At 35.5% G+C, this 72,089-nt stretch overlaps 6 protein-coding genes and 1 long non-coding RNA gene across 22 annotated transcripts in view; 6 read left to right on the forward strand and 1 right to left on the reverse strand.

The window, feature by feature from the left end:
- Positions 1-10,100: 10,100 nt before the first annotated feature.
- Positions 10,101-13,021, forward strand: LOC133789587 (putative disease resistance protein At1g50180). Its single transcript, XM_062227386.1, has 2 exons — positions 10,101-11,198; positions 11,316-13,021. The coding sequence occupies exons 1-2, from the start codon at positions 10,145-10,147 to the stop codon at positions 13,019-13,021; spliced, it is 2,760 nt and encodes a 919-aa protein (XP_062083370.1). The 5' UTR covers positions 10,101-10,144.
- A 4,166-nt stretch (positions 13,022-17,187) lies between these two features.
- LOC133790238 (uncharacterized) lies at positions 17,188-18,717 on the forward strand. The gene is made up of 3 exons (XR_009873963.1): positions 17,188-17,521; positions 18,280-18,402; positions 18,598-18,717. It is a non-coding gene; the product is annotated as an uncharacterized LOC133790238 (long non-coding RNA).
- Positions 18,718-26,246: 7,529 nt separating this feature from the next.
- LOC133790228 (putative disease resistance protein At1g50180) lies at positions 26,247-49,540 on the forward strand. 8 transcript variants are annotated; one of them, XR_009873954.1, is made up of 7 exons: positions 26,247-27,347; positions 27,462-29,195; positions 29,310-29,436; positions 30,201-30,324; positions 30,527-30,649; positions 30,840-31,055; positions 49,165-49,540. XR_009873954.1 is itself a non-coding variant. In XM_062227768.1 (5 exons), coding segments are annotated over exons 1-5 (2,490 nt in total). In that variant the 5' UTR covers positions 26,248-26,293; the 3' UTR covers positions 39,984-40,142. The 8 variants fall into 8 exon arrangements, 1 of the variants encoding a protein (XP_062083752.1); XR_009873955.1 differs by lacking the exon at positions 49,165-49,540 and adding an exon at positions 31,137-31,442; XM_062227768.1 differs by lacking the exons at positions 27,462-29,195; positions 29,310-29,436; positions 30,201-30,324; ... (1 more) ...; positions 30,840-31,055; positions 49,165-49,540 and adding exons at positions 34,244-35,433; positions 36,566-36,687; positions 39,670-39,792; positions 39,983-40,142 and having other exon boundaries at positions 26,248-27,347.
- LOC133789589 (uncharacterized) lies at positions 42,313-42,948 on the forward strand. The gene has a single exon (XM_062227387.1). The coding sequence runs from the start codon at positions 42,313-42,315 to the stop codon at positions 42,946-42,948; it is 636 nt and encodes a 211-aa protein (XP_062083371.1).
- LOC133789591 (putative disease resistance protein At1g50180) lies at positions 44,683-47,899 on the forward strand. The gene is made up of 3 exons (XM_062227389.1): positions 44,683-45,758; positions 45,912-47,675; positions 47,796-47,899. The coding sequence occupies exons 1-2, from the start codon at positions 44,714-44,716 to the stop codon at positions 47,672-47,674; spliced, it is 2,808 nt and encodes a 935-aa protein (XP_062083373.1). The 5' UTR covers positions 44,683-44,713; the 3' UTR covers position 47,675; positions 47,796-47,899.
- Positions 49,541-51,850: 2,310 nt separating the features above from the next.
- LOC133790229 (putative disease resistance protein At1g50180) lies at positions 51,851-56,747 on the forward strand. Of its 7 annotated transcripts, none has more exons than XM_062227773.1 (7): positions 51,851-53,040; positions 53,226-54,926; positions 55,041-55,161; positions 55,488-55,623; positions 55,826-55,949; positions 56,145-56,331; positions 56,433-56,747. In XM_062227773.1, exons 1-2 carry the CDS (start codon positions 51,975-51,977, stop codon positions 54,923-54,925), a joined length of 2,766 nt encoding a protein of 921 aa, XP_062083757.1. In that variant the 5' UTR covers positions 51,851-51,974; the 3' UTR covers position 54,926; positions 55,041-55,161; positions 55,488-55,623; positions 55,826-55,949; positions 56,145-56,331; positions 56,433-56,747. The 7 variants fall into 7 exon arrangements, with proteins under 7 accessions (XP_062083757.1, XP_062083759.1, XP_062083756.1 ...); XM_062227775.1 differs by having other exon boundaries at positions 55,857-55,949; XM_062227772.1 differs by having other exon boundaries at positions 55,512-55,708.
- A 13,152-nt stretch (positions 56,748-69,899) lies between these two features.
- Positions 69,900-72,089, reverse strand: part of LOC133790240 (YTH domain-containing protein ECT3) — a 4,040-nt gene continuing 1,850 nt past the window's right edge. For 2 of the 3 annotated variants that reach the window (XM_062227797.1, XM_062227795.1), the window contains exons 6-10: positions 71,697-72,038; positions 71,022-71,540; positions 70,677-70,889; positions 70,402-70,581; positions 69,900-70,275 (exon numbers count right to left, since the gene is read on the reverse strand). In XM_062227797.1, the coding sequence (XP_062083781.1) occupies positions 70,174-70,275; positions 70,402-70,581; positions 70,677-70,889; positions 71,022-71,540; positions 71,697-72,038 (1,356 nt within the window). In that variant the 3' untranslated portion in view covers positions 69,900-70,173. The remainder of the gene's footprint in view (positions 70,276-70,401; positions 70,582-70,676; positions 70,890-71,021; positions 71,541-71,696; positions 72,039-72,089) is intronic. The other variant, XM_062227796.1, reaches the window with a different exon arrangement.

Below are 72,089 nucleotides of genomic sequence, written 5' to 3' on the forward strand. Positions count from 1 at the left end.
ATTTTCTGCCATATAACATTTCATACGGTGCTACACCAATCGTTGCATGAAAGCTATTGTTATAAGAAAACTCTATCAGACACAAATACTTCTCCCATGATCCTTGAAAATCTAGGACACAAGCTCGAAGCATATCTTCAAGAGTTTGAATGGTCCTTTCAGATTGTCCATCAGATTGGGGGTGATATGCCGTAGTAAACTTCAATTTTGTGCCCAATGCTCTCTGCAAACTTTCCCAAAACAATGAAGTAAATCGAGCATCCCGGTCTGAAATTATAGATACTGGCACTCCATGAAGTCTAACAACCTCTTGAACATATAATTCAGCCCACTGATCCATAGTATAAGTCATGCGTACCGGAAGAAAGTGTGCTGATTTGGTATATCGGTCTACTATAACCCAGATAGCATCATGTTGTTTAGAAGTCTTTGGCAATCCAACTACAAAATCCATAGTAATCTCTTCCCATTTCCACTCTGGTATCCGTATTGGTTGTAGTAAACCAGCAGGTTTCTGATGTTCAGCTTTCACTTGTTGACAGGTTAAACACTTGGCTACAAACTCGACCACATCCTTTCTCATGTTGGGCCACCAGTAGTGTCTTTTCAAGTCATTAAACATCTTGGTCGTCCCCGGATGTACTGAATACAAGGTATTGTGAGCTTCGGTAAGGATTTCTCTCTTCAACTCCTCATTATTAGGGACACAAACTCTTTCCTTGAACTTTAGCATCCCATTACATGACACACTAAACTCATTGACCTTCCCACTTTCCAATTCACCTTTTTGTTCCACCAAGTAAGGATCCTCACATTGACCTTGTTTGATTCTCTCTAACAAGGTAGACTGAATAGTCATCACTGATAATCTTCCTGTGATCACCTCAATCTCCGCTCTGCACATGTCCTCCTGAAGTGGTCTTGTCAGTTTCCTCAAAAATGACACATTACCATGAGACTTTCTACTCAGTGCGTCTGCAACTACATTTGCTTTTCCAGGATGATAAAGTATTTGACAGTCATAATCCTTCACTAGCTCCAACCATCTCCTTTGTCTCATATTTAATTCCTTCTGAGTGAAGAAATACTTGAGACTTTTATGATCGGTATATATTTCGCACTTCTCACCATACAGATAATGTCTCCAAATCTTTAGTGCAAAAACAACTGCTGCCAACTCCAGATCATGTGTTGGATACTTCTGTTCATAGTCCTTCAATTGTCTAGAAGCATAAGCTATGACTTTGCCATTCTGCATCAACACACACCCTAAACCTTGCTTTGAAGCGTCACTATAAATCACAAGTCCTCCTGATCCAGATGGAATAGTAAGTACTGGAGCAGAAACCAATCTTTGCTTCAAATCTTGAAAACTTTTCTCACAAGCTTCAGTCCATTCAAACTTATGATTCTTCCTCGTGAGTTGTGTCAATGGCATTGCTATCTTGGAAAATCCTTCAACAAATCTTCGGTAATAGCCTGCTAATCCCAGAAAACTCCTTACTTCTGAAACAATTGTTGGTCTATTCCACTTACTAACAGCTTCAATCTTTGATGGATCCACCGCAATACCATCTTTTGAGACTATATGGCCCAAAAATGCCACCTTCTCTAGCCAAAATTCACATTTCTTAAATTTGGCATAGAGTTGTTTTTCTTTTAATTTCTCCAACGTCAACCTCAAATGTTCCTCATGTTCTTCTTGGGATCGAGAATACACCAAGATATCATCAATAAACACTATTACAAACTTATCAAGGTAGTCCTTAAACACCCTGTTCATCAAGTCCATGAATGCAGCTGGAGCATTAGTTAATCCAAATGGCATCACAAGGAACTCATAATGGCCATACCGAGTTCGAAATGCGGTCTTTGGTACATCCTCTTCTCTAATCTTTAATTGATGATACCCAGATCTCAAATCAATCTTTGAAAACACTCCTCTTCCTTGTAATTGATCAAAAAGATCATCAATTCTAGGAAGTGGATACTTATTCTTGATTGTCAACTTGTTCAATTCTCTATAATCAATACACATTCGCATCGTCCCATCCTTTTTCTTCACAAATAGCACCGGAGCTCCCCATGGTGAAAAACTAGGCCTGATAAACTTTTTATCCAGGAGTTCTTGCAACTGTATCTTTAATTCCTTTAGTTCTGCTGGTGCCATTCTATAAGGTGCCTTGGACACAGGGGCTGTACCAGGAAGTAGCTCAATCACAAATTCAATTTCTCTGTCTGGAGGCAATCCCGGTAAATCTTCTGGAAATACTTCTAAGAAATCTCTAACTACCGGTACATCTTCCGGTTTTAACTTTTGCTCCTTATACGTGTCAACCACACTGGCGAGATAACCCACACATCCACTTTCCAACAGTCGCCTGGCCTTCATAGCAGAAATTAATGGAATGCAACCTTTCGATGTCGCTCCAGTAAACATAAACTCATCTTCCTCCGAAGGCTTAAATATCACTGTTTTCCTTCTACAATCAATAGTGGCATTATACTTTGAAAGCCAATCCATACCCAAAATCACCTCATAATCGGCCATCTCTAACATTATTAGATCAGCATATAATTCCCTACCATCAATGCAAATAGGAACCCCCCTCAACCAATGAGTAGAATACAGAATCTCTCCAGATGGTAACATTGTACTAAAAACTTCTGACAATTTTTCACACGATCCACCCAACCTTTTTACATATGTCAATGATGCAAATGAATGCGTGGCACCTGAATCTATTAATGCATGAGTGAGAATACCAGATGCAAAAATATCACCTGACACAACAGAGTTGTTGGTATCAGCATCAGCCTGAGTAATCGTGAACACCCTAGCATTTGTCCTCTGAGGTTCATCCTTCATTTGTTGGTTCTTCATCAATGGACAATCTTTGATAAAATGATCCCCCTTGCCCCATTTGAAGCAGCTCTTAGTTAGAAGCCTGCACTCCCCGAAATGATTCTTTCCACAAGTTTGACATCGTGGCATTTGTTGGAATCCAGGTTGCCTGTTTTGCTGACCTCCTTTAAATTTCTTATTCTGTCCTTGTCTAAATTGGAAATTCTGGGCCCCTCTTTTGTTGTCATTGTGAAAGCGGCTTTGTTCTTTGTTGAATGGAGTGTCTCTACGAGGCATGCTAGTAGCAGCTTTAGATTTTGTTATTTTTTCTTCTCTGTGTTCAGCTCTCAAAGCTTTCTCCACAGCCTGAGCATAAGAAAGAGGCCCTGTACGTCCCATATCTACATCTCTAGCCAATTCTGGTTGTAGACCCTCCAGGAAGCGATTCACTCTACTAGTTTCAGTGTTAACCAAGTCTGGTGCAAACTTGGCTAACCGGTCAAATGTCCTGGCGTACTCAGCCACTGATAGATTCCCCTGTTGCAATCTAGTGAACTCACTTACTTTGGCAGTCAACACAGCTTCATTATAAAACTTCTCATTGAAGACCAGTTCAAATTCTGCCCAAGTCATCTGATTCACTTCTCTAGTCTGCTTAACCACTTCCCACCAGATCTTAGCATCCTTTTTAAGTGTATGTGCAGCACAAGAAACTTTTTCCCTGTCACTTAGTTGCATGAACTCAAAGATGTCTTCTAAAGAACTCTTCCAGTCTTGTGCGTCAAGTGGGTCAGTGCTACCTTCAAATACTGGTGGGCGTTGTTTTCGGAACCGTTCATATAATGGTTCCATGGGGTGCACTGCAGGTGGAGCTTGTAGAGGTGTTGGAGTTTCAGTAGGTGGTGTTGGTGCTTGCCTTTGTCGTTGTTCTGCTAACAACTTCTCAATTTGTTCAGCCTGTCTATTCACCACCGCTCGAAGTTGAGCCATTTCTTGTTCATATTTATTGCTGCAAGAGCCTTCAGTAGCCCCCATACCATGTTCATGATCCATCTGTGTTATTATATATCTTTTAAGACAAAATGTCCATAACTTATGTCATTTAGCCAATAAAGCACATGATGCATGCAACCAGCACATAATAAATGCACACATAAAACTTACAGATGAACTGAGCATTATCCTTTCCTCAATGTGTACATATGAACGGTCTACAAGAACATTTTAACCATGGCGCTCTGATACCAACTTGTAACACCCTCACTTATTTTAGTTAAAAACCATATTTGAGGTGTTACGTTTTAAAACTATATCATAATTTATTTCTGCGGAAGTCTGGACATTTTTTTTTTTTTTAACTTGAAAACTTATTTCACATTATTTACATTAAACATAAAGTGTGTCTCAAACATATTATACATAAGTATTAAATAACCCAATTTATTTTCAAAACATAACTTCACACTTTATTACAAACATCTCACTGATAACTGAAATAACCCACAAAAAGGTCGATGTGTTCATATGTACAAATCAGGGTCAGGACCATGCTTCAGTTCTCCTCATATCATTCACATATTTCTTTCTCTACCTGCAACACAAGACAACTGTGAGCCTAAAGCTCAGTAAGCAAAGTAATGCATGCAATGCAAATGATTACCCAATATCAATGGACATATACAACTTCTTTTTTTTTTTTAAATTTTGGGCCCCTTAATATTGTGCACACTGTTTGAATTGGTCAATGCCTGCAGGGCTTGTTACACATATAATACAAAATCCCATGGGTTCTCCTCCGGCTAGCCTTCACCACAGTAGGGCACATTAAAAACCTTATTCCATCGTTGCCCCGTCAGGCTCAAGAGTTAAGGCGGCCACACACTGTGGTGTCAATACATATAACAATAACTCATATGGAGGAGAAATAAAAACGGAAATATGGCAAACAATATAATTGGTTCACTAAACCTAGCCCAAATTATTGGGCAGCCACTATAAGCCTACTATAGGCCTCCGTTTACACTTATTAACACTTTCATTTGCCTTTTCAAAACAGTGGCACTGAACTTAAACTTCTTATTACAACTTTCTTTTATGTTGCACAAAACTTGCAAAGGCATTATATAATTAATCATCATAATATCATGCATGGTCTTATATCATATAATAATTTACCATATCACTATTATGCCATGCATACAAATTTATGATGAAGTGTCACTGTATGTTAATACCACTTACTCACAAAATATTCATATAATGCATACTTTCACATAACACATAATTCTTGTGTTGCAGTTGAGTACTTTACTTACCTTTTGTCCACAATATATTTCACCGTGTAACAAGTGATGTCTTAGGTATTGATGTGCTTATCCTGACAATAGCATGGATTTCTCATCATAATGATGGCAGTAATACATTGAACTCTCATTTAAAAATACCCATAAGACTTCATATCAAATTTCATACCCAAAACATGCCTAAAATGCCTTAAACCACCTAGATCGAGCATTAGATTTATCTTAGACATTTGGGGAAATTTTGACAGAGTTTCCCCTTAATTTTAGCTATCCTCAAATATCAAAATACACCAATAATCAACATCAATTAACCTGCCATAACCATATATCCCAAATACCAACATGATTCATCATAATGTTATCATATACCGATTTTGATAAAATTCTTATCTCCTAGATCATCACCCAAATTAAATGAGTCTCCACATATATTCAAACATTTATAAACATATATACTCTCTTATAAACTCAATCAAATAACCAAAAATCTTCTTGTACTCCAAGAACCCCAAAAACCTCATAAAACACAAAATTTCACTTACCGAGCAACTTTTCGACGAAAACAATCTCTTCAAGCTTTTCTAAACCTCAAACCACTTGGAAACCCCAAGAAATATCTTAAAAAGGATAAAACACCATATATAAGTTCTCAGAAAAATTCAAAAACATAGTTTAACTTCCAAGTACAAGAACTTACCATAAAAAGGCTAGAACTAAGCTTAATCTACTTCTTTGGCTTTGCTTTCACTTGGATCTCCTTAGAATTTCTTCAAACCAGCCAAGAAATGGTTTTTGGTTTTCTTTTCTCTCTGTTTTTCAGAATAATGGTCGTGCAAAGTGATAAGGTTTGATGAAAATTCCTTATTTTCAATGATTTAGCCTTATTGTCAAAAGTTGACACCTTTCATCTCATCATTTCACCTTTTGACTTATGAAAACCTTATCACTTCAATAATTTCGACTTAATCATCTGCTAGGCCTATTATCCTTATGTGTAAAACACTCACACCAAACCTTAGGTCCATATGACTTCATACCCAATAGTTATGCTTACCCGATCGAGCGTAGCGCACTTATGCTAAGCCCGTTTTGACTTTGCATCAATACCACTGATTATGTATACCTCCCATCAAGAATTGATCTAATGGTTCTAAAACCATTTTTACATCATCAATGAGACCTTAATCCTACCTCGATTACATTTGGTAAATCCATAAATACTCAATTTTACACCGAAATACTAGTAATCGACATTGTACTATTTTCCACTACTTAACCTATTTTGCCTTCTATATCTCACTTTCAACACTTAATTCCATGCCTTGTCCATATTTTTCATACTTTCTTATATCTTGAGCACATCAAACACCCATAAAAGACAACTCAAATGCCACAAGGTTAATAATATTGAGCATACATATAGACATCACATACACAACTTTTATACTTATACATGAAAACACTTATAAGAATATGCATAAGCTCAAATTATACATATTGTATGATATGTAATGCAATGCAATCATGTGATTATTGGCTATATATATCAAAATAATGTGGGTGCTACAGATTTCAAGATTAAACAATGTATTATAGTTAGAATGGTAGAAAAAATTATTTTTGTGCATTTTTTTATATGATTTGTGGGTTTTATTAGAAATATTAATTTAAAGTATGAAAAATAGTTTTTATTTATATTTGAGATACTATATTGTTTAATTTTAAGATGATACCACATTATTTACTATTTTAAAATTTTTATTACTATTTAATCCAAAAATTATACATTTTTAATTATTTTTTAATATTTGTTAAGCATATATATGTAAATATGTTTTGCAAAAATGTATTTAATAATTGTCTAAAATAAGAAAAATAATTTAATTTTAATTTTACATAAAAAATAGTAATTCGAGTTTATAATGTTTATAATTTTTTTTTAATTTATATTATTATTTAATTAGAAAATTATATATATTTGTAATCTTTATTAAAATTTAACTAGGTTATTTATATATAATTATGTTATTTTATTGATTTAGTAATATTTTATTAATTAATTAATTAAAAATTTTAAGTTGTGGTTTTAACTGAGATTTTTGCCTCAAATTTTCGATTTCAAGCACACATTTGAGGTTTTTAAGTTTCTAAAATTTCAATAATAAATTATTGTTAATCTAATTATTTAATGAAGTTTGTTTATTAATATTTTATTTATTAATTAATTTAATTTTGTAGGTTGTGAATTTAATAGCAAAGTGCGCTCTTTGCAAAGTGAAGTAAATTTGTTAGCAATGACTATTAATTGCAAGTGGTACATACATTATCTTCTTTCTTGTTTTAGTATTATTAAACTTTTGTTAGAGGGGTTTAAATATCTTATATATTCATCCATAGTGAAGTAGGTTCTGAGATTAAAATTGTGTGTTTCGGTGATAACATAAGGTTGAGAACTGTGTGTTTTGGTGAAGTAGGTTTTGGAAAATTTGTTTGTGTGCTGCGGAGCTATAAGGAAGAAACTTATTGTGTGTGTTATTTGAATTTTTTGACTTGTTGTTCACAGATGGTTAGATCACTATTATAGGGGAAATGCTGTTCGATTTTGTCTAGAATTATGTATTTTATTATTCTATTATTATATTTGTATTGTGTTGTGCTTATTCGATTGGATTTGATTAGATTGACAGATGGTTAGGTTACTAATATAGGGGAAATGCTGCCCAATTTTTCGTATGCTTATTTAGTATTTTTTTTAGTTTAATTTTTCATAGACATAGGAGATGATATGGATAGAAAATGGATGTCAACGAATAGGTTATCCGTGGAATATAAAAACGGGGTCAACCTTTTTCTGACCAGTCTACCAAAACATCCCGAGATTCCAAATAATATATAAATTGTGCAACCTAAAGTAACTAACTACAATTTCAATTATTTTGACAATCTATAGTTGAATTTTACTAATATTCTTTATATTAAGTATTTTTAGTTAAATACTAGTGTCCACACCAACCAGACAAGTGACATTTGGATATTATGTGATGAGGATGTTGAAGGATTACATTGAACATCCACGACCTGGACATTACTTGAAGAAAGAGGTATGTATATATAAATTTATACAAAGTTAACAATTTATTTATTATTAAAGTATATATAATTAAATAATAATTAACTAATATATTTTACTTTGTATTTTTTTTAGCTAAACACTACGCCATATACACCAGCACAGATTAATGAACTGCGACAACACTAGGCGAACCATATGCTACCGATAATTCAAAGTCATCGTCCCACATATTAGGTTTTTTTTTACATTTTATTTCTTACCATATGTCTAGCTAGCTAGAGTAATATTTATTAATTTTGTATGTTTAACAACAAATATAATAATTTTGTATATTTAGCTAGCAAAAACATATTATATACACATTTCGGTTTTATTAATGAAAATTCACAATTTAAATTTGCATATAATTTAGATTTTTTAATTAATATATTTAATTATATTTCAAAAAATATTAATATATTTAATTCTATTAATTAATATACTGAAAAATAATTATTTATTTATTTATTTTTTTTAAATTACAAAAACCAATGACATCTCCCAAGGGGAGACGTTGAAAGTCTACAAAGTCTCCCCATGGGAGACGTCATAGGGCCACTTTAGATGGCTCCTGCAACAACGTCTCCCTTAGGGGGAGACATTAAATGTCTACAATGTCTCCCCCATATAGCCATTAAATGCCTATTTTGTTGTAGTGATAGTTAGTTCAAAAACCTACTATTTTCAAAATTTGAAGAAAATTGATTAAATTATCCACTGTCAGTTATTTTAAACTCATTTTTTTATTTTGGAGTTCCTCTATTATTATTTTTGTTTTTCCTTCTCTACACTTGTTGAATTTTTAGAGCTCCTTTAAATATTATTCTTATTTTTTTTATTCTTTTTTATTATTTTAAGGAAAAATAGCAGTAAAAGTACCTAATAGTTTGAATTTTTTTTGAATTAATACCCTTTTTTTGTGGGAAAAATACCCAATGTCCACTTCTGTTGGTATCTGTTGGTACCCAGTCTTAAAATTTCGTTAAAAGTTAACCCAGGACCTACGTGTCAGTTCCATATTGGCCAATTTAAAAATATTTTTTTAAAATAGAAAAAAATTAAAATCAATAAAAAAACAATTAAAATTTATTTTTATTATCATTTTTTAGAAAAATATTATTAAAGAAAAAAAATTAAAATTGAAAAAAAAATATTTAATCAATAAAAAAATCAATTTTATTTTTATAACAAGTTTTTAGAAAAATATTATTAAAAAATTAATTTAAAATAGAAAAAAATTAATCAATTTTTAAAAAAAATATAAAATAATATTTAAATTTTAAAAATAAATTATAAATTATAAATTTTAATTTTTTTTATTGATTAAATAATTTGTTTTTATTTTAAATTAATTTTTTCTAAAACTAATTATAAAATAAATTTTAATTTTTTTTAATAATTTGTTTCGATTTTAATTTTTTTTACTGATTTTAAGTTTTTTTACTGATTACGTTATTTTTTAATATTTTTTTCTATTTTAAATTTAATTTACATGCAACATATAGGTTTACATGCTTCATTGCGTCAGGGCCCATGCAGCAAAGAAAAAATGACTGTTAAAGAGGAAGCAGAGTAAATTGATGACTGCTGTAGAAGTAAAAACAAAGTCAACAAGAACTGAAGTAAATTATGGTATGAAAAAAAGGAGTGGAGGAAGAGATGTTTACGTGTATACATTGCGTGAGGGCCCCATGCAGCAAAGAAAAAAAGGAGTGGAGGTAGAGATGTTTTCGTGTGTATACATTGATTAGCTAGCTACTCGACATAAAGCGCCACTGATCACAACTTGCTAAAACATTTGTACCGCTATTTTCAGCCAAAGTTATCAACAAAACTTGAAACAGAGTTAGAGAGAATTCAGAAGAAGAAGAAAATAAAGAAGATATGGAAGAAGCTATTGTTTCCTGTGTGGTTGAAAGAGTTGGCGACTTGCTAATCAATGAAGCCAAATTCTTGTGGGGAGTCAAAGGCCAAATCGAGAATGCACAGAGCAAGCTGCAATGTATGAGCGCTTTCTTACAAGACGCAGATGCTTTTGTAAGAAATGGTGATCAGAGAGTACGTCTTTTGGTTGTCAAAGTCAGAGATACTTCTTATGACTTGGAGGATGTTATTGAAACTTACATCTTCAAAGTGGCTCTGAAGAAGAAAGGAGGTGTGGTGAGTAAACTGAAAAGATATGTTTGCATCTTCAAGGAAGGAGTTGATGTCCATAGAGTTGGATCAAAGATAAAGGAGATCTCATCCAACATTGATGCTTGGACTTCAGAATTACAAAAGTATGGAGTACACGAGTCAATGGTTATGGCAGCTGGAACATCTTCAAACCAAGTTCTTGAGCAAAGACGACAGGCTTATTCTCATGTTGTGGAGAATGATGTTGTTGGATTTGAGAAAGACATCAAAGAATTGGTTGCCCATTTGACTGGGAAAGAGAATCCTCAAAATCCTAGGGTGATCTCTGTATGTGGGATGGGTGGCTTAGGGAAGACTACCCTAGCAAGAAAGGTTTATCATCATCCTCAAGTCAGGAGTCACTTTGATTGTTTTGCTTGGGTCTCGATATCTCAGCAGTGTAATAGACGCAACGCCTGGGAAGAAATCTTATTTGCTTTCACTTCTCCCACCAAGGAAAGAAGAGAAGAAATCAAAATCCTCAGTGATGGTGAATTAGCGGAAGAGCTCTACAACTTTCAGAAAGAGAAGAAATGTTTGGTGCTCCTCGACGATATATGGTCCACTGACACATGGGATCTTCTAAAACATGCATTCCCTCCAGGTGACATTGATAGCAAGATTTTACTCACTACTCGAATAATGAATATAGGTCCTTATGCGGATCAACATTGCTACATCCATCAACCTACGTGTCTCGATGAGAATCAAAGTTGGGAGTTGTTTCAGAACAAATCTTCATATTTTGGAAAGGATCAAACAAGTAATATATTTCACTCTCAATTTGTCTTACTATCCTATTTTATTTATGTGTGTACATTTCCATGAAAAGTTAGTAATACATAGCCTTTTTTACACATGTTTTGGAATACGTTATCAGACATAAAAGATGCGGAAAGAATGGAAGCACTAGGGCGAGAGATGCTTAAAGATTGTTTTGGTTTGCCATTAGCTATCATTGTGCTCGGTGGGCTTCTATCTACGAAACACTCAGTTGATGAGTGGGAGGAGATGAAAAGAAATGTGGTGAGATACATAAGTAAAGGCAGAGAGCATTGTGACTCAAAATGCCATGGTGTTTCATGGGTGTTAGGTTTGAGTTACGATGAGTTGCCATTTTACTTAAAGCCTTGTTTTCTATACTTGGCTCGTTATCCTGAAGACGCCATCATACAAGTAAAAGAATTATGTCTTATGCTTATGGCAGAAGGTTTTATATCGCCAAGAAGACATTCAACGGAAACTATTGAAGATGTAGCATATGATTACTTAAGTGAGTTGGTGGAGAGGAGCATGGTTCAAGTAGAAAATTGGGGTTTAAGAGGAAAAATGAAAACATTTCGCATTCATGATCTTATGCGAGACTTGTATGTGACTAAAGCTCAAGATGAGAATTTTCTACATCATATTGATTTGAGGAATCAGGTGGAAGAGCCACTAAAACCTGTAACTACCATAGCAAGGAGAGTTTCAATTTATTCGCATGGTTATTCTGGTGATGATTTTTTTAGTTTTGTTGATAGCAAAAATGGCTCTCTTAGGTGCCTTACTGTAGATTGGGGAGATACCACACAACAAGTATTGAGACGTGGGTTTAATAGGTTTTTCATGCTTAGAATTTTAAATCTAAGTTTCTCGCTCGATGTTAGTTTGAAGTTGCCTAAAGAAATTGGAAAGCTTATTCACCTAAGGTTGTTGAGTATTAGTGACAGTAATTACTCTTTGGAAAAGATCCCATCTTCTGTTGGTAATTTAAGATACCTGCAGACTTTAAAGTTAAGACTGGGGGGTTGTGAAAGAGTACCAGATGTAATCTGGAAGTTAGAACAACTTAGACATTTACACTTCTTAGTTGAGGATGGTCCAGTGGCGTGCACGTTGAGGTTACCTAACATTAGAAATTTACAAACATTGAAAGGTGTTTCAACTGAGTGCTTTGATTGGAATGATTTTCTACATTTGAGGAATCTCAAGAAATTACAGATTTTTCTGGGTAAAAATTTGGGGAATATTTACCACGATCCCCCAACCGTCACATTTGATTGTCTTCGACATTTACAAGTATCTAATAAAGGGGATGCTATTGATGTTGTTCCTGTGATATTAAGCTACCCTCAAATTTATAAGCTTAAAGTGTGTGGGGGAATAGTAAAATTACCAGAATACAACCAATTCTCCCCAAACCTTATCAAGTTACGCTTGAAATTTACTGTTCTTAAGGACGATCCAATGCCAACCCTAGAAAAGCTATCGAGTTTAAGAGTCCTTTCCTTATGTGGTAGCTTTAAGGGGAATGAGATGGTGTGCTCAAAAGGAGGTTTCCCTCAACTAGAATCTCTTTTCATGGATCTTCTACACTGCTTAGAAGAGTGGAAGGTGGAGGAAGGAGCCTTGTCTAGTCTTCGCTTTTTGCTGATTAGAGGATGCTTTAGCTTGAGGAGTGTTCCGGATGGATTAAGATACATTGCTACGCTTAAGGAAATGAAGATTATAATGATGCCTAGTAAATTCATAGAAAGGGTGGAGGAAGGAGGAGAGGATTTCTACAAAGTCCACCACGTCCCATCCCGTTTATTTATCTATTGATGTAAGTACATATATCTAATTTGTTTAACAAGTGATTCCATTCCATACCATTTTGTATATATGTTTATTACCCTAGTCCCTTCCCATTTTATCAACGGTATTACCATTAATGCAGATGAGCTGGAGCGAGAAGACGATGAGTTGTTTGTTTGGAATAGTTCCGGAGAGCCATTAGTTAACAGGGGAATGGGTATGTGTAATAACCCGGTTTTTCTTAACTAGACCCACTGAACACGACTATGACTATCCGGGGTCAACTGGACCCTTACAGTCAACTTTGGTAAAAATCGAACGTTAGAAACTAAATAAACTTTAGAAAATTTTACATTAGAGTACTTTGAAATAAAATAGTATTTGCATGGGATCCCATAGTTTTAAAAAAAAAATGTAGTTTAAACGTAACTTAAGAAATAGTCTGTAGCCACATGGCTTTCTTTAGATAAACTAGTAAACATGAAATTGATGAAACTGTTACTGGACTCAGCGGAAAACTTAAGAGAACCCTGACAACCCTGCAGGTTGGTTGTTTCACAGTATGCATACTTCAGACAGAATCCCCTCCAGCTTATTGTACTGATCCTTAAGCTTTGCCTTTACCTACACACATAGAGTAATTGATGAGCTATAACGCTCAGTAAGGAAGCTAGCTACAACTTATGACTCTACTATCCAAAACAAACTTTGCATAACAGAAATGCATATCTATAAACTGCAATCTGAGCAACACGTCTAGCATATTCACATAAGTCAAAGTTTTGTGTAACATACTGAAAGCATATAACTGAGCCATCGTGTTATCTGTGGGGTTTTAATCCCAGTGTGGCCTCCACGGCCCATAGAATACTCACCTCCCGTACCAAAGGGGTACACTCCGCTAAAACACGATGACTTTACTGACTTGGCGGACAACCCCATTGTACGGCTGCATGGGGAATCCGCCCTCAAAATGCCTTGTACTGAGCCATCGAGTTATCTGTGGGGTCATGATCCCCGGGTGGCCTCCGCGGCCCAGAGAATACTCACCTCCCGTGCCAAAGGGGTATACTCCGCTAAAACCCGATGACTTTACTGACTGGACGGCTAACCCCACTACACGGCTGCATGAGGTCCACCCTCACAAGGTTTCCCTTGACAGTCACAAACATTGCACATGCATTCATGATAACTTTACTGCACTAAGCACATTCAAACCCGATAGATGGGTACTATCATGTGCATCCAGCCATATAATCACACATATATATATAGCAACTCGAATTTAACCAGCAGTATACAAACATGCAAACAATTCACTAGAATCACAACAAGCTAAGTTACTCTTGGTGTATACTTCCTTACCTCTTGTCCTTAGCTTTCGTGAATTATGTCTTTGTGAGTATTTCCGATCGCGTTTAGACCCTGTAATCATATTGGGACAATATGTCTTAGTTTATGATTACTAAGATTCTAAAATATATAAGGAAATTTAAAAAAAAAAAAAAAAAAACTGAAATTCCCGACCCTGGCCCAAACCCGAGCCCTTGGGGTAAAATGACCATAATACCCCTCTCAGAATCCCAAACTCAACTTAGAAAATTATTATTTCCAATAATAATTTTATCCTAGGCCATGTTCGAAACTACAAGTCAAAACTCCAATTATTTCCTAAAATTTCGTTTTTCGATGCTCGAGTCCAATTCACGAGCCCCGAGCCCACCTCTTGACCTTGAGACTTAAAATCAGTAATATTGTACTTCCTAAAATATTTTCTAAGTCCTTGAAAATATTTCGTAGATTCTAAGTCATCAAATCTAAACTTTGAAACTAACTCCCAAACTTAGAATTTTTCTTGAAGCTTACATAATAATTCCCAAGCCTAGCTTGTAAATTATTATACTTGGACAATTAACTAGGGAATTTTTATCCTTAATTCTCAATAATCAGATTTTGATATTAGAATACCTAATCCCAAGCCTTGCAGTAACATCCTAAAGTTTCGGGACCAAATACCACTTTTTGTCCCCTTTGGTTACAAATTGGTAACCAATAGTAACCAGTTCAAAACATGCATGCTCATGCACGTGACCACCTGAATATGGACTCCCTCACCCACGGCAGCCTCCATGACCAACCCAACTATGCTTGGACCCAAGGTCCCTCACCATGGCAACCACAACTTCATCCCTACACCACCAAGACCACTACCCCGGCCACCTCTGACCGCCACCGCCACCACCGGTCTCCACCACCAATCACCGGCAATGCTAATTGAATGCGCATACCCCTCACCTACAAGCACTAACAATCCTGTTAGAGAAACAGTTACAAAACAGAAAACAAATCCTAACTGTCTAACTGTTTTTCTAACAGATTTCGGTTTGGTTTTGTATAGCTGTCATTTTAGTTACAACCTTTTCTGTAATCTATGGCCATATATACAAGTTCAAAAGGCAATCAACAGTTAGTTGAGCCATCACATTTTTCATCATCATCATCATCTCTTCTTATTCTCTCTGCATTTTCTCTGTTTCTTTCTCACCAAAAGTTCAAGCTATTCTGAACTCTTTCATGGTATCAGAGCCAAATAAAACTCTAACGAGTATGTCCGATCCAAATCCAAAACCGGTCCAAAAAAGAGAGCCAAAAGAGCCCTTTGTGATTTGGGGATAGTGAGCCAAAAAGAGCCAACGAGCCACTTGCGATCGAGCCGTCCAAGATTGGTGAGCAAAAATAGCCACCATCTTGAGGGGGGATGTTAGAGAATAGAATCCCACATGGAAAGTATGTGGGATCATCATACCATTTATAAGAGCATGGGTTACTCTACTCATCACCAATTGGTTTTGAGATGGAACCTCATGCTTCTTACCATGCACCACTTTCCACATTCTAACAAATCCTCAAAACATCTCAAAGTTCAAGATTTATCCTATAAAACTATCCCTAGCACTTTAATGAGTGTCTCTAGCCCCAATAAACTGATTAGAACCATGTACAACAACCCAAAAATTCATATCCACGATAAGGAAGCGAAAACGAACAATCGGAAACGTAAAAACTACGAAGGAAATCTTTGAATATATACCTCTTACTGTGGTCGGTTCTTGGTGTTTTCTTCCTTCTCCTCAACTTAGTCCAAAACACTATGAACACAACAAAACCATTCGACATCAATTTGGTACTCAGAATCTAAGAGAAAAATTAACGCAAAGTAGGTTCGGACTTACGTTATTTTTGTATAGGCTATTCTTGCACCGAACTCTCAAAACACTCCATTCTTTCTCTTGCTTTCTTCTACAATCAAAACAGAGGTTCTAAGGACGCGTCTAAGGTCCATAATCCAAAGAAAAACCAAAGAAATGACTCACCTTACCTTCTTCTTCTTGGACCCGAAGTGGTCACACACTACAAGAACACAATGTGTTCTCTTCCTCATACCTCTCTCAGTTTTTCCCTCACGTTCAAAGATGGTTGAAACAAATGAGGAAAAACAAAGGTTCTAATTCCCTCCCTGGTAACCTCTAAAAACTTCCATGGCTGTTTAAATTGCGTTTCCCTCCAATAAGTATGTGTGCAGCCAAACACACCGTACGCTTCTCAAAATAAAACATTAAAACTATAGCTTAAGAATGATAAATATAAACTATAGTCTAAACACCAAAAATGCAACTTTGGTTTAAACTTATGTCTATGATTTTATGTAAGTCCATTCAACATAAAATCATAACCTTAATCTCAAAAATTCCTCTTGAATTATTCATAGACTCTTAGTGAAAAAGTCACAAAATCATAGTCTAAAATGATTTTAAGATTTTATGTGGATTCCAAACACATAAAATCATATACTTAAACAAGATGTCCATCTTAGATTTCTTTCACATCTAAGTCTATGGTCTAAAGCGATCAACTCACACTTCATTAATTAAAATAATATTCACCAAATATTATTTTAAGTATTATTCCTACTCTTAAATTTTTTTTTATAGAACAATGTTTACATAAAACACAATAAACAAATAAAAAAAAATTCCGGGTTATTACAGTATGGGTGCTGCTCTTTCCTTTGATTTCACTCCACTGGTGCACATAAAAATATAATATATAAATATTACTTTCAACATAATTTGTTATTCTTAAAGTATGCTTAATTTTTGTCATGAAGTAGGCATAATTACAAATAATATATAATAGAAATGAATGACTAAAATTTGGAACCTCACAGCACAAGCACATTGACATAGGCACATAGACAGCCATTTCGAGCTTTATATTCTCAACTCCACCCACCTTGCATAATGCTTATATAGTCAGATGTTTAAATTAAATGTACATAAAGTCTTACTTGATGATTTGTTATTGTTCTCATGTTGAAGATGAACTTCTTCCACTGTCTGCAGCTGCTACGACATTGCCTCCTCTATTCAACTGCTATACACTGTCGGAAATCATTGACTCATTAGGACTGAAAGACCCCTGTAAAAAAAAACTGGGTGGGCTTGCTGGATTTCTTCCTTGTTGGAGGTGAAATATATTGGCAATCTTTCAGCAGAGACAGTAACTATTTTAAATTTTAGTTATGTGTGTTCTATGAGCCCTATATATCATAGTATGTTGAACCATATGTAGCACACTTTTCTACTGTTGTGATTAATACCTCAGTCAAGAACAGAATTGAAAACAAGACAGAAAACAATGATTAGATGACAAATTTAATGTCACCAATCGATGAAAATGAAATTAAACAACTAGAATCAAAACTATAAAAACAGAGCACAAAGATTACGAGGTTCGAACAGTATGATGAAAACACATCACCTGCCTACTCCTCGGCCAGAACAGCCCCTATGGCTTAGAATCTTTATTGAGCTAATCAGAACAGAGTTACAAGAGTTTGGACAAGAGTACTCAGACTCATACACAGAGAAGCTTTGCTTCTAGCTACAGTTGATCTCACTTGTGGCAATGGTGATCAGATACACACCAAGCCAATACAACCCTCCTTCTCTCTCTTTCTCTTGCTTACAAAACACTCAGTAGATTCTCTCTCTAAAACTGGTACCCGAAAAACAAATGAGCTAGATATATATATAGCTTTACATAAAGGGGCACAATCAACTAACTGTCATAACAGACAGTTTGTTTATACTGTTAGCATTAATAATGAACCTCATTTGGTGACCAATCATAACATCTACTATCTTGTTTAAATATATACATGAACTGTTGTTATTCATGAGAGATGAACAACATTACATTGTTACTACTCTTCTGTGTCTTAGATTTACATGTCTACGGAATGGTACGAGCCAGGTTGCTGTCTGGAGTGACCTCTTCATGGAAGTGTGGCTATTGTTGAAGCTCTTGTACGACGATTGCATAAGTTTGGTGGACAACTTTCTCTAGTAAGTAATATCACAGTTTATTTGTTCTAAAAAGGCTGTTGTTAGCAATGCATCTATGTGGGAGAATGTGTGGTGCGTGTTATTCATGCATCTCCATCTGGGCTTTGAGGCAGAGCTAAAATGTGATACAAATGATGGCTTATCACTATATAACATTGTTTGGTGTTGTTTTTAACATAATGAACTATGAATCAGGGCATAAACAAGGACTTTCAAATTGACCATATAGTCGGAAATGACTGGGAAAAAGGAGTTGATGCTGATCAAAATGTAGTTCTAATATCTGTACCAAGTGTACATAGTCCTGGTCTTGTGTGTAACGCCCTGGCTACCCCAGAACAGTTACGGTGAACGGTGGACCGGAAATTTGACTCATTGCCTGAGTCCTTTTGTCAAAAACGTGATCTAAGTGTAATTAACAGGTTAAGGTATAAAACCAGTAAAAAGGGAATGGAGATTTTATTACAAACAGCTCTGCAGAGCTAAACAAAACATTAACAAGTTGTTCTCAGTACAAAATGGTCTCTACTGTTTTAAATTTACAAATCCCGTCGACCTAAGCGGCAAAAATAGGGTAAAACTCCTAGTTCCTCTGAGAACACCATGACCGTGGCGGTCAAGCGGCCACATATGTACACACCACCACATCAGCTCTCCACTCAAGGCTAGGTGAGCTTCTCTTTCCCTTTACCTGCACCACATAGCACCCATGAGCCAAGGCCCAGCAAGAAAACATAACACTTTATATAAACATTATCAAATGATTATCATTATAATCACACTGAGCATAAAACTATCAAACCAATGGGTGCACATCACATGATTCTAGCGGGAGAGTGGCTGCTAAGTAAGCCACTAGCCTCCAAGCTCTCTTTTCTAGCAGGAGAGTGGCTGCTAGGTAAGCCACTAGCCTCCAGGCTCTGTTTGTTCATCGACCCTCAGGGTCGGTCAGGCATTAATGCTCCTTAAGTCATTCAATGCTAATAATCGATTAGATCAAATCTTACTGGCTTGCGTGACACACGCCAAGGCCGTCCTGACTAATAAGTCAGCTCATCGTGACCAATGCCCAATACCACTGCTGAACCTGACTAATAAGTCACAGCTTCACAGTGATACTAGCACCCTTGTCAAACCTGACTAATAAGTCAGTGCCATGCACAAATGAGCAACATATGCTAAGCATTCCATATACAATCCATGTACATATTCTCACATTCAACATGCCTCAGAAATATCCATGCATGTCACACTTGGGGTGCAGTTTTCTTACCTCTGGTCCAAGCTAGAACAGATAAAAGAATGACCCTGAGAACGATTGACCTTTTGGTCCTTTAGCGGTTACCTGGTCATAACCAAATTATGGGATTCCATCAATAAAATGAATAATAAAAGGTTCCCAAACCAAAACCTAACCTCCGGGACCTCAAACACTACTCAACCGGGTAGTAGGTTCAATCCCGAGGCCTTAGGATCGCGTCCCCGAGCCAAAACACTCTCTTTGGCCAAAAATGCCTTAAGGGCCGCGGCCCTCCTTGGCCATGCCGCGGCCCACCCCTCAGACAGAGGCGCCTAAACCCAGCCTTCACCAAGGGCCGCGACTCTCCCTGGCCATGCCGCGGCGCAACACCCATTTCAGCCAAAACCCCTGTTTTTCTTCCTCTACGATTTTACTTAGAACCAACCCTTCAAACCCAACTTAAACACCACCCAAACCTCTCTCAAACTCCCATTTAAACCCCTAAACAACACTCAAAACTCTCCCTTGTCATAACCCAAGTAAAACACCTCAAGAACTCCCTTTAATTCCAATTTTCCACACCTAAATCAAGAGCTGAAATCCATGAACGAAAACAGAGCAAAACCAGTAAAAATAATGATCAAAGCTTACCTCAAACTTGGTATTGAACCCTCTCCAATGGCTGAACTATGTCTACAACCTCAACCTCCAAGTTCCCTAGCTTAATTCCACACCTTGAGCTCAAAACTCCAAAGAGGAAGAAGAGAGAAATGAACCTACGGGAAGGAGAAGAAGCAAAACTCTGTTTTGGGTTCTATTTCACAGCCATCCATACATCATATATATCCTAAACACAAATGACCATTATACCCCTAGGTATAATAAAGCTTCTAAAACCTACTCAAGGGCATTTTTGACATTTTCCACCTACACCGTTAATCATAATTAACGCTTCCCAATTCCCGCTAATCTCAAAATCCTCAAACATCAATATTTCACATCCCGTTACCCTTTAATACCCGGTAACACCCTAATCATTAAAACACCCCGAGACTCACCCCGAGCCTCGAGCTTAAGCCTGTTATGACCAAACCGGTATTTAACATTTCCTTGATCGTCTCATGCCAAATGGCTCGAACAAACCCACATCATAATGTGGTCTCAGGATATATCACCAACATGCGTTCAAATAATCAATTTACCCTCAACGGGCCAAATTACTATCACACCCCTGTATAAAGAAATATGGACTCACATGCATGCATTTCACATCATATCATAATATAATCAACACATACATGCATTTTATAAATTAATAACATAATTAAACAAGTATGGCTCTCCCGGCCTACTGTTCACACCGTTAAACACAACGGAGAATTCGGGGCATTACATTGTGCCACCTCAGAAACATGTATTGCATGCTTATCTGCCAGGGACTAAACCTTATGAACTATGGAAAGGAATTGATCATCTAATATCTGAAAGATCAGAGGTACATATATTTAGCTTTGGTCTTTTATCAAAGATGAGTTTTTGCTAGCTAACAAAGTAGTTTCAATGCTTCTCTTTTTAGGTTTTGAGTATGCAAATCAGGTAATGTGGAGAGCAGTGGAACATGAAATTGGTCCCGGGTTAAGCAGGGAAAAGTGTGAGGTGAAGTTGGTTGGATCTCCATTGACACATGAAAGATTACTTAGAAGAAACAGAGGACATGCCTAATTATAGAGTAGATGATTTATAGTACTTAATTCTTTTTATCTGATTTGTTGATGTAATTAATATATCTCATGTTCCTTGGTTAATATGTCATTAAGGATCCATTGCCATCAATTTCATGTACAATATAATATATTTGTGTAATGCCCAAAATCCCTAATGAAGTTTAATGGTTGGATTAGTAGGTCGGGAGGGCCATAATTGATGTCATTAAATGATTAAATGTATGTTTATGTGAATTATATTATAATATGATGTTAAATGCATGCATGTGGGTCCACATTTCATTACAAGGGCATTTTGGTAATTTGGCCCGTTGAGGGCATAATTGTGTATTTTGGGTGCATGTTTGTGATTAATTGTTAAGGACACATTACAATGTGGATTTGTTCTAGCCATTCCACATGAGACGATCTTGAGTACAAATTATCGGTTTGGTCATAGCAGGTTTAAGTTCGGGGCTCGGGGTGATTTTAATGATTAGAGCGTTGCCGAGAATTAAAGGGTAACGAGATATGAATTATTGGTGTTTGAGGATATCGAGAATAACGGGAATTGGAGAACTTTAATTATGATTAGCAGGTTTAGATGATAAATGACATTTTTTCCCTTACTAGCCTTTATAGAGTTTTATATAACCTAGGGGCAATATGGTCTTTTGGCAAGGGTTATATGAGATTCTAGTATGCTGTAGAAAGAGCTGAAGCAAAAACAGAACAAGTTCCCTTTTTCACGTTCTTCATCTTCCTCTTTTCTCCTTTGGAGTTTTGATCTCAATTTGAAGAATTAAGCTAGGGAATTAAAGTTTGGAGCTTAGGACTTTGGTTCAACCATTGAAGAGGACTTAAATCTAGCTTGAGGTAAGAATTTATCCATGAAACCTTAGTTATACTCTGTTTTTCTATTGGTTTTTAGCTGAGAAATTTATAGTGTCTAGATGAGAATTTATGGAAGATTTTGGAGGAAATTCCCTTGGGTTTTGATGCTTGTATGGTGGATAAGTTGTGGTAATAGTTTGTGGGATTGCTTGGTGATATTGGGAGAGTTTTTATAAGGTTTTGAAATATGTTCTAAGGGGAAAACCAGAAGTTTTTGGCTGAGTATTGGAAGGGGTCGCGGCTCTGTTCTAGAGCGTCGCGGCCCAAGCTTGTTGATGAAGAAGGTGGTGCTGAAGGGGCCTAAAGGCCGCGATGCTTGGGGAAGGGCCACGGCGCTTGAGGCAGGTGCTTGAGGCGGGTTGCCTCTGGTTTTGGCTTTGGGTCGCGACGCTTGGGGAAGGGCCGCGACGCTTGAGGGCCATTTTGGCCAAAAGTGTGTTTTTGACTTAGGGATTCAAACCTTAGGCCTCAGGATCGATCCTACTACCCGGTTTAGTGGGATTCGATGTCCCGGAGGCTAGGTCTTGGTCCGGGAACATTTTATCACTCAATTTATTGATGGAATCCCATAATTGGTTATGACCAGGTGACCGTTAAGGAACTAAAAGGTTGATCATTCTCAAGGGTCGTTCTTTTACTATTTCTCGCTTGAACCAGAGGTAAGAAAATTGTACCCCACATATGACATGCGTGGTTATTATTGAGGCATATTGAGTGTTTAAATGTGGACATGGACTGCATATTAAATGCTTAGCAGATCTTGCTTACTTGTGTGTGGCCCTGACCATTCAGGTTTGGCATTGGTCGCATGTTATTGTCTAAGAGTCAGAAACGGCATAAGCGTCACGAACGCAGAGCCAATAAAAGATTAGATCTAATCGATATCTGCATTGAATGACTCATCATGAGAATTAATGCCGGACTGACCCCAAGTTCGATGAAATACTAAAAGCGCTTGTCTAGTTCTATGACTAGTTATTTAGAGCTAGGGCCAGAAGGCCTAGGTGACCCTATCGTCACATGGCTAAAGGGTACGGAACCCACAGTAGTGACTCTATGGTCACTCCCTTGGTTTACATTGGTGACTCGCTCATCGGTCACATTTATTGTTAAACCTAGTGACTCGATCACTCATTTGAAAGGTGTGGATCCCAAGTTAGTGACGTATACATCTGTCACTTATCAGTTTAGGACTATAAGTCCTGGATGATTATTATGATCATGGTTTAATGTTATATATACATGCTGTATTGTGTTTTCTTGCTGGGCTTTGGCTCATGGGTGCTATGTGGTGCAGGTAAAAGGAAAGAAAAGCTCACCCAGCTTTGAGTGGAGAGCTTAGGTGGCGATGTGTACATATGCGGCCGCTTGACCACCACGGCCAAGGAGTTCTCTGAAGAACTAGGGGGTTTACCCTATTTTTGCCGCTTAGGTCGACGAATTGTAAATTTCAAATTGTAATGACCATTTTGGATTGTAAATAACTTGTAAACGCTTCTATGGGCCCATGAACAGTTTTAAATAAAATATATCCTTCCATTTTAATTGATTTTACACCTTAACCTATTAATAACACCTAGATCCATGTTTTAACCAAAGAACTCGATTAGCAAGTTAAATTCACGGTTCAACGATCACAGTAACTGTCCTGGGGTAACCAGGACGTTACAATTTGCACATTAATACTTGTTCTCGCTAGTGTGGGTTGTTGATCATTGTTATGAAACCACAAACATATCAACAAGAATATAGGAATGGACATAAATAAACAACACAACCTCTTTCATATGGTTAAGCCAAAATTGGGGTTTAATGGAAATTGTTCATTCAGAGAAAAATCTCAAAACAATACCATGCATTAATCATTTTACTTCAAATCATGTTCCTTGAATTTTTTTTATGGAAAATTATTTGTGTCATTATTAATTGTGAATGCAGTAACTAATACTAACAAAAGTACTATATGATGAAAATGGTGATCATCTCATATTCTCATGCTCTTTTACAATGAATTCTAATATGTCAATAACTTCATTCTATATATCAGTCTAATATAAGTATTATACTCTTACGAATGATGTTCCTAACATCTAACATAAGTGAGTGTATTTAATAGGAGGACTAAGAGTGTTCTAGTGTTATTAATAGTGTGACTACGACTGTTATATTTCTTAATTTCAGTTCTATTGTTTTAAAGACTAATTTGTGGAGTACTATCTCATATTATATTTTTCGTCAGTTCTCATTATTATATCATCATCATCATATATTCAGTCTTTTTTTTTGGTAACTACTGTAATTTCTTAAGAAAAACACCTCCATCGGATGAGTTATTAAAGCACTTACTTTAGTTTCTCAACTCTATTATTTAAAATATTTCACTTAAACTTCACGTTTTTTATTATACTTCAAACTTTTACAATACATTAATTTCTCTATCTTTTATTTACATCATTTAAATATTATACTTTTTAATAAATTTTATTATAAAAACAAAAAAATAATAAAATCTATAATAAAAGAGAGATGAAAGAAAAATTATTAAAAAACTATTTTAAAGAAGCTAAAGTTGTAACTACATTTAGCTATGTACTATTCATTATGTAAAATAAAAACAATAATACCTCATGATGGAGGTGGTTTTGGGATTATTTTTTTACTCTTTTTTAGCTATTTTAGTTAATTAGCTATTTAAGATAATGTACTATAAATGTTCTTAGAGCATCTCCAATGGTACACCAAAACAACAAATTGGTGTAAAGTCTACACCAAATTTGCTCCAAGGGTGTACCAAATTTTACACCATTTTTGTGTAAATGAAGATTCTAGACCAAATTTGGCGTCACACCATTTTGGTGTGGAATTTTTTCTTAGCACTTTAAGCCTACTTTTATTTTTCTTTAAAAAAACCTTTGTATTTTTACCTACAAAAATTAAATTTGATCACATTAATATCTTTAATATTTTTCTAATTTGTATTTCTTATTTGATTATGTTGTGTTTTAAGTTTTATAACTAAAATATTTAAAAAAATAAAAAGAAAATACATATATTTTTAAAATTTAGAATATTCAAAAAATAACAAAGATAATAATTGAAAAATTAATATAAATAAATAACAAACACACAACATATTGAGAGAAAAAACAACATAAACTAAAACAACAATTCAATTACTTTAGTTTGCTTTTTAAATGCAACCTGAAATAATTTAACTGCTACCATACCACCACATTCAATTTAAAATAATTAAAAAACCAAAAACAAATGATTGATTTAAACCAGAGAAACACTTGTCATTTTTCTTTTATGAAATCTTAATTCAGTTTTATATTTATTTATTTACTTTTTAAAATTGTGGTATGAAAAGAAGAGGAGGTAGAGATGTTTACAGCAAAAAAGTGGCTTTTATAATGGTGTTGTTTGGTAACACAAAAAAAAAAAAGTAGTTTTTTATTTAATTAATTAAAAATTTAAAAATTAAACATAAAATGTGTTTAGTAACTTTATTTTTATTTATTAATTTTTTAAATTTTAATTAAAATTTATTAAATTTTGAAAATAGAATTTTTCCACTTTCAAAATTTTTTTAAACAGTTTTCAAAATTTTTTTTTCTTCCATTTTTCAAACCAACACCTTATATTGTTAAACAAAAAATAAAAATAAAAGTTATCAAATGCGTTTATTATTTTTTGTTTTTAAAAACAAAAAACAAAAATAGTTACCAAACATATTTTTATATAAAAATAAAGAAATAAAAATAAAATTATATTATTATTTTTGTGTTTAAAAAATTCAAAAACAAAAATTTCCCAAAATAAATAAAATTGATTGAGCTCCTTCTTGGAAGTTGCTTACGGTGGCCGACCAAAGTGAATGATTATTAGCTACTCGACATAAAGAGCCACTCATCACTTTATTAAACTAATAATTGGAAAAAAAACAAAACACAACTTGCTTAAACATTTGTACCGTTATTCACCGTCGAATAGATCAACAAAACTTGAAACCGAGTTATAGAGAATTCAGAAGAAAGAAGAAAATAAAAAAGATATGGCAGAAGCTGTTGTTTCCTGTGTGATTGAAAGACTTGGAGACTTGCTAATCGATGAAGCCAAATTCTTGTGGGGAGTCAAAGGCCAAATCGAGAATGCACAGAGCAAGCTGCAATGTATGAGCGCTTTCTTACAAGACGCAGATGCTTTTGTAAGAAATGGTGATAGGAGAGTACGTCTTTTGGTTGTCAAAGTCAGAGATACTTCTTATGACTTGGAGGATGTTATTGAAACTTATGTCTTCAAAGTGGCTCTGAAGAAGAACGAAGGTGTGGTGAGTAAACTGAAAAGATATGTTTGCATCTCCAAGAAAGGAATTGATGTCCATGGAGTTGGATCAAAGATAGAGGAGATCTCATCTAACATTGATACTTGGACTTCAGAATTACAAAAGTATGGAGTACATGAGTCAATGGTTATGGCAGCTGGAACATCTTCAAACCAAGTTCGTGAGCAAAGACGACGGGCTTATTCTCATGTTGTGGAGAATGATGTTGTTGGATTTGAGAAAGACATCAAAGAATTGGTAGCCCATTTGACTGGGAAAGAGAATCCTCAAAATCCTAGGGTGATCTCTGTATGTGGGATGGGTGGCTTGGGGAAGACTACCCTAGCCAGAAAGGTTTATCATCATCCTCAAGTCAGGAGTCACTTTGATTGTTTTGCTTGGGCCTCGATATCTCAGCAGTGTAATAGACGCAACGCCTGGGAAGAAATCTTATTTGGTTTCACTTCTCCCACCAAGGAAAGAAGAGAAGAAATCAAAATTCTCAGTGATGGTGAATTAGCGGAAGAGCTCTACAACTTTCAGAAAGAGAAGAAATGTTTGGTGCTCCTCGACGATATATGGTCCACTGACACATGGGATCTTCTAAAAGATGCATTCCCTCGAGGTGACATTGATAGCAAGATTTTACTCACTACTCGAATGATGAATATAGGTCCTTATGCGGATCAACATTGCTACATCCATCAACCTACGTGTCTCGATGAGAATCAAAGCTGGGAGTTGTTTCAGAACAAATCTTCATATTTTGGAAAGGATCAAACAAGTAATATATTTCACTCTCAATTTGTCTTACTATCCTATTTTATTTATGTGTGTACGTTTCCATGAAAAGTTAGTAATACATAGCCTGTATACATGTTTTGGTATACGTTATCAGCCATAAAAGATGCGGAAAGAATGGAAGCACTCGGGCGAGAGATGCTTAAAGATTGCTCTGGTTTGCCATTAGCTATCATTGTGCTCGGAGGGCTTCTTTCTACGAAACACTCAGTTGATGAATGGGAGGAGATGAAAAGAAATGTGGTGAGATACATAAGTAAAGGCAGAGAGCATGGTGACTCGGAATGCCATGGTGTTTCATGGGTGTTAGGTTTGAGTTATGATGAGTTGCCATTTTACTTGAAGCCTTGTTTTCTATACTTGGCTCGTTATCCTGAAGACGCCATCATACAAGTAAAAGAATTATGTCTTATGCTCATAGCAGAAGGTTTTATATCGCCAAGAAGACATTCAACAAAAACTATCGAAACTATCGAAGATATAGCATATGATAACTTAAGTGAGTTGGTGGAGAGGAGCATGGTTCAAGTAGAAAATTGGGGTTTAACTGGAAGAATGAAAACATTTCGAATTCACGATCTTATGCGAGACTTGTGTGTGTCTAAAGCTCAAGATGAGAATTTTCTACATCTTATTGAATTGAGGAATCAGGTGGAAGAGCCACTAAAACCTATATCTACCGTAGCAAGGAGAGTTTCCATTTATTCTCATGGTTATTCTGGTGATGATGTTTTTAGTTTTGTTGATAGCAAAAATGGATCTCTTAGGTGCCTTACTGTAGATTGGGGAGTAGGTTGGGGAGGTATCACACAACAAGATTTGAGACATGTGTTTAATAGGTTTTTCATGCTTAGAGTTTTAAATCTAAGTTTAGTGAGCATTAATAGTTTGAAGTTGCCTGAAGAAATTGGAAAGCTTATTCACCTAAGGTTGTTGAGTATTAGTGCCAAGGTGGAAAATATCCCATCTTCTATTGGTAATTTGAGATGCCTGCAGACTTTAAAGTTAGTACTGTCGCGGGGTTGTGAAAGAGTACCAAATGTAATCTGGAAGTTAGAACAACTTAGACATTTAAACTTCTTCGTTATGGGCGTTAGACTGGCGAGGACATTGAGGTTACCTAACATTAGAAATTTACAAACATTGAAAGGTGTTTCAACTGAGTGCTTTGATTGGAATGATTTTCTACAGTTGAGGAATCTCAAGAAATTAAAGATTTTTCTAGGTGAAAATTTGGAGAATATTTACCACGATCCCCCAATCGTCACATTTGATTGTCTTCGCCATTTACAAGTACGTAGTCAAGTACGAAATGCTATAGATATTGTTCCTATGATATTAAGCTACCCTCAAATTTATAAGCTTAAACTAGATGGGAGAATAGTAAAATTACCAGAATACAACCAATTCTCCCCAAACCTTATCAAGTTACAGTTGATTCTCACTCATCTTGAGTATGATCCAATGCCAACCCTAGAAAAGCTACAGAGTTTAAGAGTCCTTTCCTTATGTGGTAGCTTTAAGGGGAATGAGATGGTGTGCTCAAAAGGAGGTTTCCCTCAACTGGAATCTCTTTTCATGGATCGTCTATACTACTTAGAAGAGTGGAAGGTGGAGGAAGGGGCCTTGTCTAGTCTTTGCTTTTTGTGGATTTGTGATTGCAAAAAATTGAGGAGAGTTCCTGATGGATTAAGATACATTACTACGCTTAAGGAAATGAAGATGGAAGGTATGCCTTGGGAATTCAAAGAAAGGTTGGAGGAAGGAGGAGAGGATTTCTACAAAGTCCACCACATCCCATCCCGTATATTTCTCCAATGTTACTATTGATGTAAGTACATACATCTAATTTGTTTAACAAGTGATTCCATTCCATACCATTTTGTATATATGTTTATTACCCTAGTCCCTTCCCATTTTATCAATGGTATTACCATTAATGCAGATGAGCTGGAGCGAGAAGACGATGAGTTGTTTGTTTGGAATAGTTTCGGAGAGCCATCATTAACAGGGGAATGGGGAATGGGTATGGGTGCTGCTCTTTCCTCTGATTTCACTCCACTGGTGCACAAGTAATTACTCAATTCTCTTCTCTTCTCAATATATATTGCGTTACATCCTCATTATGTATATATATATAGGGGAATTCTCCTATAGGGGCTTCAGTGTATATTGTAGCCCTACCGGTAGGGCTCTCAGTGTTTTCGACTTTTGAACAGTTTTCGGCGCGATTTTTTTTATGACCGTGTATATTGTAGCTATTTAGAGCATCGGCGTGATTTTCAGAAAATTCCGAATAGTTTACAGTACCGAAAACTTTGTTCAAACATGTTGTTGCACGCATGACTAATTTTTTTTATGCACGTGAAAAGCAATATATTTGAACCTAGTTTTCGGTACTGTAAACTATTCAGAATTTTCTGAAAATTTTCAAGATATTCTAAATAACTACAATATACACAGTCATAAAAAAATTCGCGCCGAAAACTGTTCACGGGTCGAGAAATACAGAGAGTCCTACTGGTAGGACTTAAAGTGAAACCCCTATAGAAGAATTGTCCTATATATATATTACTTTCAACATAATTTGTTATTCTTAAAGTATGCTTAATTTTTGTCATGAAGTACAATAATGGTGGCATAATTACAAATAATATATAATAGAAATGAATGACTAAAATTTGGAACCTCACAGCACAAGCACATTGACATAGGCACATAGACAGCCATTTCAAGCTTTATACAGTCAGATGTTTAAATTAAATGTACATAAAGTCTTACTTGATGATTTGTTATTGTTCTCATGTTGAAGATGAACTTCTTCCACTGTCTGCAGCTGCTATGGCATTGCCTCCTCTATTCAACTGCTATACATTGTCGGAAATCGTTGACTCATTAGGACTGAAAGACCCCTGTAAAAAAAAACTGGGTGGACTTGCTGGATTTCTTCCTTGTTGGAGGTGAAATATATTGGCAATCTTTCAGCAGAGACAGTAACTAGTTTAAAGTTTAGTTATGTGTGTTCTATGAGCCCTATATATCATAGTATGTTAAACCATATGTAGCACACTTTTCTACTTTCTTGTTTAAATATATACATGAACTATTGCTATTCATGAGAGATGAACAACATTACATTGTTACTGCTCTTTCGTGCCTTAGATTTACATGTCTGCGGAATGGTACGAGCCAGGTTGCTGTCTGGAGTGACCTCTTCATGGAAGTGTGGCTATTGTCGAAGCTCTTGTACGACGATTGCATAAGTTTGGTGGACAACTTTCTCTAGTAAGTAATATCACAGTTTATTTGTTCTAAAAAGGCTGTTGTTAGCAATGCATCTATGTGGGAGAATGTGTGGTGCGTGTTATTCATGCATCTCCATCTGGGCTTTGATGCAGAGCTAAAATGTGATACAAATGATGGCTTATCACTATATGCATCTCCATCTGGGCTTTGATGCAGAACTATGAATCAGGGCATAAACAAGGACTTTCAAATTGACCATATAGTCGGAAATGACTGGGAAAAAGGAGTTGATGCTGATCAAAATGTTGTTCTAATATCTGTACCAAGTGTACATAGTCCTGGTCTTGTGCCACCTCAGAAACATGTATTACATGCTTATCTGCCAGGGACTGAACCTTATGAACTATGGAAAGGACTTGATCATCTAATATCTGAAAGATCAGAGGTACATATATTTAGCTTTGGTCTTTTATCAAATTTGAGTTTTTGCTAGCTAACAATGTAGGTTCAATGCTTCTCTTTTTAGGTTTTGGGTATGCAAATCAGGTTATGTGGAGAGCAGTGGAACATGCAATTGGTCCCGGGTTCAGCAGGGAAAGGTGTGAGGTGAAGTTGGTTGGATCTCCATTGACACAAGAAAGATTACTTAGAAGAAACAGAGGAACATGCCTAATTATAGAGTAGATGATTTATAGTACTTAATTCTTTTTATCTGATTAGTTGGTGTATTTAATATATCTCATGTCCTTGATTAATATGTCATTAAGGATCCATTGAAATCAATTTCATGTACAATATAATATATTTGCAGATTAATACTTGTTCTCTCTGGTGTGGGTTGTTGATCATTGTTATGAAACCACAAACATATCAACAAGAATATAGGAATGGACATAAATAAACAACACAACCTGTTTCATGTGGTTAAGCCAAAATTGGGGTTTAATGGAAATTGTTCATACAGAGACAAATCTCAAAATAATACCATGCATTAATCATTTTACTTCAAATCAATTTCCTTGAATTTTTTTTATGGTAAAATTATTTATGTCATTATTAATTGTGAATGCAGTAACTAATACTGACAAAAGTACTATATGATGAAAATGGTGATCATCTCATATTCTCATGCTCTTTTATAATGAATTCTAATATGTCAATAACGTCATTCTATATATCAGTCTAATCTAAGTATTATACTCTTACGAATGATGTTCCTAACATCTAACATAAGTGAGTGTATTTAATAGGAGGACTAACAGTATTCTAGTGTTATTAATAGTGTGACTACGACTGTTATAGTTCTTAATTTCAGTTCTATTGTTTTATAGACTAATTTGTGGAGTAATATCTCATATTATATATCATCATCATATATTCAGTCTTTTTCTTTTTGGGATAAATATTGTAGATGTCAGTTGTCAGTTGTCTTATGTGTGTGAGATTACAGAGATCAATGTCTAATACAAAATTTAGCTGAGAAACTGCTGAAGTTGACAATGGACAGCAGTGGACAAGTTTAATAGCAACCTTTTATCCTTGGTAGATTTTTTATTGAACACAATACAATGGTAGTAAGGTCAACCTTGTATATTGTTGTGGATAACTGAATATGAGAACTGAGTCTTAAATGAAGAAATCAGAGTAATAATGTCCTGTACGTACCAAAACTCAAAAATTGTCATTTCTTATCAATGCTTTTCACACTTCATGGGAGACTATATTACTATAATATATTATTAATGACATTATTTTCTTAAGTTCATAGACTAAGTATATGTATTATTATAGCAAGAAATGTGTGTGATTCACATATCATGACTAGTGTGTGTGTGTGTGTTGTCAGTAGCAATCAACTTTGTCAAGAGTGGAGCCAATGTCCAGCTAAGTTGGTTTTGCCAATGAGAAAATTCAGCTCCTAATTCTTGCAACTTGGTTATGGACGCCCAATTAGATATATACCTCAAGTAAAACAAATATTGATGAAGAAATAGTAATAACTTGTAGATTCTTTTAGTTGATATAGACCAATTTGTGAACAGGTGAATAATTCAAGGAGTCCTCCCAGAGAAAAGTTTGCTAATACAACTTGATTGCTTTATGATCACAACTGTGTATGCATCATGGATAATAGGTTGATAAGAAGATAAGTATTCCACTATATTGAACCAAAGATATGTATGGATGTCTAATCTTCGGGGACCATATTGAAAAGTACGTATAGTATAGTTGATTTTGAAATGAAGGAATCCTCCAAGTTACTCATGGTCCCCATACAGCTAGCTAAGTGACTGATGGCTTTCTGGTGGCTCACCAATGTTGAGTGAGAATAATAATTTCGTTCCTTCCTTGAAATTTCTTGTTGTGTTGCCCACCAATAATTTTAGCTACTCTTCCTAAAGCACCACCGATCAAGAAAGAGAGAAGGAATTTATTCACTAAAGAAGAAGAAGAAGAAGAAGAGATGGCAGAAGCTGTTGTTTCCTGTGTGATTGAAAGACTTGGAGACTTGCTGATCAATGAAGCCAAATTCTTGTGGGGAGTCAAAGGCCAAATCGAGAATGCACAGAGCAAGCTGCAATGTATGAGCGCTTTCTTACAAGACGCAGACGCTACTGTAAAAAATGGTGGTGAAACAGTACGCCTTTTGGCTGTCAAAATCAGAGATTCTTCTTATGACTTGGAGGATGTTATTGAAACTTATGTCTTCAAAGTGGCTTTGAAGAAGAACGAAGGTGTGGTGAGTAAACTGAAAAGATATGTTTGCATCTTCAAGCAAGGAATTGATGCCCATAGAGCTGGATCAAAGATAAAGGAGATCTCATCTAACATTGATACTTGGACTTTAGAATTACAAAAGTATGGAGTACACGAGTCAATGGTTATGGCAGTTGAAACATCTTCAAACCAAGTTCGTGAGCAAAGACGTCAGGCTTATTCTCATGTTGAGGAGAATGATGTTGTTGGATTTGAGAAAGACATCAAAGAATTGGTAGCCCATTTGACTGGGAAAGAGAATCCTCAAAATCCTAGGGTGATCTCTGTATGTGGGATGGGGGGGCTTGGGGAAGACTACCCTAGCCAAAAAGGTTTATCATCATCCTCAAGTCAGGAGTCACTTTGATTGTTTTGCTTGGGCCTCGATATCTCAGCAGTGTAATAGACGCAACGTCTGGGAAGGAATCTTATTTGCTTTCACTTCTCCCACCAAGGAAAGAAGAGAAGAAATCAAAATCCTCAATGATGATGAATTAGCCGAAGAGCTCTACCACTTTCAGAAAGAGAAGAAATGTTTGGTGCTCCTCGATGATATATGGTCCACTGACACATGGGATCTTCTAAAACACGCATTCCCACAAGGTGATATTGACAGCAAGATTTTACTCACTACTCGAATAATGAATATAGGTCCTTATGTGGATCAACATTGCTACATTCATGAACCTACGTGTCTCGATGAGAATCAAAGCTGGGAGTTGTTTCATAACAAATCTTCATATTTTGGAAAGGATCATACAAGTAATATATTTCACTCTCAATTTGTCTTACTATCCTATTTTATTTATGTGTGTACATTTCCATGAAAAGTTAGTAATACATAACCTTTATACATGTTTTGGTATACGTTATCAGGCATAAAAGATGCGGAAAGAATGGAAGCACTAGGGCGAGAGATGCTTAAAGATTGCTCTGGTTTGCCATTAGCTATCATTGTGCTTGGTGGGCTTCTATCTACGAAACACTCAGTTGATAAGTGGGAGGAGATGAAAAGAAATGTGGTGAGATACATAAGTAAAGGCAGAGAGCATGGTGACTCGGAATGCCATGGTGTTTCATGGGTGTTAGGTTTGAGTTACGATGAGTTGCCATTTTACTTAAAGCCTTGTTTTCTATACTTGGCTCATTATCCTGAAGACGCCATCATACAAGTAAAAGAATTATGTCTTATGCTCATGGCAGAAGGTTTTATATCGCCAAAAAGACATTCAGCGGAAACTGTCGAAGATGTAGCATATGATTACTTAAGTGAGTTGGTGGAGAGGAGCATGGTTCAAGTAGAAAATTGGGGTTTAACAGGAAAAATGAAAACATTTCGCATTCATGATCTTATGCGAGACTTGTGTGTGTCTAAAGCTCAAGATGAGAATTTTCTACATCTTATTGAATTGAGGAATCATTTGGAAGAGCCACCAAAACCTGTTTCTACCGTAGCAAGGAGAGTTTCCATTTATTTTCATGGTTTTTCTCATGATAATTTTTTTAGTTTTGTTGATAGCAAAAATGGCTCTGTTAGGTGCCTTACTGTAGATGGGGGAGGTACCACACAACAACTATTCAGACAGGTGTTTAATAGTTTTTTCATGCTTAGAGTCTTAAATCTAACTTTCTCGAGCTATAATAGGTTGAAGTTGCCTAAAGAAATTGGAAAGCTTATTCACCTAAGGTTGTTGAGTATTTTTGCCTATGTGGAAAAGATCCCATCTTCTATTGGTAATTTGAGATGCCTGCAGACTTTAAAGTTAAGTCTGGAGGGTTGTGAAAGAGTACCACCACATGTTCCAGATGTAATCTGGAAGTTAGAACAACTTAGACATTTACACTTGTTCAATGACTTTGGTGAACCGGGGTTCAAGTTGAAGTTGAGGTTATCTAACATTAGAAATTTACAAATATTGCAAGGTGTTTCGACTGAGTGCTTTGATTGGAATGATTTTCTACAGTCGAGGAATCTCAAGAAATTAAAGATTTTTCTGGGTGAAAATTGGGAGAATATTTACCACGATCCCCCAACCGTCACATTTGATTGTCTTCGGCATTTACAAGTGTCTAAGGATATAAAGACTGCTATAGATATTGTTCCTGTGATATTAAGCTACCCTCAAATTTATAAGCTTAAAGTGGATGGGAGAATAGTAAAATTACCAGAATACAACCAATTCTCCCCAAACCTTATCAAGTTAAGCTTAACTGATACTCTTCTTAAGGATGACCCAATGCCAACCCTAGAAAAGCTATCGAGATTAAGAGGTCTTTCCTTAAGGGGTAGCTATGAGGGGAATGAGATGGTGTGCTCAGAAGGAGGTTTCCCTCGATTGGAATCTCTTCAGATTGGTGATCTTTATAACTTAGAAGAGTGGAAGGTGGAGGAAGGGGCCTTGTCTAGTCTTCTCTTTTTGGGGATTGATTATTGCCTGAGATTGAGGAGAGTTCCGGATGGATTAAGATCCATTACTAAGCTTAAGGAGATGAAGATTGAAGATATGCCTAAGGAATTCAAAAAAAGGTTGGAGGAAGGAGGAGAGGATTTCTACAAAGTCCACCACGTCCCATCCCGTTTATTTATCAATTGTGATAGAGAGTAATGTAAGTACATATATCTAATTTGTTTAACAAATGATTCCATTCCATACCATTTTGTAGTAATTTTGTATATATGTTTATTACCCTAGTCCCTTCCCATTTTATCAACGGTATTACCATTAATGCAGATGAACTGGAGCGAGAAGACGATGAGTTGTTTGTTTGGAATAGTTCCGGAGAGCCATCACTTAACAGGGGAATGGGTATGGGTGCTGCTCTTTCCTTTGATTTCACTCCACTGGTGCACAAGTAATTACTCAATTCTCTTCTCTTCTCAATATATATTGCGTTACATCCTCATTATATATATATATATATATTACTTTCAACATAATTTGTTATTCTTAAAGTATGCTTAATTTTTGTCATGAAGTACAATAATGGTGGCATAATTACAAATAATATATAATAGAAATATTTGACTAAAATTTGGAACCTCACAGCACAATCACATTGACATAGGCACATAGACAGCCATTTCGAGCTTTATATTCTCAACTCCACCCACCTTGCATAATGCTTATACAGTCAGATGTTTAAATTAAATGTACATAAAGTCTTACTTGATGATTTGTTATTGTTCTCATGTTGAAGCTGCTATGGCATTGCCTCCTCTATTCAACTGCTATACACTGTCAGAAATCATTCTCATTAGGACTGAAAGACCCCTGTAAAAAAAAACTGGGTGGACTTGCTGGATTTCTTCCTTGTTGGAGGTGAAATATTTTGGCAATCTTTCTGCAGAGACGGTAACTATTTTAAAGTTTAGTTATGTGTGTTCTATGAGGCCTATATATCATAGTATGTTGAACCATATGTAGCACACTTTTCTACTATCTTGTTTAAATATATACACGAACTGTTGCTATTCATGAGAGATGAACAACATTACATTGTTACTGCTCTTCTGTGCCTTAGATATACATGTCTGCGTAATGGTTCGAGCCAGGTTGCTGTCTGGAGTGACCTCTGATAATTATGCAAAAGACACAATCCATAAAACCCAAAAGAGAGATAACAAAAAGATAAAGAGAGAAAAGGGAGGCTAGAGTGTATTGCAAAATAGAGAGAATGTATTCTAGATTACAAAACTAATAAGCCAAGCCTTTTATATAAGGCAAAAGATATAAAATAATAATAATTAAGAAAAGACTAAAATCTTGAAAACTGGAATCTCTTTTCATGGAAAATCTTGAAAACTTAGAAGAGTGGAAGGTGGAGGAAGGGGCCTTGTCTAGTCTTCGCTCTTTGCATATTTGGAGTTGCAAGAGATTGAGGAGAGTTCCTGATGGATTAAGATACATTACTACGCTTAAGGAAATGAAGATCATGTTTATGCCTAGGGAATTCAAAGAAAGGGTGGAGGAAGGAGGAGAGGATTTTGACAGAGTAGAGCACGTGCCATCTTGTGTATTTCTCTACTGTGATGAAGAATGATGTAAGTACATATATCTAATTTGTTTAACAAGTGATTCCATTCCATACCATTTTGTATATATGTTTATTACCCTAGTCCCTTCCCATTTTATCAACGGTATTACTGTTAGGACTAGTTTTGGTATGTTTTTATGGCGTGTTTTAAGATGCAATTTTAATCTTTTATTTGGTTTTGTGCGATATTATGCCGGTGTTTATTGTGTTTTCAGGATTTAGTGTGGTTATGAAGGAAAAAGTTTGAAATTGAAGAAAAATTGCTTAATTCTTGAAGAGAATGTGTTAAACGGGCTAAGGGATGGAAGTTAGTGAAATCGGGGGTCAAATTGAAGATTTGGTGAAAAAATGCAATTTGAGCCGCAGCTCTATGCACTAGTGCCGCGGCCCTGAGAGTTACAGAGAAGGCAGCAGTTAAAAGGCAATTTGAGCCGCGGCTCTATCAGTTGGGGCCGCGGCGCTGCTTGAAGTCAGAGAGGAACCAAGATCGCGAATTGCACTTGAGCCGCGGCTCTATCAAGTGGAGCTGCGGCGCCAGTCCGTACGGAAGCCGAAGTTAGGGCATTTTTCAAGGGCAATTTTGTCCTTTCGCACATAATTAATTAGGGATTATAAAAGCTTTCTTAATGACGTTTTTAGGGGGGATTAACCTAAGGAGACGGCTGAAGACACATTGTAGAGGATTGCAAGCGGAATTGAAGAACTCATCACAGTTTTTCTTCTTTTCTACTTTGATTTTCTGTATTTTGGATGTCTTTTATTTCTTCTGTGGTTATTATGGATTTGATCATGAACTAAACTAATTTTCTAGGGTGTTAATGGATTCTCCTGAACCTTTATTTTAAATTAATGCAAGTTTTATGATTTCAATTTTATCTTGTGATTTATTCAATTCGAACATAATGCTTGTGAATGATTGATCACCATTAACATGAAATATATGGTTTTGATTCGAAATCTGAAAAGTGAGAATTGAATATGCTGTAATTGAATAAACATAGATTTCATATTAGGACGAGAGTACCTGTGTGGTTTGTGTAGTTTTAGGGTTGTTAATCTTAATGCCTATCTTATGTTTATTTATCACAGAGATGTAGAAAATTTGCATAAGATTGAGACTTATATATCCTAGTACGAATATAAGTTATTATTGTTGACCTGCTATCACAAGAGAAGAACTGAATAGTAAGATTTGTGTTAAGGAAAATTAAAGAGGATGGTTGATGAAATTAATTGCCCTAGTTTTTAATCCATTGAATTTTCGTAACGTTATTTATTTTCAGTTATTGAAGTTAATTTTAGATTTTGTTTTACAATTTTAGTAAATTCTTGTGACTCAATTATTGTTAGCCAAATAGAAATAGGAATTAAGTTTGGGTACTTAGTATACAGTCCTCGTGGGAACGATCTCACTTACTCTTTATCACTTGTTACGATTACGTGCACTTGCGTATCGATTTTACACAACAATTACCATTAATGCAGATGAGCTGGAGTGAGAAGACGATGAGTTGTTTGTTTGGAATAGTTCCGGAGAGCCATCACTTAACAGGGGAATGGGTATGGGTGCTGCTCTTTCCTTTGATTTCACTCCACTGGTGCACAAGTAATTACTCAATTCTCTTCTCTTCTCAATATATATTGCGCTACATCCTCATTATATATATATATATATATTACTTTCAACATAATTTGTTATTCTTAAAGTATGCTTAGTTTTTGTCATGAAGTACAATAATGGTGGCATAATTACAAATAATATATAATAGAAATGAATGACTAAAATTTGGAACCTCACAGCACAAGCACATTGACATAGGCACATAGACAGCCATTTCAAGCTTTATACAGTCAGATGTTTAAATTAAATGTACATAAAGTCTTACTTGATGATTTGTTATTGTTCTCATGTTGAAGATGAACTTCTTCCACTGTCTGCAGCTGCTATGGCATTGCCTCCTCTATTCAACTGCTATACATTGTCGGAAATCGTTGACTCATTAGGACTGAAAGACCCCTGTAAAAAAAAACTGGGTGGACTTGCTGGATTTCTTCCTTGTTGGAGGTGAAATATATTGGCAATCTTTCAGCAGAGACAGTAACTAGTTTAAAGTTTAGTTATGTGTGTTCTATGAGCCCTATATATCATAGTATGTTAAACCATATGTAGCACACTTTTCTACTTTCTTGTTTAAATATATACATGAACTATTGCTATTCATGAGAGATGAACAACATTACATTGTTACTGCTCTTTCGTGCCTTAGATTTACATGTCTGCGGAATGGTACGAGCCAGGTTGCTGTCTGGAGTGACCTCTTCATGGAAGTGTGGCTATTGTCGAAGCTCTTGTACGACGATTGCACAAGTTTGGTGGACAACTTTCTCTAGTAAGTAATATCACAGTTTATTTGTTCTAAAAAGGCTGTTGTTAGCAATGCATCTATGTGGGAGAATGTGTGGTGCGTGTTATTCATGCATCTCCATCTGGGCTTTGATGCAGAGCTAAAATGTGATACAAATGATGGCTTATCACTATATGCATCTCCATCTGGGCTTTGATGCAGAACTATGAATCAGGGCATAAACAAGGACTTTCAAATTGACCATATAGTCGGAAATGACTGGGAAAAAGGAGTTGATGCTGATCAAAATGTTGTTCTAATATCTGTACCAAGTGTACATAGTCCTGGTCTTGTGCCACCTCAGAAACATGTATTACATGCTTATCTGCCAGGGACTGAACCTTATGAACTATGGAAATGACTGGATCATCTAAGATCTGAAAGATCATAGGTACATATATTCAACTTTGGTCTTTTATTAAAGATGAGTTTTTGCTAGCTAACAAAGTAGTTTCAATGCTTCTCTTTTTAGGTATTGGGTATGCAAATCAGGTAATGTGGAGAGCAGTGGAACATGAAATTGGTCCCGGGTTCAGCAGGGAAAGGTGTGAGGTGAAGTTGGTTGGATCTCCATTGACACAAGAAAGATTACTTAGAAGAAACAGAGGAACATGCCTAATTATAGAGTAGATGATTTATAGTACTTAATTCTTTTTATCTGATTTGTTGATGTAATTAATATATCTCATGTCCTTGATTAATATGTCATTAAGGATCCATTGAAATCAATTTCATGTACAATATAATATATTTGCTGATTAATACTTGTTCTCTCTGGTGTGGGTTGTTGATCATTGTTATGAAACCACAAACATATCAACAAGAATATAGGAATGGACATAAATAAACAACACAACCTGTTTCATATGGTTAAGCCAAAATTGGGGTTTAATGGAAATTGTTCATACAGAGACAAATCTCAAAAGAATACCATGCATTAATCATTTTACTTCAAATCATGTTCCTTGAATTTTTTTATGGTAAAATTATTTGTGTCATTATTAATTGTGAATGCAGTAACTAATACTAACAAAAGTACTAAATGATGAAATGGTGATCATCACATATTCTCATGCTCTTTTATAATGAATTCTAATATGTCAATAACTTCATTCTATATATCAGTCTAATCTAAGTATTATACTCTTACGAATGATGTTCCTAACATCTAACATAAGTGAGTGTATTTAATAGGAGGACTAACAGTGTTCTAGTGTTATTAACAGTGTGACTACGACTGTTATAGTTCTTAATTTCAGTTCTATTGTTTTATAGACTAATTTGTGGAGTAATATCTCATATTATATTTTTCTTTAGTTCTCATTTTTATATCATCATCATATATTCAGTCTTTTTTTTTTGGGTAAATATTGTAAGATTACAGAGATGTCAGTTGTCAGTATTCTTATGTGTGTGAGATTACAGAGATCAATGTCTAATGCAAAATTTAGCTGAGAAACTGCTGAAGTTGATAATGCAAGCTATAGAATGGACAGCAGTGGACAAGTTTAATAGCATCCTTTTATCCTTAGTGGATTTTTTTCTTGAACACAATAAAATGGTAGTAATAATGTCCTATAAGTACCAAACTCAAAAATTGTCATTTCTTATCAATGCTTTTTCACTTCATGGGACACTATATTACTATAATATATTATTAATGACATTATTTTCTCAAGTTCAGAGACTAAGTATATGCATTATTATAGCAACAAATGTGTGTGATTCACATATGATGACTAGTGTGTGTGTGTGTGTGTGTTGTCAGTAGCAATCAACTTTGTCAAGAGTGGAGCTAAGTTGGTTTTGCCAATGAGAAAATTCAGCTCCTAATTCTTGCAACTTGGTTATGGACGCCCAATTAGATATATACCTCAAGTAAAACAAATATTGATGAAGAAATAGTAATAACTTGTAGATTCTTTTAGTTGATATAGACCAATTTGTGAACCGGTGAACAATTCAAGGAGTCTTCCTAGAGAAAAGTTTGCTTATTATGAACGGTAAGTCTTAATTTGAGCATTGAACCAAAGATATGTATGGATGACTAATCTTCGGGGACCATATTGATAAGTACGTATAGCTGTTTTGAAATGAAGGAATCCTCCAAGTTACTCATGGTCCCCATGCAGCTAGCTAAGTAACTTGTCTTTTGCTGGTCGTGCCCAACTCATACACTCAGTATTGCTTGGTATTAGGAATTTTTGGATGAGTATATTCATTCTTCCGTCCAAGATTACTGCTGCCATCGATAAGAGCTGTCGAAAGTTTCTTTGGGGAACTAATGGGAATAGAAGTAAGTTGCATCTCCCATCATGGGAAAAAGTTTGTCTCCCTAAAAAGCTGGGTGGTATTGGCTTCCGTGAGGGTAAGAAATGGAACTTGGCGTTGATGGCTAATTTTATTTGGGCGATTTCTTCCAAGCAAGACTGCCTGTAGGTCAAATGGATTAGTTCCATCTATTTGAAGGAGTTTAGCGTCTGGAATGTGCCTATTAGTCAGGATATGAGCTGGTATATCAAGAAATTACTGAGGCTGAGACATTTCATGGATGAGGATAGCTTGATGCTAGCTGTTAAGAGAGGTAAATTCCATAGTAAACATTTCTATTCTTCTCTTGTTTCTGCGCAATCTGTGGGTTTTGCTGAAACAGTTTGGAACAAGATTATTATGCCTAAGCACAGGTTCATTTACTGGCAAATTTTTAATAATCAACTGCTTACTAGAGACCACTTGAGCCGGTTTATACATATTACCTCTGTTCTCTGCTCTGTGTGTGATTCTGGCGTAGAAACACATAGTCATTTGTTTATGGAGTGTCTATATTCCAGGAGAGTGTATGAGGAAATTGGTAGATGGCTGGGTGTTTTCCATTGGCCTGAATCTTATGAGGAGCTTACTCATTGGTGTTTATTGGCAAAACATAGCTTGAAGAATCAGATAATCAATGCTGTTATAGCAGCTTCCTGGTACTTCATTTGGCACAACAGAAACTGTTGCATTTTCGATTCAATTTGTAAAATGGCCAGTAGCCTCAGTTTGGAAGTCAAAGAAGTAGTTAAGTATAGAGTTTTGAGTTGGGGTTCTTTCTCTCATCACAAAAAGGATGTATATTTACGCCAAATTGTAGAAAATTGGTAGTTGGGTCTGTGTAGTGTTTGTCTTGCTGTTTGTGTGAGTTTGATGGCTGCTGGTTTGTAGCAGCTGCTCTTGTTGTCGTGTAATTTTGGTTGGTTTTTGAATAAAACTTTTCCTTTTGTTCAAAAAAAAAAAAAATTTCTAATAATTATCTTTGATATAATTTTGTGTAAAGTATTGTTAAAAAATATATAAAAATATCTAAAACTATAACTTAAAAAAAGAAATGTATTTGGATTGGTGGTGAGTACATTGATTGTTAAAGAGGAGGTGGAGGGTTCAATTCTCCATCCTCACAATTTTTGGCAAAAATAAAATGGGCCTAAAAGTGGGCCCAAATTTGGGTCCAAATAAGGAAAGTGGGCCGACCCGACACGGCACGAGCACAGCACGACATGGGCCGTGCTAGGCTTACTCTTTCAAATATGGGTCGGCCCGGCCCGTCATGAATTGAAATACGGGCCCGGCCTGGCCCAGCCCGAATTATTCGGAGGCACGAAAAAATAATAATTCGGAGGCACGAATTATTATTTTTGTTTCCTTCTCTACACTTGTTGAATTTTTAGAGTTCCTTTAAATATTTTTCTTATTTTTTATTATTTTAAGGAGAAATAGCAGTAAAAGTATCCAATATTTTGAATTAATACCTCATCTTTTTTTTGTGGGAAAAATACCCAATGTCCACTTTTGTTCATATCTATCGGTACCCAGTCCTAAAATTTCGTTAAAAGCTAACTATGGACCCACGTGTCAGCTCCATATTGACCCATTTAAAAAAAAATTAAATAGAAAAAAATTAAAATCAATAAAAAAAAATTAAAATTTATTTTTATTACCATTTTTAAAAAAATATATTATTAAAGAAAATAAATTTAAAATTGAAAAAAATATTTAATCAATAAAAATCAATTTTATTTTTATAATAAGTTTTTAGAAAAATATTACTAAAAAATTAATTTAAAATAGAAAATATAAAATAATATTTAAATTTTAAAAATTAAATTATAAATTATAAATTTTAATTTTTTTATTGATTAAATAATTTCTTAATAATTTGTTTCTATTATAAATTATTTTTTTTCTAAAAAATAATTATAAAATAAATTTTAATTTTTTTATTAATTAATTTTTTTTAATAATTTGTTTCGATTTTAATTATTTTTAATAATATTTTTCTAAAAACTGATTATAAAAATAAATTTAAATTGTTTTTACTGATTTTAAGTTTTTTTACTGATTATGTTATTTTTAATATTTTTCTATTTTAAATTTAATTTAAAAAAATATATTTAAATGAGCCAATATGGAATTAATACGTGGATCGAGAGTCAGCTTTTAACGGACTTTTGAGACTGGGTACCGATGGATACTAACGGAAATAGACATTGAATATTTTTCTCACAAAAAAAATTAGGTATTAATTCAAAAAAATTTCAAAACATTAAATATTTTTTTGCTATTTTTTCTTAAAAAATATATATAAAAATACTGATATATATAAAATTTTGATGTAAAATAAAAAAAAATAGAATTTTAATAATATGTTTTAAAGGATAAAGGTGAAAAAATGATAGCTTAATTATATTAACACTTGTACTTTTTCATTTATGAAATTTTAATTTTGTCTTATATTTTATTATTTTAAAGTTATATACATATGCTGCATGTGATCAACCAAAGTTATATTAACACCATTTTATTATTTTATTGTTTCATTTTCAAAACTTGAAGCAGAGTTAGAGAGAATTCAGAAGAAGAAGAGGAAGATATGGCAGACGCTGTTGTTTCCTGTGTGATTGAAAGACTTGGAGACTTGCTGATCAATGAAGCCAAATTCTTGTGGGGAGTCAAAGGCCAAATCGAGAATGCACAGAGCAAGCTGCAATGTATGAGCGCTTTCTTACAAGACGCAGACGCTACTGTAAAAAATGGTGGTGAAACAGTACGCCTTTTGGCTGTCAAAATCAGAGATTCTTCTTATGACTTGGAGGATGTTATTGAAACTTATGTCTTCAAAGTGGCTCTGAAGAAGAACGAAGGTGTGGTGAGTAAACTGAAAAGATATGTTTGCATCTTCAAGCAAGGAATTGATGTCTATAGAGTTGGATCAAAGATAAAGGAGATCTCATCCAACATTGATGCTTGCACTTCAGAATTACAAAAGTATGGAGTACATGAGTCAATGGTTAAGGCAGCTGAAACATCTTCAAACCAAGTTCGTGAGCAAAGACGACGGGCTTATTCTCATGTTGTGGAGAATCATGTTGTTGGCTTTGACGAAAACATCAAAGAATTGGTAGCCATTTTGACTGCAACAGAGAATCCTCAAAATCCCAGGGTGATCTCTATATGTGGGATGGGTGGCTTGGGGAAGACTACCCTATCCAGAAAAGTTTATCATCATCCTCAAGTCAGGAGTCACTTTGATTGTTTTGCTTGGGCTTCAATATCTCAGCAGTGTAATAGGCACAACGTCTTGGAAGGAATTTTATTTGCTCTCACCAAGAAAAGAAAAAAGATCAATGATGTTATTGATGATGAAGAATTAGTACAGGAGATTTACAACTTTCTGAAAGCGAAGAAATGTTTGGTGCTCCTCGACGATATATGGTCCAGAGACACGTGGGATCTTCTAACAGATGCATTCCCTCAAGGTGGCACTGACAGCAAGATTTTAATCACTACTCGAATAAAGGATATAGCTCCTTATGCAGATCAACATTGTTACATCCATCAACCTACGTGTCTCGATGAGAATCAAAGCTGGGAGTTGTTTATGAAAAAATCTTCATATTTTGGAAATGATCAAACAAGTAATATTATTCACTCTCTATTTATTATATATCTTTTTACTTATGTGTGTATTTATATGAAAAGTTAGTAATACATAGCACCTTTATACATGTTTTTGACTGATAACTATATTAAATTTATTGTTTTGATGCCTTTTTGGGATATGTTATCAGATAAGAAAGATGCTGAAAGAATGGAAGCACTAGGGCGAGAGATGCTTAAATGTTGTTCTGGTTTGCCATTAGCTATCATTGTGCTCAGTGGGCTTCTGTCTACGAAACACACCGTTGATGAGTGGGAGGACATGAAAAGATATGTGGAGACATACATAAGTAAAGGCAGAATGTGTGGTGACTCGGAAGGTCATGGTGTTTCATGGGTGTTAGGTTTGAGTTATGATGAATTGCCATTTTACTTAAAGTCTTGTTTTCTATACTTTGCTCGTTATCTTGAAGATGCCATCATACAAGTAAAAGAATTATGTCTTATGCTCATGGCAGAAGGTTTTATATTGCTAAGAAGACAATCAGCGGAAACTATGGAAGATGTAGCATATGATTACTTAAGTGAGTTGGTGGAGAGGAGCATGGTTCAAGTAGAAAGTTGGGGTTTAACAGGAAGAATGAAAACATTACGCATTCATGATCTTATGCGAGACTTGTGTGTGTCTAAAGCTCAAGATGAGAATTTTCTACATGTTATTGATTTGAGGAATCAGGATCTTAGGATTTCGCCACATCTTATTGATTTGAGGAATCAAGAAGAGCTACTAAAGCTTGGATCTACTGTAGCAAGGAGAGTTTTCATTGATTCTTGTGGTTATTCTGGTGATTTTTTTAGTTTTGTTGATAGCAAAAATGGATCTCTTAGGTGCCTTACTGTAGATTGGGGGATTAGATTGGGAGTTATCGCACAACAAGATATGAGACATGTGTTTAATAGGTTTTTCATGCTTAGAGTTTTAAATCTAAGTTTAGCGATCATTGATAGGTTGGAGTTGCCTGAAGAAATTGGAAAGCTTATTCACCTAAGGTTGTTGAGTATTAGTATCATGATGGAAAATATCCCATCTTCTATTGGTAATTTGAGATGCCTGCAGACTTTAAAGTTAAAACCGAGGAATTGTGAAATAGTACCAGATGTAATTTGGAAGTTAGAGCAACTTAGACATTTACACTTCACGGGGTTTAATAAACTGGGGTTCAAGTTGAGGTTACCTAACATTAGAAATTTACAGACATTGAAAGGTGTTTCAACTGAGTGTTTTGATTGGAATGATATTCTACAGTTGAGGAATCTCAAGAAATTAAATATTTTTCTGGGTGAAAATTTGGAGAATATTTACCACGATCCCCCAACCGTCACATTTGATTGTCTTCGGCATTTACAACTAAAATCTCATAGAGTGGATGCTATAGATGTTGTTCCTGTGATATTAAGCTACCCTCAAATTTATAAGCTTAAAGTGTGGGGGAGAATAGTACAATTACCAGAATACAACCAATTCTCCCCAAACCTTGTCAAGTTAAGCTTAACTAGGACTGATCTTAAGGATGATCCAATGCCAACTCTAGAAAAGCTATCGAGTTTAAGAGTCCTTTCCTTAGATGATTTTAGCTACAAGGGGAATGAGATGGTGTGCTCAAAAGGAGGTTTCCCTCAACTGGAATCTCTTCAGATTATATATCTAAAAAACTTAAAAGAGTGGAAGGTGGAGGAAGGAGCCTTGTCTAGTCTTCACTTTTTGAGGATTGTTAGCTGCTGGAAATTGAGGAGAGTTCCTGATGGATTAAGATACATTACTACGCTTGAGGAAATGAAGATTGAAGATATGCCTAGGGAATTCAAAGAAAGGTTGGAGGAAGGAGGAGAGGATTTTGACAGAGTAGAGCACGTCCCATCCCGTTTATTTATCTATCGGTGGTATAATGAATAATGTAAGTACATATATATATATCTAATTTGTTTAACAAGTGATTCCATTCCATACCATTTTGTATATATGTTTATTACCCTAATCCCTTCCCATTTTATCAACGGTATTACCATTAATGCAGATGAGCTGGAGCGAGAAGACGATGAGTTATTTGACGATGAGTTGTTTGTATGGGTGCTGCTCTTTCCTGTGATTTCGCTCCACTGGTGCACATAAAAATAATATATATATATATATATATTACTTTCAACATAATTTGTTATTCTTAAAGTATGCTTAATTTTTGTCATGAAGTACAATAATGGTGGCATAATTACAAATAATATATAATAGAAATGAATGACTAAAATTTGGAGCCTCACAGCACAATCACATTGACATAGGCATATAGACAGCCATTTGGAGCTTTATATTCTCAACTCCACCTACCTTGCATAATGCTTATACAGTCAGATGTTTAAATTAAATGTACATAAAGTCTTACTTGATGATTTGTTATTGTTCTCATGTTGAAGATGAACTTCTTCCACTGTCTGCAGCTGCTATGGCATTGCCTCCTCTATTCAACTGCTAGACACTGTCAGAAATCGTTGACTCATTAGGACTGAAAGACCCCTGTAAAAAAAAAACTGGGTGGACTTGCTGGATTTCTTCCTTGTTGGAGGTGAAGTATATTGGCAATCTTTCAGCAGAGACAGTAACTATTTTAAATTTTAGTTGTGTGTTCTATGAGCCCTATATATCATAGTATGTTGAACCATATGTAGCACACTTTTCTACTATCTTGTTTAAATATATACATGAACTGTTGCTATTCATGAGAGATGAACAACATTACATTGTTACTGCTCTTCTGTGCCTTAGATTTACATGTCTGCGGAATGGTACGAGCCAGGTTGCTGTCTGGAGTGACCTCTTCATGGAAGTGTGGCTATTGTCGAAGCTCTTGTACGACGATTGCACAAGTTTGGTGGACAACTTTGTCTAGTAAGTAATATCACAGTTTATTTGTTCTAAAATGGCTGTTGTTAGCAATGCATTTAAGTGGGAGAATGTGTGGTGCGTGTTATTCATGCATCTCCATCTGGGCTTTGATGCAGGGCTAAAATGTGATACAAATGATGGCTTATCACTATATGACATTGTTTGGTGTTGTTTTTAACTCTGAATCAAGGCATAAATAAGGACTTTCGAATTCATCATATAGTCGGAAATGACTGGGAAAAAGGAGTTGATGCTGATCAAAATGTTGTTCTAATATCTGTACCAATTGTACATAGTCTTGGTCTTGTGCCTCCTCAGAAACATGTATTACATGCTTATCTGCCAGGGACTGAACCTTATGAACTATGGAAAGGACTTGATCATCTAATATCTGAAAGATGAGAGGTACATATATTTAGCTTTGGTCTTTTATTAAAGATGAGTTTTTGCTAGCCAACAAAGTAGTTTCAATGCTGCTCTTTTTTGGTTTTGGTTAAGCAAATCAGGTTATGTTGAGAGCAGTGGAAGGTGCAATTGGTCCCGGGTTCAGCAGGGACAAGTGTGAAGTGAAGTTTGTTGGATCCCCATTGACACACGAACAATTTCTTAGGAGTAACAGAGGAAGATATGGGCTAGCCATAGAAGCTGAAACTGGCAGCTTTCCCTGACATAGGAGTCCCTGCAGTGGCTGCCAGAGGAGCCACAACACTCGCAACTCCTTTTATATGCTTTCTTCATTACCTAAGTTGGCCTCTCACTTCTTTTATTTTCCCAACCAAACAATGATTAGTTTGAGAATTGTTATGATTCTCTATATAGCTTGTAATAATTAGTCTTGATTGTTCATACTAAACCTGAGAAGTACTTTTTTTTTAATCTTCATATCTGATTGTTCATATCTGAAACTCTGTAGTTACAAAGGCCAATGGGACTGGCAATTATACAAATCAATAACAGTGATAAAAAAACTTGAACCGTACAACTACAAGGCTTATAACAGAAATAACAGCCTAACTAGACACAGACAAAATCTATAGAGTGAGAAAAGAGAACTATCTGAGACTAAACTGAAAGACGTCTCAACAACAGAGCCCATCTTGGTGCTCTATGACCAATATGCAATGCCATCTCATCTCCCTCTTTCAGGACCTTGAGAACCATGCTACTCCAAATGATGTTCGAAAATGGCACCTGTAATTCCCAATTGCAAGAACACAACTAAGCTCTACAGTAATCTTGCATTTACATCAAAGCTAACTATTTTGGTTCTCTTCTCATAATATTAAGATTCATCCTATAAGCAATTATATTCCATTTGCTTAGAGTTTTGAAGTCTGGTACTGATCAAACTTGCAACCTATTTTTCCCCTTTTTGATTGCATATTACTCATTTAACTTCACATCATGCTCCTTGAAAACAAAGGGGTATCTCTCATTCTCATCTTCTGCCTGTGATTATATATGTAATAGTAGTATTAGATCTTACAATACATTAGAAATGTTTACTAATAAGAATAGATGAACATATATAATACAGCCTCTCACAGCACTGTTTCTCTCTCCCTTGAGTTGAGTTTCAAAAAATGAGTTTAAGTAGTACTAGTAAGGTTATATTGAGTTATACAGTCAGCTCAACATTGGATCGTACAGTACTTTAATTAGTTAACAGATCAATAATGTCTTTAATTTTCAACTCGTTGATGCCATAATGTGAAATTTGCATTTGTATATTTCATATTCCAATAATCTATAGTATGATTTAATATAGGCATGCATGTCTTTGATATATATTGGGGGCCTTGCATTTTAATCCTTTTGTTAATTTTTGGTTGCAGCCATACTTGGCGTTAATCTTAAGGATTCAATGTTTAAAGGGAAAAAAAATGACAAACCTTTAGAAATTAACAATTAACTATAATACAATAATGGATGAGTTTTTTTTATTCGAATAATTATTGTCCTTTTTTTTTTAAATCTTCATTTTTCTAAGGTATAAAGTTTTTTAAGAAAAGTGGCGTTTTCTCTATTTTATGGGAAATTTGACTTTTAATGCATTAAATGAGACCGTATAACAAAATGATACCAAGCTAAAAAAACATCACATTTTTATATTAGTATTCCTTGGATTCCCAAAATGTCCATATCATAAATTTTCCTATCTTTTTTTTCAATTGTCTTTTTCCTCTTTATCTCTCACGTTTTCCCTCTCTATCTCTCAAGCTCTCATATAAAAAAAAAAAAAAAAAACAAGACAGCCACCATTATCTTTATCTATACAAATTTTCAAGGTTGGATTTCAGGGGCAAGTTGTGAATCCTTTCAATTTAGTGGATGATGAAAGAAAGCCCGAAAGAACCTTTGCCCACTCCAGATCAGTGAATCAATGCCTTCAATCCTGCCTTTTCTTACTATTTGTATTACTGTTATGAAAATCTCTACAAATTAAACAAGGTATTTCATGTAAAACCACTATTTTCTTAAACATTATAGAAAAATTTCTCTTTACACTAACTATAATTTTTATGTAATGATTTTTTTTGTTTAACACCTTATTGTTTCTCTGATATTTCTTTATTGTAAAATTTAAAATTTGATGGATTAATCTCTTCAAAAAAATAATAATTATATATATATAAATTATGATGAGTTAGAATTAGATTCTCTAAGTTGGAATTAAGTGTTTTATGTATATAATAGATTAAGAAAATGAATATTAAAAAAATTTATTAAGCATTAAGTACCTTTATTATATAATATATATATATATAATTGATGTTTATAAATATCTTTTTTCAATTGAAAAATAATATAGCTTATAGATATTATATATATATATGGGAATGTTTTGTAAATCTTTGGCTTGACTCATAAGTCATAAATCAACTTTCTCAAGTCACGGTGAATCAATTTAAAACACAAACTATAACAAAAGAAAGATGCTTTTGAAAAAGCAAGGAAAGAAAATTACACTGAGAATAATCAAAAGTCATTCGGTGGAAATACTTTACAGATCAGTGTTGGAAAAAAATGGCTCAAATACAAATAAAATATATCTCAGTTTGTCCTTAACCTTATCATCCCATGTGGAATGGAATTATTAATTAGCCACTTTTACCAACCACGATCATTTTAAAATAAAAACAAATGACAAATTAATTGCTTCAAAAAAAAAAAAAATTAAGCCACTTAGATGAAATGCTTAAAAAATTTTAAGCCATTTGCACCAAGGAGTTGTTGTCAGTTTTCATTTGGTTAGAGAAACACTTGTATCTTCATTTTCCCAGGAACAAGAAAGAGAGAAGAAGAAGAAGAAGAGATGGCAGAGGCTGTTGTTTCCCCTGTGATTGAAAGACTTGGAGACTTGCTACTGAATGAAGCTAAGTTCTTGTCTGGAGTCAGAGTCCAAGTCAAGGATGCACACACCAAGCTGCTATGGATGCGAGCTTTCTTGAAAGATGCAGATGCTCATGTAAGAGATGGCGATGAGAGAGTGCGTCTTTGGGTTGTCCAAGTCAGAGATACTTCTTATTACTTGGATGATGTTATTGAAACTTATGTCTTGAGAGTGGTTTCCAAGAGGAACGGGAGAGGTGTCATTAGTGTGCTGAAAAGGTCTGTTTGCATCTTCAGGAAAGGAATTGATGTCCATAAAATTGGAGCAGAGATTGAGAAGATCTCATCCAGCATTGCTACTTTGACTTCATCCCTACAAACATATGGCATAAGAGAATTAAGGGTCAAGGAAATGGGTGAAACTTCATCAAACAACATCCAACCGCAAAGAGACTTGAGAAGAGCTTATTCTCATGTTGTGGAGAATGTAGTTGTTGGATTCGACAAAGATGTCGAAGAATTGGTAGCTCGTTTGATTGGGAAAGAGAATCCTCGCAGCCATAGAGTGATCTCTATATGTGGGATGGGTGGTTTGGGGAAGACTACCCTTGCAAGAAAAGTCTATCATCATCCCCAAGTCAGAGCTCACTTTGATTGTTTTGCTTGGGCATCAATATCTCAACAATGTGTAGTGCGAGAAGTATGGGAAGGAATTTTATTTGGTTTGACTACTCCAACACAAGAAGAAAGGAAGGAGATTAAAAGAATGGGGAATGGTGAGATAGCAAAAAAGCTTTACAACCTTCAAAAACAAAGAAAATGTTTGGTACTCCTCGATGACATTTGGACCGCTTCCACCTGGGATGGTCTGAAAGCTGCATTCCCTCAAGACGAAACCGATAGCAAGATTTTACTCACAACTCGAATAAAGAACGTAGCTCTTCATGTTGATCAGAATGCTTTCATCCATGAACCTCAGTGTCTAAACGAGAATGAGAGCTGGGAACTGTTTCAGAAAAAAATTTCATGTTTTGGAAAGGATCCAACAAGTAATATATTCCACTCTCACTTTATTATATGTTTTTTCAATTAAGAGTATTCTTTAATCTTACTATCCCGTTTTATCATTATACTTTAAAAAAATTAGTAATATATCGAATTTATACATGTTCCAAATGTAATGTCAGTTTAATTGCTTTTGTGCATTTTTGGTGTATGTAATCAAACTCAAAAGATAATGAAAGAATGGGCGTACTAGGGCGAGAGATGCTCAAACATTGTTCTGGTCTACTATTGGCCATCATCGTACTCAGTGGGCTTCTATCTACAAAACACACAGTTAATGAGTGGGAGGAGATTAAAAGAAATGTAATGAGATACATAACTAAAGGTAGAGAACATGATGACTCAAAATACTCTGGTGTTTCATCAGTGTTAGGTTTGAGTTATGATGAATTGCCATTTTACTTGAAGCCTTGTTTTCTTTATCTGGCTCATTATCCTGAGGATGCCACCATACAAGTAAAAGAATTATGTCTTATGCTCGTAGCAGAAGGTTTTATACCTTCAAGAGGAGCTTCAACTGATTCCATCGAGGATGTGGCATATGATTGCTTAGGTGAGTTGGTGGAAAGAAGCATGATTCAGGTAGAAAAGTGGGGTTCAACAAGAAAAATGAAATCATTTCGTATTCATGATCTCATGCGAGATGTGTGCTTGTCTAAAGCTCAAGATGAAAACTTTCTACAATTTAATGATTTAAGGAATAGAGGGGAGGAGCCACTAAAATCTGTATCTAGAGACATAAGAAGAGTTGCCATTTATTTTGATAGTGTTGATGATTTTCTTCCTTTTGTTGATAATATAAATGGTGCTCTTCGGTGTCTTATCATAGAATTTGTGAAGCCCAACAATGTATTGAGACCTGTTATTAATAGCTTTCTCATGCTTAGAGTTTTAAAGCTAAGTTCTGAGGGTTACTTGAGGTTGCCTAAAGAAATTGGAAAGCTTATTCACCTAAGGTTGTTTAGCATTAGTGGCAGCACTACCTATGTGGAAAATATCCCATCCTCCATTGGCAATTTGAGATGTCTACAGACTTTACGGGTAAACTCATACAAAATCAAAGTACCAAATGTAATGTGGAAGTTGGAACAATTGAGGCACTTATCATTACCCAATGTTCATGGTATCCCTGCCTTTAGTAAATGGTTGAGGTTACCTAATCTTAAAAATTTGCAAACATTGACAGATGTTCAAATGAAGTACCTTGATAGGAATGATTTTTTGCAATTGACGAATCTGAAGAAATTAGCGATTAGAGTGGATAGAAATTTGGAGAGAATTTTCCAAGATCCCACAACTGTCACCTTCGTCCGTCTTAGGCATTTACAAATATATTGTCGTGAAGAAGGGGTGAGAGTAGATATTGTTCCTATGATATTAAGCTATCCTCAAATATATAAGCTTAAAGTGAGGGGGAGAATGGTAAAATTACCAGAATACAACCAATTCTCCCCAAACATTGTCAAGTTACAGTTGGAATATACTCATCTTAAGGATGATCCAATGCCAACCCTAGAAAAGCTATCGAGTTTAAGAGTCCTTTCCTTAGTGTGTAGCTATGAGGGGAATGAGATGGTGTGCTCAAAAGGAGGTTTCCCTGAACTGGAATCTCTTTCCATGAATGTTCTAGACGATTTAGAAGAGTGGAAGGTGGAGGAAGGGGCCTTGTCTAGTCTTCGCTCTTTGGAGATTACTGACTGCAGAAGATTGAGGAGAGTTCCTGATGGATTAAGATACATTACTACGCTTAAGGAAATGAAGATTGAGTTTATGCCTAGGGAATTCAAAGAAAGGGTGGAGGAAGGAGGAGAGGATTTCTACAAAGTCCACCACATCCCATCCCGTATATTTCTCCAATGTTACCATTGATGTAAGTACATATATCTAATTTGTTTAACAAGTGATTCCATTCCATACCATTTTGTATATATGTTTATTACCCTAATCCCTTCCCATTTTATCAACGGTATTACCATTAATGCAGATGAGCTGGAGCGAGAAGACGATGAGCTGTTTGTTTGGAATAGTTCCGGAGAGCCATCAGTTATCAGGGGAATGGGTATGGGTGCTGCTCTTTCCTTTGATTTCACTCCACTGGTGCACAAGTAATTACTCAATTCTCTTCTCTTCTCAATATATATTGCGTTACATCCTCATTATATATATATATTACTTTCAACATAATTTGTTATTCTTAAAGTATGCTTAATTTTTGTCATGAAGTACAATAATGGTGGCATAATTACAAATAATGAATGACTAAAATTTGGAACCTCACAGCACAATCACATTGACATAGGCATATAGACAGCCATTTCGAGCTTTATATTCTCAACTCCACCCACCTTGCATAATGCTTATACAGTCAGATGTTTAAATTAAATGTACATAAAGTCTTACTTGATGATTTGTTATTGTTCTCATGTTGAAGATGAACTTCTTCCACTGTCTGCAGCTGCTATGGCATTGCCTCCTCTATACACTGTCGAAAATTGTTGACTCATTAGGACTGTAAGATTCCTGTAAAAAAAACTGGGTGGACTTGCTGGATTTCTTCCTTGTTGGAGGTGAAATATATTGGCAATCTTTCAGCAGAGACAGTAACTATTTTAAATTTTAGTTATGTGTGTTCTATGAGCTCTATATATCATAGTATGTTGAATCATATGTAGCACACTTTTCTACTATCTTGTTTAAATATATACATGAACTGTTGCTATTCATGAGAGATGAACAATATTACATTGTTTCTGCTCCTCTGTGCCTTAGATTTACATGTCTGCGGAATGGTACGAGCCAGGTTGCTGTCTGGAGTGACCTCTTCATGGAAGTGTGGCTACTGTCGAAGCTCTTGTACGACGATTGCAAAAAGTTTGGTGGACAACTTTCTCTAGTAAGTAATATCACAGTTTATTTGGTCTAAAATGGCTGTTGTTAGCAATGCATTTATGTGGGAGAATGTGTGGTGCGTGTTATTCATGCATCTCCATCTGGGCTTTGATGCAGAGCTAAAATGTGATACAAATGATGGCTTATCACTATATGACATTGTTTGGTGTTGTTTTTAACATAATGAACTATGAATCAGGGCATAAACAAGGACTTTCGAATTCATCATATAGTCGAAAATGACTGGGAAAAAGGAGTTGATGCTATCAAAATGTAGTCCTGGTCTTGTGCCACCACAGAAACATGTATTGCATGCTTATCTACCAGGGACTGAACCTTATGAACTATGGAAAGGACTTGATCATCTAATATCTGAAAGATGAGAGGTACATATATTTAGCTTTGGTCTTTTATTAAAAATGAGTTTTTGCTAGCCAACAAAGTAGTTTCAATGCTGGTTTTTTTTGGTTTTGGTTATGCAAATCAGGTAATGTGGAGAGTAGTGGAGTAGTGAAGTTGGTTGGATCTCCATTGACACATGAAAGATTACTTAGAAGAAACAGAGAAACAGGCCAAATTATAGAGTAGATGATTTATAGTACTTAATTCTTTTATCTGATTAGTTGGTGCAGTTAATATATCTCACGTTCCATGGTTAATATGGCATTCTCATCATCACCAGTGATTTATGTTTGTAATATTACATCCTTTAATTTATCCTTTAGTAGTTTTTGGTGTAAGAGAACAAGATTCCATTGCCATCAATTTCATGTCCAATATAATATATATGCAGATTCATACTTGTCCTCTCTAGTGTGGGTTGTTGATCATTGTTATGAAACCACAAACATATCATCAAGAACAGAAAAAATTATAGAAATGGACATAAATAAACAATACAACCTGTTTAATATGGTTAAGCCCAAATTGGGGCTTTCTGGAAATTGTTCATACTGAGGCAAATCTCAAAAGAATACCATACTTATTTCTGGAACTTTATTTCAGCCTCCTCCACCTTTTTTTTTATTGCATTATTTATTTTACTTCAAATCATGTTCCTTGAATTTTTTTTATAGTAAAACTATTTGTGTCATTAGTAATTGTGAATGCAGTAACTAATACTAACAAAAGTACTATATGATGAAAATGGTGATCATCTCATATTCTCATGCTCTTTTATGATGAAATCTAATATGTCTATAACTTCATTCTATATATCAGTCTAAGTATTATACTCTTATGAATAATGGTACTAGTTTGTGGAGTTGACAACTTTGAGTGTATTAATGTGCCATTCTTGGAGTAGTAAGTTGGGAGTGTAGTGTAGTTAGTTCTCTCAAGAATTACAAAATACAAACTCTTTATATGGCATTGTTAATTTTCTCTCCTAACATCTAACATAAGTGAGTGTCTTTAACAGGAGGATTAACAGTGTTCTAGAGTTATTAATAGTGTGATTACGAGATTGTGTTATAGTTCTTAATTTCGTTTCTATTGTTTTATATACTAATTTGTGGAGTTAATATCTCGTATTATATTTTTCGTCAGCTCCCATTGTTATATCATCATCATATACTCTATATTCACCATATTCCCATTATCATATTTTTGGGGTAAATATTGTAATTTATTAACAAAAACTTCATTTTCCTAACAAATGCAGTTTTCCAAGTAATGTGCCTCTTATTTTAAAAATAAAATAAAATAAAATTATTTTCAAAGAAAATTGTCGTTTGTCAAGAATGTTATCGTTTTTTTAATGAAAAATGTCGTTTTTAAGGAAGTTGTCTTTTTTCAAGATTATTATCATTCCTCTTGAAAATTGTTTTTTTAAAGTAATATTGTCGTTTTTTTAGACAATTGCAGTGTGTCAATAATGTTGTCGTTTCTTGATTAAGAACATTGTCGTTTTTTGGAAGTTGTCGATTTTCATTATTATTGGCGTTTTTCTAAAAATAAATTGTCATTTTGATAAACAGGTCGTTTCACAAAAAATGGTCATTTTTTCTAAAAAAAACGACCCATTAAAATAATAAATCAATAAATAAAGAGAGAAGGACAAAAAGTTTTTTTCCTCAAACTATAGCACTGTAGACTTTTACTCCCCAAATATTTTTCGTTGGTAAAATTACCCCCGAACTATAGCACTTGTAGATTTTTGCTCATTCCGTCCAAAATTATAACGGTTTGCTGACGTGGTAGTTAAAATTAATTAATTGATTTTAAATTAGAAACAATAAATAAAAATCACTACTACAAAAACACCATTTTATGACCTTTTTTTTAGGGCACTCACCTAGATGGACTTTTTAGGACTCGCGTTGCGAGTCCTTACAAAAATTCTTTTAGGGCTCGCGGAGCAAGGCCTAAAAATTGATGTTTGTCCTAAAAGTTTGAATTTTTTTTTTAACAAAAGTTTCTTGACTTTTTAGGATACTCGTTGAGAGTTCTCAAAAACACATTTTTGGACTCGCAATAAGTGTCTTAAAAACATATGTGGGTCCTAAAAAACTTGAATATAAAATTTAAGTGTAATATGAGAGGTGACTTTTAAGAGCTCACTTTGGGTGTCCTGAAAGAGTATTAAGGGCTCCCAAAGCGTGTCCTAAAAACATTTAAGGAAAAAATGACAAACATTTCTATCATTTTTGAATTGGGCTACATTAGGGCATCATTTCTCTTCAGCACACACAAAGGAAGAAGAAAAAAATCAGCCACCTCTTTCCCTCTACAACTCTCTCCCGCCTCCGTCAGTACGAGGCCCCGACCGCTGCCTTGTCGCCGTCCCCCATCGACACCCGCCAGCGCATTGGACGCAGAAGGTCGCCGACCTTCGACCCCCGTAAGCCCAGCCCCTCACACACCGCCCTCTGCCGCCTAGAGTCGTTCGAAGTCGCGGTGGTGCTATTTTTCCCAAACTCTTCCGAGTATTTTCCGACTGCCGCGAGCCACCCCGACCCAAATGACCACCACCAGTGCATTCCTTGTGCTTTGGGCATCAAAACCCACTAAAGGATTGAACTCAACGTTCATCGGAATTGGAAGTCAACATTCGTCGGAATCCATGGAGGTCCGAGAAATCATAGTTCAAATCCGACCATTCTAGGCCTTTCCAAGAAGAACCACCACTACCACGACGCTCCCCGAGACTTAGGCTTCGATGCCCAGACATCATTTTCCCGAACCACCACCGTGGGGTGGTGGCGCTGCCATTAATGTGGAAGCTCTGGCGGGAGCTTTGGCTATCAATTGCGAGCCCTAAAAATATTCTTTTAGTGTGAGTCCTAAAAAACCCCAGTTTTTAAGGCTCTCAAATAAAAAATTAAGAAAAAATAATTTTTAAATTTATTAAATTATATAAAATCTAATAAATAAAAAATCAATGTAAATTTTTTATTCTAAATATAATTTTAAAAAAACTAAAATCAATATTTCTAAACTAAATTAAAATCTTTAAAATTTAAATTAAAAACTCAACTAAATCTGTAATGCCCCGAATTCTCCGATGAGTTTAACGGCATGAATAGTAGGCCGGGAGGGCCATACTCGCTTAGATATGTTGTTAATTGATTAAATGCATGTATATATTGATTATATTATAATATGATGTGAAATGCATGCATATGAGTTCATATTTACAATTACAGGGGTATGATGATAATTTGGCCCGTTGAGGGTAATTTGTGTATTTGGGTGCATGATATGATTTGTGAATGAGATTCTATTATTATGGAGATTTATTCGAGCTAAGCAACATGAGACGGTTATTTTTAGTGGATTAGCGGTTTTACCATAATGGGGTCAATTTTGGGGTAATAGAAATGTTCATTTGATGATAAATTGGGAATATTTGAGATCAGGGTGAAATTCTGGAGGTTTTGACTATAATGTCCCCGGGGGTGTTTTCGGGACCCCGAGCATTAGGTTTTATTTGAGGTTACTTAAGGTTGAAGTAGCTTATCAGATAGAATATACGATAAGAAAACCTTCCGTTCTCCCTTTTCAAAGTCTGTTTTACCGTTTAAGCCTTTTTGACGAAATCTTGAGTTCTAGGAGTCGGAATCGAGTGAGGATCGAGGCATAGCGATCCTAGGGAAGATTAGAAGCTTCTTAACCGAAGGATTCGACGGAAAACAACCCAATTGAAGGTAATCGAAGTTTAAGTTTTGAGTTTTTTTCCGAGTTTCTAAGTTTTGAATTGAATTTGTGAATTGTTGAGTTTTCGGTTCGTTCGAGTCTTGGGTTTTGAGGGTTTTGATGCATGGGGAAGCTTGGGAACTTTGTTTTGATGATTGGGGAATGTTTAGGGATGATTTTGGAGGCTTTGGAGTGTTAGAAACGCGGTTGGGAATGGCCCAGGGTGGAGTGCCGCGACCCTGTTCTTGAGGCGCCGCGGCCCTTCTTTGAAGAAGCAGGTGGAGGCCTTGTGCCTGCTGAGCGCCGCGGCCCTAGCCTCTGGGAACCCTGGGGGCCGCGGCCCAAGGTGCTAGGGCCGCAGCCCTTGCCCTGTTTTCACCCCGTTTGCTCGTTTTGACCCCGGAAACCTAGTTTTGGGCCTCGGGAGTGTCCTTGCTACTTGGATTAGTTTGGATTGATCTCTTGGAGGTTAGATAGTGGTTTGAGACCCTTGATTATCTTGATTATTAATGGTATCCCAAATGTGTTGTGATTAGGTAACCGCTAAAGGACTAAAAGCTAAACCGTTCTCAGAGGTTGTTCTTTTGCTCATTCTAGCTCGAATCAAAGGTAAGAAAACTGCACCCAAAGTGTGACATACATGGATATTTGTGAGGCATGTTGATTTTATAAATATGGACATGGATTGAATACAGAATCGGCAAAAGTGTTAGTATCAGCTGTGAGGCTGTGACTTATTTTTCAGGCTCGGCAGTGTTGCTGGACACAGGTCAGGAAGCGCTGACTTACTTGTCAGAACGGCCTTAGCGTGAATCACGCAAGCCAACAGAGATTAGATCTAATCGACCACTTGACCACTAGCATTGAATGACTCAAGCAGCATTAATGCCTGACCGACCCTGAGGGTCGATGAACAAACAGAGCTTGGAGGTTGGTGGCTTACCTAGCAGCCACTCTCCCGCTAGAAAAGAGAGCTTGAAGGCTAGTGGCTTACCCATCATCCACTCCTCCGCTACAAAACAGAGCTTGGAGGCTGGTGGCTTACCTAGCAGCCACTCTCTCGCTAGAAAAGAGAGCTTGGAGGCTAGTGGCTTACCTAACAGCCACTCTCCCGCTAAAATCATGTGTTATTCATTTGTTTGAAAGCTTTATGCTTAGTGTGATTATAATGATAATCATTTGGTAATGTTTATGAAAAGTATTGTGTTTTCTTGCTGGGCTTTGGCTCATGGGTGCTATGTGGTGCAGGTAAAGGGAAAGAAAAGCTCACCTAGCCTTGAGTGGAGAGCTGAAGTGGTGATGTGTACATATGCGGCCGCTTGACCACCACGGCCAAGGCGTTCTCAGAGGAACTAGGGGGTTTACCCTATTTTTGTCGCTTAGGTCGGCGGGACTGTAACTTTACAACTATAGTGACCATTTTGTACTGAGAACCACTTGTAAATGCTTTGTTTAGCTCTGCAGAGCAGTTTGTAATAAAATCTCCATTTCCTTTTTATTGGTTTTATACCTTAGCCTGTTAATCACACGTAGAGCACGTTTTTTACCAAAGGACTCAGGCAACGAGTCAAATTTCTGGTCCACCGTTCACCGTAACTGTTCTGGGATAGCCAGGGCGTTACAAAATCTATATTTCAAATGTAGATAATTAAACACATTTAGAAAACAATCAAGCAAAAAATAAAAGATTCTAATTTGGTTCAAAGTATAATTTAGTTTAGAATTATTGAGTTTAGTTTTTATAAATTTATAATTGGATTAAAAATTATTTATGTTTATTGATTTTTTTATTTATTAGATTTTATATAATTTAATAAATTTAAAAAATTATTTTTTATTAATTGTTTGTTTTTAAAATGATTTTTAGTTACTTTTTTAACTTAAAATCAATTAATTAATAAAAAATATTTTTTTAAATATTTTTTAACTGCCACATTAAAACTGTTAATATTTTGGACGGAATGGGAAATTGTATACAAATGTTATAATTCAAAGGGTATTTTTGCCAAGAAAAAAAAATCGAGGGACAAAAGTTTACAAGTGCTTAAGTTCGAGGAGAAAAAAATATTTTGTCCAAAAGAAAAAGGAAAAGGTAGTCTCTTATTCATGCTCAAAAAATGACATATACAATGTAAATGTAGCTAGAAAGTAATGAATGAAAAGGTCTTGATCACTGATGTAACGCCCCGGTTACTCCAAGACCGTCACTGTGAACTTTAAACAGTGCTTAACTCGCTAAACGAGTCATTTGATTATAAATGTACATCTAGGTATCATTAATAGGCTAAGGTAAAAAATCTTGATCAAAAGGAATGGATACATTTTATTTAGAATATTAAACTGTACATGGGCCCATAAAAGTGTTTACAAAGTTATTTACTATCCAAAATGGTCATTACAGTATAAAAATTACAACCCGCCGACCTAAGCGGGGAAAATAGGGTTAACCTCTAGTTCCTCTGAGAAACACCTTGGTCGTGGTGGTCAAGCGGCCGCATATGTACACATCGCCACCTATGCTCTCCTCTCAAGGTTGGGTGAGCTTTTCTTTCCCTTTACTTGCACCATATAGCACCCGTGAGCCAATGCTCAACAAGAAAACTTATTATTGAATGTATGTACTATCAATAAATGATTCTGGTAATCATTCTGGGGATTGCAGGCCTAATGAGATAGGTGACTAATGAGTCACACTCTGGATATATAACTAATAAGTCACTCTCTGAATAGATGACTGATAAGTCTATCTCTGTATAGATGACTGATAAGTCTATCTCTGGGGTCCCGCGCCCTTCTAGCCATGTGATGTTTCAGTCACCTCTGGTTCTAAGTAACTAGCCTTTAGACTAAACAAACACTTTTAGTTTTCATCGAACTTGGGGTCGGTCGAGCATTTCATGCTCATGTTGATTAGATCTAATCATTTTTGTCTATATTAAACACATTAATGTCGTTCTCGACACTTAAGCCAATACCATACGACTAGTGCCCAGTATCACCGCTGAACTTGACAGATAAGTCACAGCTTCACGATCAATACTAAACAACATTGTTGTTCCCTGACTAATAAGTCATTTCCATACATAGATAAGTAAAGCTGCTATGCATTTACTATGCAATCAATGTAAATATATAGAGCACTCAACATGCTTCATCAATAACCATGCATGTCACATACTGGATGCAATTTTCTTACCTCTGGTTAGAGCGTGAAATAATAAAAGAACGACTTTTGAGAACGATCAATCCTTAAGTCCCTTAGCGGTCACCTAGTCATAACCAAATATGGAATTTCATTAATAAAATAAATCAATAAAAGGTTCATTGTCTAAAACCTCGCTCCCTGGACATCGAATCCTACTAAAAGAGTTAGTAGATTCGATCTCGAGCCTTAGGAAATGAAACCCCGAGCCTAAACCCTTAAAAAAACCCCTCTTGGCACAAAAGGAAGGGGCGGGTCGCGACTTGACCTAGTGGGTCGCAACGCACCCCCAAGACAGATAGCATTTTTCTGGGGTACCAAGGGCGGGCCGCGACTTGGCCTAGTGGATCGCAGTGCACCTGCTTAACAGAGCCCAGGGGAGGCTCTGGCCTGGGTCCAGGTCGCGACTTGCATGAACTCGGTCGCGACTTGACCCAGCAAACCCAGCTCCCCTACCCATATCTCAATTCAAACCTCAATCAAACCTTCACCAAATAAATCCCAAAGTCACAGCTAACATTACCACAACATATCCATCCTTCAACCAACAAAACCTAAGCTTTATAACACTTAAAACCACGCCAAATAACCAATTCTACAATCAAGATTCAAAGCTTAAACATAACCTCAAAAACAGAGAAAAACCATAAAATTGAACTGAAATTCTTACCTCATACTTGAATTAAACCCCCTTCAATGACTGTAACACAATCCTAAGCTTACAAGCCCTAATTCCCCAAGATGAATCCTCAAGCTAAGCTTCAAAAATCACAACCGAGAGAGAGAGAGAAGCAGAAAGAAGCTCTATTTTTCAGCCTACTTCCTTCTACAGTTTTCTAACTTAAGCATATCTCATGGTCAAAAGACCAAAATACCCCTAAGCCCATTTAATTCCTATACAGCCACCCAAGAGCAAAACAGTCATTTTCCACTTATCCCGCTAATTATAATTAATGTCCTCCAATTCCCGTTATTCCCAATATTCTCAAATAATAATTAAATCATAACCCATTACTCGTTCATTCTCGGTAATATACTAAGCATCAAATTACCCCCAGACTTACCCCGAGCCTGGAAATTAATCCCATTATGATCAAACCGCTAACTTGCATTCTAGGATCGTCTCATGTCGAATAGCTCGAACATATCCACATTATAATGTGGTCTCATCCATAAGTCACCAACATGCATATAAATATACAAATATGCTATTAACATATCAAAATTATGAAAATACCCTTCTAATGAAGATTGGACCCACATGCATGCAATTATCATCTTATATTCCACATAATCACGCATTTAATCACATAATTGCATAATATGACAATCCTGGTCCCCTAATCTAGGCTTAAACCACATTATGGAATTTGGGACATTACAACTGAGGACCAAAGAGCTTTATTTATAGAAGAATCAGATACAAGAAGAAGTAACATAATACAACTGAAATGAATAACAAAACGAACTAAAAGTAGTTAAGAAAATAACCACCCAAGCAACTAACTAATCAATTATTCTAACATCCCTCCTCAAATTGACAGGTCTAGGAAGAACAGTGAATATGCGACACAAAATGGAGACCGAGTGGCTAGAAGATGCTTGAATGTCAGCAACTTGTTCTTCAGATGAGCCATACTGCATTGAAAGCACTTTGCGATTAACCATATCCCTTATGAAATGAAAGTCTATTTCGATATTCTTGCTACAAGCATGAAATATGGGATTGGTTGTTGAGTGGCTGATATATTGTCACACCAAATGATTGGAGTAGAAGGAAGAGCCAACTTTAACTCAAAAAAGAGTTGTTTATACCAAGAGAGCTCAGTAGTTATATTGGCAAGAGATCTATACTCTGATTTTGTACTACTGCGAGAAACCACGCGCTGCCTTGCCGATGACCAAGACACCAAGCTATCACCAAGGTAAGCACAATAACCTCCAGTGATTCTTCTATCATCTGGGCTAGATGCCCAATCCGCATCAATGAAGGCAGACAAAGGAAGAGTGACAGAAGCAATGAGAGTGATGCTATGAGTTGAAGTACCTTTCAAGTAGCGAAGAATTCTTTTGACAGCAAGCCAATGTGCAGTGGTGAGCATGCATAAATTGACACGCCTTGTTGACGACAAAAGCAATATTGGGTATGGTCATTGTGACATATGGAAGCGACCCAACGCACGCCTATATTATATGGGTCATCAAGAGGATAGCCATCAAACTGAGAAAGAGGCTTAGCAACGGAACCAGGTGTTGGAGCTAACTTCAAAGCAACCAAGTTTGTCATTGAGAGGATATCTTGTATATATTTATGCTAACAAAGATGAATGTGACCATAAGAGTAAGTGACCTCAATGCTAAGGCAGTAATGAAGCTACCCAAGGTCACGCAGAGTAAACATATTATGGAGGGTCATGATAAAAGCTTCAATGGTTCCTCTGTTATTGCCTATAACAACCAGATCATCAACATAAACGAGACTAAAATAACTAGATCACCTTTATGCATAACAAAAAGGGAATTGTCGACTTTAGAACAAATGAGCCCCCATGTAATAAGAATTCTACTTAGCTTGGAGAACCAAGCCCGTGGGGCTTGCTTGAGACCATAGAGCGTCTTGTTAAGCTTGCATACATAAGAGGGATTTGTAGAGTCTATGAAGCTTGGAGGTTGAATCATATAAACATGTTCTTTAAGATCACCATTTAGAAATGCATTATGCACATCAATTTGCCTATGAATCTAGCCTCTTTATAAAGCCATAGTGAACCCGAATAGTTCCTGGTTTAACAACTGGAGAAAAAGTGGCATAATAGTCAAGGCCTTGAGTTTGAGTGAAACCACGCGCAAACAGTCTTGCTTTGAGTCTATCAATTGTTCCATCAGGTTTGTACTTAAGCTTGAAGAGCCATATACAATCTATGACATTGTGAGCAGTCGGTGGTGGAACAAGTGTCTGTGTATTGTTCCGTTGAAGTGCTTGTAACTCAATGTCCATAGCAAACTTCCGGTGACGAATAGACAGGGCTAGTTTATAGGACTTTGCAGGCAAATTAAAGTCAAGTTATTGGTGAGCAACATAGGCCTTTGGCTTATGAATGCCACAGTTCGCCCTGGTCAACATTGAATGAGTATTGCCATGATTAATAACCTGCATAGGTAACTCAGTAGTAATATTAGTATGCTCAACATTAGATGGAGGAGAAGAGGAGTGGGGAAGTGATGTACACGAGACGGGGAATTGGCGGGGAGTGTTCCCTCCGTCCCCGTCCCCGTCCCCATTTATATTTTTAATCCCCGTCCTTGCCCCATGGGGAACCCATTGATTTAAAAATAAATTTTAAATTAAAATTTTAAAATAAAAGTAATAAATTATATGTAAATTAAAATATTTCACAATATTTATTATTTAAAATATTAAACATTATCCTAAATAAAATTGAAAATATTAAAAAAAGTTACTACTATACTATAATAACACATAAAGAAAGATATAAAATACGTATAAAATATTACAAAAATATATAATAATTTATACGAGGCCCCGTCGGGACGGGGAGTGCTATCCCCGTCCCCGCCCCGTTCCCCATTTAGACGGGGATTCCCTGCCCCATTAGGGGCAGGTCCCCGCGAAGCCCCATCCCCATGGGAAAAATGTGCATCCCTATGTGGGATGGTGAATCAGTATGAATGGAGGGTTGGGAATGAGAAGGAGATGAAGATGGAGAGGAGGAAGATGATATGGGTGACAGAGTAGGTGATGGGAAAGAGGAATGGGACAGTAAAGGAATGATGGGGGAAGAAGTGGTTGTTTGTTAGGCAATCGAGAAGGAAAGTATGGCTATAGTGATGGAATGAAAAGTGTATGATGGAGATGCGATAGAAGGTTAGACATAGTAGAGAATTTATGAAAGGAGTTTTCATAAAAAATGGCATGCCTTGAAATATAAATCCTATAAGTTATTGGCTCTAAGCATAGATAACCTTTGTGGTTGGTACTATAACTAGGGGTGTTCATAAAACCGCCCACACCGCACTATAATTTGTGGTTTGGAACCTTTCGAGGTGCGGTTGCGGTTTGTATTTTTGTCAAACTGTGCGGTATGGTGCGATTTGCAGTTTTGAATTTTATGAATGTTTTTCAAACTGTACTGCATCGTTGTATATATTAATTTTTTTATATATTTTTTTCAATTTTACTATATTTAAACTTAAATACATATATATATATATATATATATTTGGAAGACTTCTCAATGGTTACTACTCATAGATGGGTACTAACAATTATGATGATTTGATAACATAGTGACTTGGTATTCCAAGTCATCAATTTTACTATATTTAAACTTAAATACATATATATATATATATTTGGAAGACTTCTCAATGGTTACTACTCATAGATGGGTACTAACAATTATGATGATTTGATAACATAGTGACTTGGTATTCCAAGTCATCAACAGGTAAATATTTTTTTCTCTACATTAATTTCAAATTTAGTTATTTTTCCTTTGCCATAATTAATGTTGTGTCCAATCAATGAGAGACATTAGCTATATTTAAAAATTGACATGTATTTGAAAAATGAAAAGTTTACAATATTATATTTTCATAATAAATATATTTTTTTCATCAGGTAAACCTTCCAAAAATTTGAAAAATCAAAATTTATTTTTAGAAATATTAATTAACAACTATAAATATGGACCATTGATCTTAATCCAATGATTAATATTGAAGTAACTATCCATGGGTAGTAACCATTAAGAGTGCACCCATATATATTTATATAGTATAATATACACAATATCTAGAAAAATTATTATATTCTATAGGATGCTAATGCATATTCTGCTTCAACATAAATATATTCCTCCTTATCAAAACCTTTACTTCTATATCACATTTTTTATTTGTTATTAGTTTGTTGTATTTTTATTGTTTTGCTAAAAGTTTTTTAGTTTGTTGTATATTTATTGTTTTGTTAAACAATTTTGAGTTATATGCTTTATTATGGATCTTTATTAATTATAATATTTAATTGTTAAATTATTTGGCGATAAGTATAAACCGCCCACACTGCATCGCACCACACCCCACATTTTTGTAGTGCGATTTATGCGGTTTGAGGTCTATGCGGTGCAGTTTGTGGTTTGGAAAATTGCTCAAACCGCAATGTGGTGCAATCCAATAAACTGGCAAAAAACTGCATCGCCTACACCGCAAACAACCCTAACTATTAGGAGTGTTCATTGGTCGGTTTGGTCAAGTTATAACATATTTTAATCAACCCAATGTAAAAACCGGGTTGCAAAAATCCAACTCTAATTCATCCAATTAAGAAAAAAAATTAATCTGTCTAATGTTTTAAGCAGTTTGGTCGGGTTAACCCATCCAAATCAATCTTATGTTTTTTTTTAAATGTTCAAATAATTATATTCAACAAACTAACAGTATAGTATACATCTTCTAAACTTAGACATATTATTCTAAATTGAAACTTTAAAACATTATTTTAAATTCATTGTTAAAAATTTAAAATAATATTTAATATTGCATATAATACATATAATAATATACATAATATATATGTATAAATGAAAGAAAAAAAATCTTTATCAATTTATTCGGGTTATTTGGGCGAGTTGGTATAATTCTTGAACCGCCCAATAATTATATTGGGCAGTTTGAATTTTTGTCGGATTATTCGGGTTGTATTTTTTATCGATTTTTTCGGTTTAGTATGGGCGGTTTATTCGAGTTTGACAGTTTACAAAAACTTTTGCACAACCCTACTAACTATAACCAAATGTTTTTCTTTTGCATATATTTTTTATTTATTTATTATTTTGCAAAAGACCAACTCTTTGTCGATATGCATATTGACATGAGAAATTTTTTCCAACCAATTACACTCATCTTTTATAAAATACAATTTTGGCTAATCCATTAATAGCCTTGTTACAAGATTGAAGCACATGAACTTGAAATACATCTTCTAGATATAGCTGATAAATTTATGTCATCACTATAAATATAACACCACTGAAAATTAATAAGGCTAATAACTAATTCAGAATTGACCACCACATCAACATCATTATCTAGTATCCTAATAGGGATGCCTTACAAGCCATTGATGACTTTGAAAGATAGCCACCACTCCTACCTATTTGAGAGTATAATAACCTCAAATATTTTCTACTAAAAGAAATCAATTCGAACTAAACCACTAATGCCAACCACACATCTGTCAACGTTCATTTCAAACTTATCAAACATAAGAATTCGTCAACATGTATGTTAACCAAGTTGATGGACACGTAAGCCTAAGTTCAATCATTATGTCCATGTTAAGTTAAGTTTGCACGATTTAACTTCTCATATCATTTTTGCAACGACATTAAATTGACACATAGATTGGCAAAACGACTTTGGTTGTACTTAGTATAGTGTCGTAAATCAAAATAGTTAACTTTTATTTTTAATTGCCTAAAATGTGGTCATGAGCTAAGAAAGTTTTTAGGAATGCCTGTGTTAAAATTGCTTGAGCTCACTTACTTAATGTTGAAGTTGCTGGAAAATAGAACTGAGGAAAGTACCTCAAAATTTAAAAGGCAGAATGAAACTAAAACTCACTAATCAATCTCCAAATTCAACTCATTACTCTTACTCACTACTAAGCGCTATGCTTTAAAAAAGAAGACCAAAAGAAGAAAAATGAACACTGCAAATCTACTAGATGAAAACTGGAACAAAAAAAAACAAATGACAAAAATTGAGATGGAAAAGAGAAAAAGAAAAAAACAGCAACATAGCCCTATTGTGCTATCACTAAACTATAAGATGTCTTCTCTCAACTCTCAGCACACATCAGCTGCTCTTATGCATTGGCACTAAGGGAAAGATTGGCAAGACTGATGAGAGATGCTGCACGCTCTGAATTTTCGATTTCGACGTTCCTCTCTACTGCATTTCCACGCTGCTGCACAAAAATACAGATCTTAGCTTTACAATATATATAAACACAGACAACAATGGCGAAGTGGGAAACTTCTTCCTTCTTTTTTTCCCTTCACTTTTTCTGATCGAAAGAGAAAAAGAAACTCACGGTGAAGTCACTGTTGTTGAAGTTGGTTTCCACCTTCAATGTTGCTGCGGGCTTTATGGCTCTTTTGGCTTGGAGAGCCTGTTCTCGGCTTTCATAGAAGCTAAAATCGTCTAACAATGTAGTCTTCGGTGTGTAACTCTTGAATATATTCAACATTTCCAGACCTTGCTTTAATCCAATCTGTGCAAAATTATCACATAAAGAACTGAAATGTTAGGCACTGACAATAAAATGGGAAAGCAGAAACAATCAAGTATGGGTCTAAGCAGCAGTACCTCTTGGGTATCACGAGTGAAAGTTACAGGCTTGTTATCATTATTTTCAAGGATAATGTGTCGCAATTGGGTGTTGGGGATGTCTTTTACTATATGCCACTTGACTGGGAAGAATCCGTTCCACTTGTCAACTTGCCAAAAGTCCATGTCTTTGTTGAAATCTACCTGACCAGCCATTTCGGCCACACCAACAAATTGCCCACTTCCATTTACCTGTGCAAGAGAAAACAGAATCCATATACAATTAATTGGAAAGGAACATTCAATAACAATAAATCTCCAACACTGAGTTGAATCAACATCTTGATGTGTTACCAGATTAAATGAGAAGTCAAGCAAACTAACCGAGAAGAAAAGGAAAATAGGATATCGTGTGCCTGTCTCACTCGATTTCACTTCTGCATCATGGAATGCTGCATCTAGCTTCTTGTTTCCATTTGGGGTACTAGCCCAAACGTCGTATTTAATAGACTTGTGTACATCATCTTCACTGTAGGACTTGATAACATAAAACTTAGCATATTCATAATCAGTGGGGAAATCAAGTGTGTTATATTGCTCTCTCTGAACTGCAGAACCCAATTCTTCCTTCTCAGGTGAAGAATCTGATTGGCTCTTAACGCGGGATCTTGGACCACGGGTTAGTTCAGTTGAGGCTTCAAAATCTCCATTCCTGTTATTTTTGTCCCTTGACTTAAATCTATCATTTCCAGGCCATATTTTTGTCCCATACGGTTTATAGTTTGTGAAACCAGCATGCTGCGGGTACAGACCTTGTTTCTGATTAGCAAATGATGCATACCTTCCAGAGTGAGGGGGGTATCCCTTCAAAAGGCCAGCGGAGAAATCAGAACCTAAACCTACCTGTAATAATAAACTCCATACAAGTTAATGAAGATCCAACATGATGAATGAATCTCAAATATAACTATGATTAATTATTTTGGATTCACCCAGAAACACATGACAATGACATCAAGAAAGACCAAACGTATTTACTATATGCAAGTAAAAGCCCACCTTGGTCAACGATTTGATAGGCTGTGTATTAAGAAGAGGCTTGGAAAACTTGTTTGTAATACTGCCATTAGATTTTGCAGAATTGTAGCCATTTGACCTTGCTACACCACCAGTAGAACGCAGACCAGACTTTGTTCCATTGGGAACATCTCTCCCATATGCCGGATCCCACGAATAGCAAGACAAAGCTTCTGATCCATAAGAAACAGGTGGCTGATGATACCCTGATGATGAAAAGTATTGTTGTTGACCAATACCTTGTCCATCAACTCCCATCATTGGGCCAGATTGATATGGATTATAATAATAGTTATAGTACAAACCATTTTCTGATGGTATAGCCTGAAAAATATGAGTAAAATGTTTCATTAATAAACATAAAGTTAATACAAA

The sequence above is a fragment of the Humulus lupulus genome, chromosome 7 (genome assembly GCF_963169125.1).
Source record: "Humulus lupulus chromosome 7, drHumLupu1.1, whole genome shotgun sequence".
Lineage (NCBI taxonomy): Eukaryota > Viridiplantae > Streptophyta > Magnoliopsida > Rosales > Cannabaceae > Humulus > Humulus lupulus.

Excerpts from the sequence above, each read along its gene's own strand:
- LOC133789591 (XM_062227389.1), top strand. The coding sequence starts at position 44,714 with ATGGCAGACGCTGTTGTTTCCTGTGTGATTGAAAGACTTGGAGACTTG. Across the intron at positions 45,759-45,911 it reads TTTTGGAAATGATCAAACAA|ATAAGAAAGATGCTGAAAGA; the intron begins GTAATATTATTC and ends ATATGTTATCAG.
- LOC133789587 (XM_062227386.1), top strand. The coding sequence starts at position 10,145 with ATGGAAGAAGCTATTGTTTCCTGTGTGGTTGAAAGAGTTGGCGACTTG. Across the intron at positions 11,199-11,315 it reads TTTTGGAAAGGATCAAACAA|ACATAAAAGATGCGGAAAGA; the intron begins GTAATATATTTC and ends ATACGTTATCAG.
- LOC133789589 (XM_062227387.1), top strand. The coding sequence starts at position 42,313 with ATGAGCTGGTATATCAAGAAATTACTGAGGCTGAGACATTTCATGGAT.
- LOC133790229 (XM_062227771.1), top strand. The coding sequence starts at position 51,975 with ATGGCAGAGGCTGTTGTTTCCCCTGTGATTGAAAGACTTGGAGACTTG. Across the intron at positions 53,041-53,225 it reads TTTTGGAAAGGATCCAACAA|ATAATGAAAGAATGGGCGTA; the intron begins GTAATATATTCC and ends CAAACTCAAAAG.
- LOC133790228 (XM_062227768.1), top strand. The coding sequence starts at position 26,294 with ATGGCAGAAGCTGTTGTTTCCTGTGTGATTGAAAGACTTGGAGACTTG. Across the intron at positions 27,348-34,243 it reads TTTTGGAAAGGATCAAACAA|GCATAAAAGATGCGGAAAGA; the intron begins GTAATATATTTC and ends ATACGTTATCAG. Across the intron at positions 36,688-39,669 it reads GGATTTCTTCCTTGTTGGAG|ATTTACATGTCTGCGGAATG; the intron begins GTGAAATATTTT and ends TTCGTGCCTTAG.